Raw genomic sequence first — 72,089 nt, forward strand, 5'->3', positions numbered from 1 at the left:
CATTCTAAAAAAGAAAGAAACAAAAACAAACGTTCAAATTTACAAGACCTCCAACCGCAGTTTAGCAGAAGAAAACACCCACCGGTGCAAACCGCCTACTTTATTTCCTTAATAGAACCAATGGGTAACTTCACACATATGAGATGTTAGCAATCTCCAATGACAAACACAGGACAAAACACACTCTATAACCCTAATGTTAAAGTCAGGCAATTTCCTCACGTGTCTGAGAGGCTCGTTCTAGTCCGCTTACCAGTTGCTGAACTTGACTGTGTATTCCCTGTAATTATATTTCCGGTGTCAGGGTCACCTGTAAAAAATGGCCAACTGTGACACCATGTAACGTAAACAACTGCAGCATGTTGGTTAAACTTCAAGAGGCGGGGGCTCACCTCAATCGCACATCGGTGTAGTCCGTCACCGTTAAAGTTGATCTATCAGTTTGCCAATCGCTGTAAGGGGAAGGAAGGATATCCGTTCAAATCCTTTGCATGCCATCATAAGGACATATGAAATATTTATAAACCGCACACCGGTTACCTTCAACAGTCTCTGTCCCTCTCCACAGCCGCGTACACGTCCTCCAAGTCTGTTGTGTATCGCGCACTCCCGCAATGAATGATGGGATAGTGGGGTGGAAGTGAATTATAGTATTTAAGCTACTTCTGGTATAAGCCAATGTCTACTCAGTATGGTGCGTTATGTGTTGGCATCCCACGTTGTCATGGTCACCCTCGGGAAACGCAAAACTTCATTGCTGCTTCACGGTACTACCGTTGAAGGAAAAACAATAACAGAGGCTAAAAGGATCACGTTGGCGATCCGTTTCGATACTCAAAAAGACTTGTGTGCATATATCAGCGATTTCACTCGGCTTTCCAGTTCCCTTTAGTAGACTCAGATTTGGCAGTATTAAAGTGCTAGTGCAGCGAAGCTTTATCAAGGTAAAATTCAGAATCGTCTTCATTTCCCGGTACTATAATTACTGAGTGGGCCACGTTGGCGGTCCGTTTCAAGGCTGGAAAACACTTATGTAAATATCCCGGGGATTTTCCTCGATTGCCCAGTTCCCCATTATAAGCTTAGACTTGGCAGTAATAAAACACTAGTGCAGCGAACCATCATTGAGTTTGAGTTTGGGCCCGCCTTCCACGCAAACATTAAGCTTTATTAGATGCACGGTCAGTGTTAAGAATGGGGATCACCTCATATACATGACAGACATTAGTATAATCCTTCGCCAATTTTCCTTGGTGCTATGAAAATGATGCACATTCAACTGGGAGCGAGTGCCGTATCTTGATGACCTGGTCCATCAACACCATGTGATTATCCACAGACACGTAATGACATTCTCATGACTTAAAGGTTTCAGAAACCTCATTTAATCCATGAATTGCTGTGTTAAATTTCATGATTAGCAAAGCCTCGCGTTGGCTTAATTTGATCTCAATGTCGCCACCTCGAGAGTCCGTCTCGATTTTCGAGAACACAGTCCATCTCAAATCTTTGGGGCCCATTGGGGAAAGGGAGGGGGGGGGTAGAAAAGCACCGACCCGAGACTCAATATAGGTGTGATAAAGGCCGCTTTATTGGAAGCAGGTGCATCCTACACAATAACAACCTTGGCCTGCGCCGCACAATCTAAACCTCATAAATATGTAATTTCCTGACTCACCCCCACCCCCTCCCCTAACTGATTCCCACAATCCACAAACAGTAACAATTAGCATAACGTCAATTTGCCTCTCCACCTGGCTAAATACTTTATTGTGCTTGACCTACCCCCCGATAACCCAAACAGTTCTCCTACTCTTCCCCCATATATTAGGAAGAACCGCCCCTACATGCAGAATGCACCCCACACCTGCTCCAGCGACATGCGAAACCCCCCACCCAATCATAAAACCCCCAATGCACCAGCCTCCAACGAAACAACGCCCAAAATCCCCCGACAACCCCAAACTCCCTTGAAAACAAAACTCCCCCGAAAAGGAGAATACCCGCCCTTGGGGCCCCCCCTTCAACATGACCCAGGGAGGGAGGGAGGGAAAAAAAATTTCATCCGCCACCCCCCGCCCGCCAGCCGAGACACCACACTTAAAATGGTGTCTCTGCCGTGTCCCCGGCCGGATATCCAAACCCAGACCAAAAGGAGCCCAACCAAACCCCGCCCCCCAGCCCAAAAGCTACTAAACAACCAAACCCGTCCCCGGGCGGCGCCAACTCCACCCCCCCTCCCTCTCCCCGGCCCCAAATTCCCCCGGGCGGGGCAGGCCTCCCTTCGGTCGGCCGCCCCCCCCCAGGACCCCCGTTGGGGCCCATTGGGGAAAGGGAGGGGGGGGGGAGAAAAGCACCGACCCGAGACTCAATATAGGTGTGATAAAGGCCGCTTTATTGGAAGCAGGTGCATCCTACACAATAACAACCTTGGCCTGCGCCGCACAATCTAAACCTCATAAATATGTAATTTCCTGACTCACCCCCACCCCCTCCCCTAACTGATTCCCACAATCCACAAACAGTAACAATTAGCATAACGTCAATTTGCCTCTCCACCTGGCTAAATACTTTATTGTGCTTGACCTACCCCCCGATAACCCAAACAGTTCTCCTACTCTTCCCCCATATATTAGGAAGAACCGCCACTCGAGGGACGTGCTAACGGTCCTCGACCCCCCCCAGGACACCCCATCGCTTAAACCCGGTACGTGCCGCATGACCCAGCCGGCAGGACCACACCCCTAACCATATGGCACGCCACGGACCCCCCTCAAACACAGTGCTGTCAGGTCAATGCCTTCTTACCGCCGGCAGGTCCTCCCCCTAACGATAGGACCATGTCCTCCGTCCCAAAGTGTAGGGCCATGCCCTCCGTCACCCCGTATAGGGCCATGCCCTCCTTCACCACGTACAGGGCCATGCCCTCCGTCACCAATGTATAGGGCCATGCCCTCAGTCACCCATGTATAGGGCCATGCCCTCCGTCACCACGTACAGGGCCATGCCCTCCGTCACCACGTACAGGGCCATGCCCTCCGGCACCCAGGTATAGGGCCATGCCATCCGTCACCCATGTATAGGGCCATGCCCCCCGACACCGGCGTATAGAGCCATGCCCTCTGTCACCAGCGTAGAGGGCCATGCCCTCCGTCCCCAACGTATAGGGCCATGCCCTCTGTCACCACTGTATAGGGCCATGCCCTCCATTACCAATGCACAGGGCCATGCCCTCGTCACCAATGCATAGGCCCATGCCCTTGTCACCAACGCATAGGGCCATGCCCTCCGTCACCAATGCATAGGGCCATGCCCTCCGTCACCACATGTATAGGGCCATGCCCTTCCTCACTAAATGTATAGGGCCATGCCCTCAGTCAACGTCACCGCCGGGGCGTGCTTCCAGGTCGCGGAATCGAGCTCCCTACGAAGTATGACCGCACTGAACCGGGGCCGTGTCCTCTCTCTGGCGCCCAGGCCCCCCCCCTGTCAACACAAGGGCTGGGAAGCCGCCCAGCGCCTGCAGGCAGTCCGCCGAAACCGGCCATCCCACCAGAGAGAAGCCCTTCGGATGGTGCGTCCCACACCGGGGCCCGTCCACCAGGAAAAAACCCTCCGTCACCCCGTATAGGGCCATGCCCTCCGTCACCACGTACAGGGCCATGCCCTCCGTCACCAATGTATAGGGCCATGCCCTCAGTCACCCATGTATAGGGCCATGCCCTCCGTCACCACGTACAGGACCATGCCCTCCGTCACCACATACAGGGCCATGCCCTCCGTCACCCAGGTATAGGGCCATGCCATCCGTCACCCATGTATAGGGCCATGCCCGCCGACACCGGCGTATAGAGCCATGCCCTCCGTCACCAGCGTAGAGGGCCATGCCCTCCGTCCCCAACGTATAGGGCCATGCCCTCTGTCACCACTGTATAGGGCCATGCCCTCCATTACCAATGCACAGGGCCATGCCCTCGTCACCAATGCATAGGGCCATGCCCTTGTCACCAACGCATAGGGCCATGCCCTCGTCACCAATGCCTAGGGCCATGCCCTCCGTCACCAATGCATAGGGCCATGCCCTCCGTCACCACATGTATAGGGCCATGCCCTTCCTCACTAAATGTATAGGGCCATGCCCTCAGTCAACGTCACCCCCGGGGCGTGCTTCCAGGTCGCGGAATCGAGCTCCCTACGAAGTATGACCGCACTGAACCGGGGCCGTGCCCTCTCTCTGGCGCCCAGGCCCCCCCCTGTCAACACAAGGGCTGGGAAGCCGCCCAGCGCCTGCAGGCAGTCCGCCGAAACCGCCCGTCCCACCAGAGAGAAGCCCTTCGGATGGTGCGTCCCACACCGGGGCCCGTCCACCAGGAAAAAAACCCTGCCGCAGTGCCCCCAACACCCCCGTCACCTACCCTACCCCGCTGCCCCCACATGGCTGCGTCACCGTTCGCGTCAGACCCAACCGCGCGTTGCGACCCCCCTGTCCTCCGGCGGGCGTGCTCCCTGACCATGGAGTCGAGCTCACTACGGAGAATGACCACACCGACAGGGGACCGTGCGTCCTCTCTGGCGCCCAGAGGGAAGTCCTCCACACAGTGCTACACCCCCCAGAGCCTGTCCGCCAGGAAAAAGCCCACTACAAAGAACGTACCTCTCACCCGTGCACGACCCCCAAATGCCCTTGATATGCCCGCGGCCTAACCGAGACGCTTTCCCCGTTCCCGTCTATACGCCCGTACCGACCGCCAAACCTGCACCTAGGCCGACACCCCAAAAGTAGTCAGCACCTAAAAGACGCCCCCATGTTCACCCTCACGGCATGAAAAGGATCCAGTACGCTCTGCCCAAACCCCCCGACCCTGCGAGACGGGTAGACTCCCCCCTCTTCAGAAACCCCAGGTCACCGACAAAGCTGCACCGGAGCCCGAATGAGGCCCGAACGACTCCCCTATCAATGCCCCCGTGTCCCTACATCTACCCCTGCACTCGTCTCCCCCGCATAAATACCAAAATGTGCTCATCTTAACAGGTATTTTGCTGCAACTGTTATTGCCTCCACTTATAGTATACCAGTAACATTACACCTACAACAAGCCATGACTAGTGGCTTCGTCAAAGGTTGTTAGGTGGATAAGATAAATATACTACATGCATATATAACACCACGGCTGCGTTGTACATACTATTGAAAATGCTTTGGTTCTTGTGCGAGTGGTTGTGGCATAATGGCGAGAGAGCTACCAACTTTGGCGCTCAGGAAGCAAGTCGGAGTCTCATCATCAGCTCAAGGTACAGTGGTTCTGAGCAAATCAATTAATCGCCAGAGCCTACCAGAATTAAATAAATATGTCTGTGTTGCCGCTCAGGGAAGGCACTTCGAGTTCAACCCCATTGAACTGCAAACAAATAAAAGTTACGTCAAAACAGTGTACTGCTGCAGGGGTAAGATATCTTTCCATTCAGAGAGCGAGGACGAAAATGTTGGGCCCGACAGGGACCCGTCTCGGTACCTGCTGTGGGCTTGCGCGTGATTTAAATGGGCGTGACCGCGGCGAACGCAGAAATCACGGGGACGCGCAGAATACACAAACCGCTGTCAGGCCTAAAAACAGACATGGCGTGGCCAGCCCGCCCTGTTGACAATCCGCATCAAGTTGTTCGTGTTTAGTTATACTGCCCACACTTACACACTTGCGGCCCGGCCACATTCCTCAAAGGCGGTGTCTGTGACGCAGCCTTGAGTACATAAAAGGCACACTCTGAAAGCAGGTGTCTAGAAACGACTAACTTCCTTCGTGGCCCCGCGAGCGGAGCACAGTGTTGGCCCGGGCAGCGAAACAGGGAAGATTCACAGAAACAGCACTGTATTAAGGAAACGTCACTGTGTCCGACCAGGCGTGTGGAATGTGTAGCCGCGGGTGCGGCGGCGAGACCCGCAGTCATTCTGCAGTTCCTGTCGGAAAATGTTATCAATCCTGTCTCCCATTTTGCAGTCACGCCCCCTAATGTCAGAGACCATAACAGCTCTAAAACACTAGCACACTGTGAACGGGTATAGCTTCCATATGGACCACAAGCGACGGATTCGGATTCAATTCTATAGTACCCGCGGCCTCAGAATTTGTATTCCTATTTAATTACGTATTTATGGATTTAATTATGTTGATGTCTACATCTCCGCCTTAATCCTTCTGCGTGTCGCCATGGATTATACACCGACCGGAAGCAGTGGTCAGTGTGAACGCCGTGATGCCGAAAAAAGCCGAGAGTTCACTGCATTCAAAGATAGTCCTGCTCAGTGTTAGCGATCTGAAAAGCCACCTGCTGGAAGGAAGCAATAATCCGGCCCCCTCTGCCATTCCACAACTGTTGGTTGTATCTGCCTTTCAAATGTCTGGGCTGTGTTCAGAAAGGATAACGCTCGTCGTTTAGTCTACAGAAGGTGCACAGATAAATGGAATAAAACTGAGTTTGAAAAATTCTTTAACAAAAAGACTATTTACTTGAAGAAAAGGTCCTCGGAGGCATGTACCAGTACGCCTCAACTACACCTCGCAGGCGATACATATCCGGAGTCGTGGATATTCTCTCAACGCGCCCCCCGACCGGCATCGTCAGGACAGTGGCGCGCGCCACGCCAGGCCGCGACCCGCTCACGAGCGCGAAACGAGCGCCCGTGGCAGCGGAGCGCCGCTCTTCTACCTCCTTGTTTTAAGTGATTACAACTTGATCCTTGGAGCCATTACTTTGTAAATTTCACCCATTGTCACAACGCGCCGACCACGCTGTTTCACCCCAGCACTTGCACTACCACTACTATTCACTGTATATATTTATGTATATATCACCTTCACCAAGTGCCACCGGGTTGTCACACGATTTGATCTGTACAGTGCTGTTTAACTGTATGACTTTGCAACAGACCCGCCATGCTCTTAAAGTGGTGAATAATACCCCCCCTTTTTTCAAAAAATTGCAGTGACTCCTTATTTCTTCCTTTTGTAATGCATATTGCATACACCTGTTGAAACTGTCTTCCAATTGATACCTGTTGGGAATTGTTCTTATTTACAGCATACACCCATCCCAACGTGGTCTATGGGTTTCCTCCTGTTAGTCTTACGCTCTTCTACCTCCGGCACGTGGCAGGCACACCCCGCACCCACAGCGCGGACTGACAGCCCAGCGGCACTGTACGCACCGCAACCTATTTGCCAACCATGCGCTGTAGGAATATGCACATGCGCTGTAATAAACGCACCTGTCCGCAAAACCTCCCCCACTTTCAAGGGTGGCAAACCTCCCCCGTGTATCGCCCATTCCTCCCGTCTCTTCCCGCCCCCCATCCCCCTACACCACCGAAAAGTCCATACCCCCCGCGCACACACCTAAGATTTTTTACCCCCCAAGAAGTATTTATTTAAGTATTCCTTTACGTACGCTTTACTATGCAGCGCGGGCCCCTCCCGAAGGCGCCAAAGCGCCTCACAACCGGGACAGAAATGAAACATAATGAGCAACAGTACAAAAGAACATATCACACAGCACACGTCACGTTACATAAGGCAATAGTGACAATCGTGAGCAAACAGAATACCTGAGGCAGTAAATAGTGCGAGCAACCAAACTCCATGAGGTGAGACATAATGAGAAACATTACAAAAGAACATATTACCCAGCATACGTCACGTTACATAAGGCAATAGTGGCAATCGCGAGCAAACAAAATACATGAGGCAGCAAATATTGCGAGCAACCAAAATCCCTGAGGCGAAACATAATGAGACACATTACAAAAGAACAGATTACTCAGCATACGTCACGCTACATAAGGCAATAGTGACAATCGTGAGCAAACAAAAAACACGAGGCAGTAAATAGTGCGAGCAACCAAAACCCATGAGGTGAAACATAATGAGAAACATTACCAAAGACATATGACACAGCCTACGTCACGCTACACAAGGCAATAGTGACACTCGTGAGCAAACAAAATACATGAGGCAGTAAATATTGCGAGCAACCAAAATCCATGAGGCAGTAAAGATACTAGTGGCAAGTGTGCTGCCCCAAAACGAAACCCCGGCGGCCGTAGGGACCCTTCGGGTAGGGGCAGCTGGGACTTACCTAGTCCCATGTGGGAGCGCGACCGCCCGCACCAGGCAGAGCCGGCCCATCCGCTCGGCCGCGTGGAGCCGCATGCTGCTCACCCGAGCTCCACCGTCGTCCAGCGATGTGTCCAGCATACCTCCTGCGAAATGTCCAGCCTGCCGGGAAATTCTCGTTTCACCGAAGCCTAAAATGTCCCATTGTATCCACACCTACAGTAAGTCCATTCTTCACAAAAAAAATTTCATCCGCCACCCCCCGCCCGCCGGCCGAGACACCACACTTAAAATGGTGTCTCTGCCGTGTCCCCGGCCGGATATCCAAACCCAGCCCAAAAGGAGCCCAACCAAACCCCGCCCCCCAGCCCAAAAGCTACTAAACAACCAAACCCGTCCCCGGGCGGCGCCAACTCCACCCCCCTCCCTCTCCCCGGCCCCAAATTCCCCCGGGTGGGGCAGGCCTCCCTTCGGTCGGCCGCCCCCCCCAGGACCCCCATTCTCCCCATGCTCCTTGGATTTCCAATGATTGACTAGAGGGGCATTCACAACATTTCTCCTTAGTCTCGACTTATGCTGGGTAACTCGTTGGCGTACTTCCTGACTGTTTTTTCCCACATACAATTTTGGACATGGACACAGGATTCCATTCTTTGATTTACAGTTGGTGAACGTTTCATGTCTCCAGTGAATGCATTCATGTGAAAAAACCACTCCTTCTACTGTCTGATCACAACAAGAGCATGTTGCACATTTGTGGTGGCCCATAACCGGTGCCAGCCCAATCATGCTCCGAAGAGTTGCTCCTTCCAACTTGGGGAGAGCCGCCTTCACGATATGCTTCGCAATGCTTTTTTCTTTCTTAAAAGCAAATAGTGGGGGCTGTAGCAGTTCTTTGTCCAGATTTTTTACCAAATGCTAGTTCTGGGTGATGATTTTCTTGAGCTGGTTTGCATTTGGACAGAACGTAGTAACACATACCATTGTCTTCATTTCTGGTTTAGTTTTCTTTTCTAGTAATGTCTCCCGCGGTACGCACGACGAAGGGCGTGCTTCAATAATTTTTTGGGGTAGCCCCGGTCTGCTAGATGGTCCATTAGATTATTAGCATGAAGAAAATACTCATCTTTAAAGGAGCAATTGCGCCGAATCCTAAGGAATTGCACAAAGGGCAGATTTTGCTTCAAACTTTTAGGATGGTTGCTCGTATAATGGAGAGCCTTATTCCTGTCCGTTGGCTTTCTGAACAGCGTTGTCGCTAGTCCTCCTTCTGATGGGTACACTTGAACATCCATAAAAGTGATTTGATTTTTCGAAGAGTTGCAACTGAACTTAATGTAATTTGTTCTTGCATTTAGCCAGTGACAAAAATCATTCAGCTGGTCCTGAGACCCCGACCAAATCAAAAAAACATCGTCAATATAGCGCATCCAATTTGAGATGCACTCAATGAAGGGGTTGTTGTTGCAAACAAATTTGTCTTCATATAAACCCATAAATAGCACTGCCAGCTCAGGGGCAAAAGGACAGCCACGGCTACTCCCTTTATTTGGTAAAAAAATTCAGATCCAAAACAAAAATAGTTCTTCTGTAGGGCAAATTTGGCTAATTCTATAAAGAAATTTGTCGGGACTCTGACTGGTTTGTCTCTTGCCTCCAAGAAAAAAGTCAGTGCCTCCAAAGCCTCTTCCTGAGGAATTTGGGTATATAGGGACACTACGTCCATAGTTACCATCCTATGCTTTGTATCATCATATTCAATTGTAGACAGTCTATTAATGAACACTGTAGTATCCTGTAAATGTGCAGGAATCTCTTGGATGAAAGGCATTAAGAAGAAGTCAATATATTTAGAAATAGGCTCAATTAAGGAATCACAACCCAATACTATTGACCTGCCGGGCGGGTTGGTATCACTCTTATGCACCTTTGTCAGGACATAAAAGACCGGTATCCAAAATGAAGATTTCGGCACTGATAAAAATTTCGCTTCAGGAAGTTCCTCGAAAGGGCCTGCGCAAAGAGTCCATTACATAAAATTCGTCACCAGTGGGCAATAAGAGTAACTCCCGGCTAGAATAACTTCTTGGCAGTATTAGGGTTATTCATTGTCACCAGTAGCATGGAATGTCCATTGAGATGCCATAGAGCCACTTCAAATTGAATGCCTTCAAATCTAAAATGCTCACCTATGGCAAATGGAAAACCTATGACTCTCACTGAGCCTGGCCTGACTTTCCCAGACTATCACCAAAAATGTCAAAAGAGGTCCGAAACTTTGGAATTACCATGGACTCCAAACTCTTCCCCTTGAAAATGCTGTGATGCATCTCCAGACATCTAGGATTCACCCACAAGGTCCAAGAAACAGTCTCTCTTGTCCCATCAAAACTAGCTTACGATATTAATGTATATCACAGTTCATCACTATCCTTTATGAGAAGATTACAGAGAATCAACAACTCTGCTGCCATACTGCTCCTACATGGTAAGGCACAAGCACAAATCTCCTATGCCTTGAAGGCCCTTCACAGGTTACAAGCTATCAGAAGATCCTCTTTCTAGCTGCTGTGTATCACCCGCAACTCAATACATGACCCAGTTACTTAATGGTAATCTTCATTACTCAGAGTCCAGGATTACCTGTTATCATGGGATCAATTTATAGAAAGGCACCGCTTTTAAATGAGTTTGGCACACCACATAACAACTGTTGCCTGTGCAACCCAAATTCACCGAAAACCACTCAATATGGTTTCTGAGAGACCCTTCATCAGATCAACATAACACAGCTGCTGTCTGTTCACCGCTAGCGCTTCCCGTGATGGAAACAACAGATATGGAACAATCCTCAAGCACACCTGCAATATTACAGCAGTAAATCACATATGACCCAAGGATATTATACCTAAAGAAACTAGTTAGATACAGAGACTCATAAACATAAATAAATGCATAGCAGAGGGCCAGCATTCTGCAGAAGGACTTTCAGCCTGATTCATCAACGGGCTGTTTTGCGAGCCCCTAATAGCGATTCATAGCGAATCGCTATTAAGGACTTGCAAAACGGTATTCATGTAGGAATTGCTAAATAAATAGCGATTCCTACACATTCCTTATTTGCGAGTAGCAAATTGCTAATCGCAAATAAGGAATAACTCCCCATTCATTCCTATGGGCTAAAAGGCCCATAGGAATGAATGGGGAGTATTCCTTATTTGCGATTAGCAATTTGCTACTCGCAAATAAGATAGCGATTTAAAGGGTGCCAGGGGTGTCCAAAGGACACCCTGTAGCACCCCTTAAATGCAAATTGAAACTGGTGTTGCGCACACACATGTCCAAAGGACATGTGTGTGTGCAACATGCAACTTAGAAAAACGTTTTTAAAAGCATTTTTCTAAGTTTTTGCTATTTACCGAGAGGTCTGACCTCTCGGTAAATAGCGGCCCGAAATTGCGAATTAGCAATTTAAAAATGGTTGATGAATTGCATTTAAGGAATCTCAAATAGAGATTCCTTAAATGTAATTACTCTCAATTTAGCGAATTAGCAATTACCGATTTTTGCTTTTGGGATGATGAATCCCAAATGCAAAAATTGCGCTCGCAAAGGGCCAGATTCTCAGAATCTGGCCCTTTGCGAGCGCAATTCGGCTTGATGAATCAGGCTGATAATGCCAGAGCAGCTGGTCAGTTGCATTCATCAGATTAAGCCCAAACAATGCCTAGTAGTAAGCATCACCCTACCACACATGACACACCGACCACCTGGACCACCTCAGAATGTGATCTCTAGTTGGAATTTATGTCTCCTTCTATCAAAGTGGGATCAAGCATCTAAACACACAATTTATGACCCACTGTACCAGTATTTCCTGCACAAAGGTGGACGAGCTTCACTTTATTTCACCCCCTGTACAGTATAAAGCATGCCATGTACCTAATACAAATTGAATTCCAGCAAGCAATTGTAAGAGATGTGGCTGTTATTCCTGGCTATTGTTGTTTAATTCAACTTAAACTGTTCTCCTTTTTTATAATTAGAACCTGCTTCAACATTTGGCGAGCTAGCGTAGGAGCTGATCATGGTGTACAACCAAAATGCAGTCTGGAGACAGAAGGATCCAGCTCTAGATCCAGCCTCCGAGCCCACTCTGCTTGCATTTCGGAAGAAAGAGGTGCAACAGGCACGTCTCTTTACTGCAAGCCTACCGGCTCGGGACCAACTGGATCTGTCCACTGACAGCCGTCGGAAAGGGTAAGACGCAGCGATAAGCTTTTCTTTTTAAACAATATGAACAGCATAGCGTGGCAAACAGAAGCGATAAGCATAGAAATAGATTCATCCAGTACTCATAGATAAGAGTGGCCTAGAGGTATTTGTTTTTCTTTTTTTTATATATATTATTTATTATTGTGGACTAGTAGCCCAGAACTCCTGATCAGAGTGGCCTGGAGGTACTCTTAAGTGTATTAATAGTTTCACCCAGCATTCCTGATCAAAGTGGCCTGGAAGTATGTGAGCCTCAACTTCATATTTTTTAGTGAACCGTAAGCTTAGTGCAAGAGGGTTTCTTAACACCCCCTCTAACTGAAAGGAGTGTTGAGAGTGAAAAAAAAACCAGAGTAAGCCGTCTTTCATTCAGACCAGGGACAGTGCACCAAGGAGACCTAGACCTAACTCTAGAAGTGCCTAGGAGAGGCTGCACAACAATTGTGCCCTTGAGTTAAGGTAATTATGTGCATAGAGGCCGTATGAATGAAGTATGAGTGTTGTTTGAGTAAGGAAAGCCTGTGCTGCAGGAATACAATGATATTGTTCACATAGTTGTAGACTTGAGTGAGAGAAGCCCACGCTTCTGAAGCTCATTTTCACTGGTTGTATTATGGTTGTCAAGTAGTCAGGATTGCATTAGCGGTGTGTCTCGCTTTGTTATCTTAATCATTTGTTTACATTGTCATGCGCTCGCCCGACTAGCACACCCCAGCCTTTTTAGACGATTTCTTCTTATGTGCTATCTGCTCTCCAAGCCCTCACATGCACTCTTAAAATGCGCACTCTGCTCACATACAATCTATAAACGGTTACACTGTGCACCCTGCTCTCATAACGCACATTTTCTTGTATGTGAATTAGTCTTTGGGTGTGCTTCTATGCAAATTCTGCTCATACGTGCATTCTTTGTTTTCCTGTGCATATTGACTAATTGTTCATAATTTGATTGTTATTTTACTGTGCACCCTGCTCTCAAAACGTGCATTTTCTGTTGTGCATGTTAGTCTTTGGTGGTGCTTCTATGCGAAGTCTGGTCTTACACATACTCTTTGTTTTCCTATGCTTATTGACTACTTGTTCATGATTTGATTGTTCCACTGTGCAACCGCTCTCAAAACGTGCATCTTCTTTTGTTCGTGTTAGTCTTTGGGGGTGCTTCTATGTGAATTCTGGTCTTACATGTACTCTTTGTTTACCTGCGCATATTGACTACTTCTTCATAATTCGATTGTTCTTGTGTGCACCTTGCTGTCACAAATATGTATTTTCTTGTGTGTGCGATTAGTCTTTGAGGGTGCTTCTATGTGAATTCTAGTCATATGTGCACTCTTTATTTTTTGCGCATATCGACTACTCGTTCATAATTTGATTGTTGTTCTATTGTGCACCTCGCTCTCAAAACACAATTTTTTTTGTGGTTACTCGTTGAGGTTGCTTCTATGCAATTTCTGGTCATACACATACTCTTTGTTTTCCTGCACGCATTGGCTACTTGTGCATAATTTGATTATTGCTACACTGTGCAACCCGCTCTCAAAACATGCATTTTCTTGTGTGCGTGTTAAATCATGGCGCGCCGCATGTGAATTCTGGTCATACATGCACTCTCTGCACTTGTGTACCTATTGACCTCATGTCCATAATTTAATTTTCATCAACCTCGCCCACCTTGGGTCTTTCAAGACGCGCACTCTCTTGTGTGCACATCAGCGTTAGAAGTGGGCGGGATCGGAAGGGCACGGCGTGCCCCTACTATTAAAAATGATGTTAGTCCGTTCCCCTACTTCTTGGTTTTAAATAAGCGTACCGGGACTTCAGGAATAGCCCTATTTTAAAATCCCAACTTTATTTTTCAGCCTGTATGGTGCACCGTGCACATCGAGGAAGGCCTCTGCAGTGCGTCCGACCTCCTCCCCTTCCCCTCATCATTCTATAAAGAAAGCCGAGCAACACTGCTCACAACTGGACGTGTGAGAAAGGGAACCTTTAAGGTACATCAGGACTTCTTCGCAAGGCAGGGAATCCGTGAGAAAGCAGCATGCGAATGCCTACAGCGAGCATCTGTCGCCTGCAAGACTCCGGTTCGAATTCAGACAGGGCCTACCCTGTCTATCATCCTGCTGAGGTCTCTGGATTCAGTACCTTGAAATTGGCAATCATAGTACTTGATGGTGACGGGCATACTACATGGAGACACAGCAGGAGCTAGCACCACATATCGCACGTGTGTTTGCTTTTAATATATTGTGTGTGAACGTGAACCGGGTTTCACTCCACCTAAATTGTGTAAAGTGAACCGGATACATTGGTGCACTGAGCAGAGCGCTTGGAAGCAATGACACTTTGGAAAAACATGACCTCGTGCTCTAAGGGATTTATGCAGCGGTTTAAATGAGCAACAAGATGTAACAAGCAACCCAGGAATACAAACTTTCACAAAGTCCAGCGTGCTTTAAACAGGGGCATTAACTTAATGTTCAAAAATGTAAAATAGCATTTCTAGCTTCGAAAAGTCGCGTGTCCCCTCCTAAAGTGGGTGCATGAGGAGACATCCTGAAGTCTCATCAGCCATGCTCCTGCAAAAGGTTCAGATGCGCGTGTGAAAAGACCCACCGCCACCAACCTTTCTAGCGTTTAGAAGAGACCACTGTAGTCTAAAAATAGCATTATATGGAGCTAGGAGTGTACCTGATCATGGCAGCAGTAAGAGAAGGTGGGGGACATCGGGGGTGGGAGAGTGAGTGAGTTCAGCTGCCGGAGTCTGTCCTTGACCAGTTCCTCCTTTGGTTTGGGGAGTATGCCCTTCGCCCAGTGTTAGAAGTAGGCGGGATCGGAAGGGCACGGCTACCAGGACTGCAGGAATAGCCCTACTTTAAAATGACAACTTTATTTTTCAGCCTGTGTGGTGCACCGTGCACATCGAAGAAGGCCTCTGCAGTGCGCCCGACCTCCCCTCCTTCCCCTCTGTGTCTAGGGGCCTGCAAAGTGACACTGAAAGGGGCATCAGCCTGAAAACTGCTATCTCTGATGGCCCTGCTGCTGCCGTGATTCACATCTCCTTTAGTGAGGACGCTACTTGCCTGCCCCCACTGTGACCAATACAATGGTCACATCAGAATACTTTGGTGTCCCCACCCTTGACCACCCCTGTGTCTAATGGGCTGGGTAACAAGAGAGATCCTTGGGCCACTTAGAGTCTGATGAACATAGATGTTTTGTTATTAGGTGCGTTTTATTCCTCAACGCCCCGCTTAGTCAAAGGAGGCCACATCAAAAAAAACTGGCTTTCAGGGTGGTTTGAAAGAGAGTTAGAGCTTTTCATGTATATTTTGGGCTGGTGCTCTGTGACCTCGGTGTCAAAGCTTTAAGTGATTTGATGGCTGGGCTGAGACGTGTACTTAAAGGTAGGTGGGATGCAAATAGAGATTTAAGTCTACACGCACATCACATTTATATTTCTGCTGCTTTCATAGAACTGCCAGATAAGTTACTTTACACTTTGCAATTACATTCAAACTGAGAAGCTAAACGAGCAGCATCATTTTTGCGTTCAGTGTTTTCCCTCTCGGCTAGATTTTGTTCTTGCATTTTAAATGCTAACAAGATGTGCAGTTCATGCCCCGCATTTCCATTCACAGTGCCACCAATGTGTTAAGTATATGTGAATATCGAGCTCTCTAGGCCCAGTTTTCCAGAGATCCAAAGAAGTAGCCGATATTGAAGTAAATAGGCATTTGTTTACCCCTTCGAAATTGGGGCTTTAACACAATTTGCCCATCTGCAACCAGCAGCACAATACTTTAAAGTGTAGGATCAACAAAGTACTCTGACAGGTTTTCTTTTCCTGAGTGTTATGCCAATGGAACAGTAAAATGTATAAACTATTTAACTGTGTCAGTTTTGCACAATACCCTTTCTCACCATGGCTGGTGATGCTTGAGTAGTGTAGCATAATGCTAGAGCCGAACTAGAGTGGACAAAGCGAGTAATGGTGCCTTTTTTTTAGGAGGATTTTCAGTCTGGGTGTTGCTACTCCCAAGATAATTTAGAAAAAAAACAATACGGGCAAATACTCCATTTTATTTTCAACACCCCATTTTTACACAAATTCTCTCAAAAGCCATTACTGTGCCAAGACAACTTAGCCTGATGCTCCCAGGAGTTGACCACATTTTTTTTTCAAGATGCACAATATGTTTCTCCCATAAGTAAATATTTGGCTCCACTTTGCCAAGGACTGTGTTTTGTCATGCTTGCTCACATGTTATCTCACTCAGGCTCACTACCCCCATTATTCATTCTCATTCACTTTCCCTTTTTTCTCAAAATTGCTCACTTGCACTCACTCTTCAACATTCGGTCTCACATTATCACTCTCACTCAGTCTCACTTTTTCCTACTCTGATTACCTCATTCTAACTTACAGTTTCACCTACTCTACGGGACTCATTCTCACTCACTTTCTCTCACTTTCATCCACATACACTCTTTCACTCATGCTCATGCTCAGTTACATTCAGGCACTCAATCATTCGCACCCACATTTACTTACTCGCACTCATTCTTCTTTGCACATGTGCTATAATATGTTTGAGCAGCTAGCTGGCTGACATGAATATGAAGGAGCCCTTGTGGGTTTCCGTGAGTCAGATCAGATTCTCTAGAAGAGTTCCTTTGTCTTCTGAGCCCTGCTTAACACATGTGTACAAGAGGAGCCCTATATTCATGTCCTCAATGGTTGAGACAAAAAATACTCATTGATTTCTGAACAATGAGAGTAAAAGCAGTAAAAGCATTAGGGTAACATGTCGTTCCTGCTTATTCTTTGCATGCTTTACATAATCCTGCATTCCCTATGAGTGTTTGCTTTTTCCAGAATGTTTTTTTTTTTTAATTTTATTTTTATTCATGCGATGTATGCAGATTACAAATATATAAACTTCTGTTCCTGCGAGCATGGAAAGATAAACGTACCATTTCCTAGCTTCCTATACACAGCCGTTCAGCCCACAACCCGAAGTACATATGGAGTAGTGCAATGCAGCACAAACTGCTGCATTGCTTTACTGTGTGCAAGGGAGGTGTTGCGGTAGGTGTTGCATGGGAGACTGGTTTTGTAACTGGGGTTTGGTTTTGCAGCAATGCTGCAAAATCGGCCCTCAAGTGAAAGATCTGTGAGAGCTGTTTGGAATAACTACAAAGCACTTAGTAAACATTTCATGGAAACTTCCAAAGACTCGAAGAGGAGTGACATTGAGCAGAGGAGATATGCTGGTTTTAACCGTTTATTAACCTCCCTGGTGTTTGTTGAAAATATGGGCATATTATATGATGCTCTCACAGAATTGGGTGACCTATCCAGAAGGCTGCAGCAGCGTGATATGACCATATATGAGGCTCATCGTTCAATACAGATGTAGATTTTAGTGTTTGAATCAATGGCTGATTCACCTGGGCCCTTTGCTACAACTGCATTAAATGCTGCTGTACGGATGCAGTTTGCTGGTGTAGGACTGAAACAGAACAAAGGCTGTGTTAGCATCAATAGGGCACAGTTCTTTAGGAGCTTAGCAAATAACCTGCAAAAAAGGATGACAATGTCTAATGCATCAAATGTTTCTAGATGCACCACCACAAACAATGACGAAATAGAATACAAACTCCTACAACCAGTTTATTGGCCAGATCCAGTAGACATCTTATGCAGCGAGGGAGAATTACAACCCTCTAGCCACACCTCTGACCCCGCCCACTAATCCAATCCTTTGCTTATTCCCGCCTCCTGAGTCTCCGCCCACAGTTCCCCTACTTTTTTTTCCCCACTTCGACCACTGGTGCACATGATTCCTCGAAGGTTGCTTCGAGCATCTTGCGGATACAACACTCTATGTTCTTGTGCGCACCTTCTTTCACTGTATTCCTCGCCTTTTGTCCTGTCACCAGCCTCTGCCTACTGTCCTTACTAACATGAAGCAAAAAAAGTTTTTTACTGTCTTGAAATGTTTATGATTGCATGCATGTAAAAAGTACTTTTAGATTGTCATTGTATAGCCTCAGGTTGAAAAAAGACCTGCTTTTTTCCACATAAGTTTTAGATGCAAGCTTCGACAAGACATGCTCCAGTGGACCTGCCCACTCCAAGCCCTACCCATTCAGACCACCAGGGCACCACTGAACGCCCACACCGTCACCAACCAGGGTCAAATTCACGCCACTCTCATGGCCCCTCAAACCACCAAAGTGTGAACTTCTCTGGAGCACATGCAGGGATGATTCCCCAATGAAAAAGCAAAAATGAGTAAACACTGCCAAGAGTGGTACTTGCAAACCAAAGGGCACACATACCCATTGCCTAAGGAGGGAACATTCAACCACACAATAATTGTGCATACCAAAACAGACATAATAACCAAACACAAAGGACATAAGAGGGTAAGAAGGGAGGCAACCCTTCACCTCTGGACTCTGCTCGAAAAAAGGGCAATAAAGGACCCTGCAACCCAGTCAACTGTTGAGGCTTCACCACCTTCCCCTCCACGCACTTGACATGTGTGTTCTTATCCCTGCAACACCAGCCTCGAAGTCCTGTAATCCCCCATAGTAAAAGCAGGGGAACCACCACAAAAGAGGCTCCTACGCTAATGGAGTTGCAACAGATTATAGGGGGATTCCAATCACCCTCATCCCTAATCACTCCACATTGCCGTGGCCTGCCCCAGTCCAAGGCCACCACACTTAAGAAACCAACTTGCAGTGAACAACAGCAGAGCCATACCTTGGCCCCTCCAGTATTAGATGAGGTTGGGTGGCTATCTGGGCAGTTCTTAGCCATCCTAGATAGCAATCTCGCAAGCTCAGGTGACGAAAGAAGCTCTGGCTTCCCGATGTCAGAAAGTGAAGGTGGAGCTGTAGATGGCATGAAAGTGACAGAAGAAGAGACACCCAGTAATGGAAGCACAGGAAGGTCTAGGACAAAGATAGACAGATCCGAACGCAGGGGTGTAGCAAGTAGACTTCAGGAGAAGAGCAGAACTACCTGCACTCTGGAAGAGGCAGAGAGAAGTGAGGCCAGGTGCAGAGAGTTAAGGGAGCAGGAAATTACTGACAAGAGTGTCGGGTGCCCCACAAGACTCACCTTTGCTTGTGAAGCGATTCCGCAGAGACGACAAGAGCCACCGCCCCTGTACCCACCTGACCCGTGCGGAGAGAGGTACCCAGCAGGGATGAGATGGAACCAGGGAAGGGAGCCAATAACAGGATTGAAGGGGTGTTGGTGGTTGCGGAGCAGGGAAGGATCTTGATACAACTGGGGAAACAAGAAAGACCCAATTAGGAAAGACCACACCTCCCACTTCAGGGGAGACCACTAAACACATGCAGGAAGGAGCACCTTCTCCAGTGACTCACCAGGGCTCATAAGGATTCCGGGCTCGAGGTACTGAAAGCCAAGGCAGGCCCCCATGTGAATAAGCAACCAGTCGAGGTAAAGCGCTCCTGCGCGGTGACAGTGAAAACAAAGTATAACCACCAAGTATATAGCGCTCCTGCGCAGTGACAGTGAAAACAAAATACAACCACCAATTACATAGCGCTCCTGCGCAGTCACAAAGCAACCAAGATACAGCGCTCCTGCGCGGTGACAGTGTAGACCAACAAATACAGCGCTCCTGCGCGGTAGTGCTCCTTGAGGGAAAAACCAAGGGTAAACGCTGTAGCGCGGCCCAGAACAAAGGATGAATAGCGCTCCTGCGCGATAGCAAATGAAAACAAGTGTAGCGCTCCTGCGCGGGTGAAATCAAGAAAGGAAAACTCAAGCGCTTTCAGTGCGGCAAGAAGGTCACGAACAGCGCTTCTGCGCGGTTCCTGTACCGGTACTGAAAACCAAGGTCAGCGCTTGGGTGCAGTGGTGTACGGAGACAGGAGAGCGGTCCGCAGCTTCTCTGGGCTCCAAAATGGTTTCAGGAATGAATCTGAAGCACAGAGCCGGCGGGAAACGCAGCGTTTAAGCGTCTCCCCCGGAAGTGCTTCGGGTCGTGAAGAACTAGACCGGGTCTCAACTTCCGCCCGGAAGTGAGGATCCCGATGCCTGCATGTGTCTGGCGGCCACTCGAGAACGGCAAGACGCCGCAACGTGACAGTACCCCCCCCCAAGACAGAACCTCCCCGGAGTCAGAAAGGGGAAGCAGGGTGAGGGCTAAGCGGGTGACTCAGATGGAAAGCACGGACCAGAACAGGAGCATGGCGCAATTGGGACAAGGGCTCCCAGGAACGTTCATCGGGACCGTACCCCTTCCAGTCCACCAGGTAGAAGAGCTTCCCTCTGGTACGACGAAAACCCAAGATGGCCCTGACCTCGTACTCCGTATGGTCCTCCACCACCACCGGGGAAGGAGGAGATGGAACGTTGCAGCCGGGGTGGACCGCATGCAGGAGGGAGACATGGAAAACCGGGTATATCTTCATGTGTGCAGGGAGTGAAAGTCTCATAGCCACCGGGTTGACCACTTTATCGATGAAAAAAGGACCCACAAAACAAGGCAACAGTTTCTTGGGGCCATGTACGTTGAGGTGCCAAATGGAGAGCCACACTCTGTCGCCCTTGCGATATTCGGGCTCCTTCTGTCTACGGGCATCGGCGTGTGCCTTGTAGGAGTCCTTCGCTTTGGCCAGCTCGAACCGGGCATGTTGCCAGAGGCTACACAGGGTACCATGATAAGCCCGTACCGTGGGTAACGGGCTGTCCAGGGGTTCCTCCGCCGAATGCCTGCTGTTGTTATAGGCGGATTCCGCCATCCATAGCACGTCAGACCACTCCTTCTCAACTGTAAGCAACAAGCAGCGGAGATACTTCTCCATGGTGTGGTTCGTTCTTTCTGCTTGCCCGTCCGTCTGGGGGTGGTATGCAAAGGAGAGGCGTACGTCCATTTCCAGTATCCTGCATCCTTCTTTCCAGAAGCGGGACACGAATTGCGACCCCCGGTCCGTTATCACTACCGAGGGGATGCCGTGGAGATGAACCACTTTGCTCACGAAGACCAAGGCCAGTTCGGCTGCCGTGGGTATCTTCATTAAGGGCACGAAATGAGCCATCTTTGAGAGGTGGTCTACCACGGTGAGTACAGTGGTGTGGCTGGTCTTGGTGAGAGGGAGTTCCACCACGAAGTCCATGGAAATGGTGTGTCACGGATAAGGTGGTACCGGTATGGGACGTAGAAGGCCTGCAGGGGGTTCAGAACTGTTCTTGCCTTGCAGGCAAACGGCACAGCTGGACACGTGGTTTCTCGTGTCCGCTTCCATAGCTGGAACACCAGAACTGTCTCTGTATCAAGTCGAGAGTCTTGTGGTAACCAGGATGGCCCGAGAGGACGTGATCGTGACACATGCGTATAGCTTGTTGCTGACAAGGCGCCCCAGGCAGGTACAGCTGGTCTCCCCTGAACAGGAACCCGTTCACACGAGTCACACCCTTGTGTCCTCCTGCTAGGACAGCTGGATCGGTTAGGGTAGTATCCTTTTGCAACTGAGTCATGAATTCTGAGGACGCTATGACGCCCTGGTAGTGTTGTTCCGATATGATGGGAACAGGCTCGGTGGTATCAGCAGCTTCATCGGTTTCCTCCAGTCGTGAAAGGGCGTCCGCCTTGGCGTTTTCTTTTCCGGGTTGGAACGTGATAGTGAAATTGTACTCGTTAAGGAATAGGGTCCATCGGAGCTGTCGGGCTGTAAGGGCACGTGCTGAGCGTAGGAACTGGAGGTTCACACAAACAGGGGCTGTGGTGAACCGCCTTTTCAATTCCTGGAATGCGTTGTCTGCTTTCTGATCCCAACAAAAGCGTACCCCTTTTCACAGTAAGCGTGTGATAGGAGCCGCCATCTCGGAGAATCCTGTGATGAACCGGCGGTAGTAGTTGGAAAACCCCAGGAACCTCTGGACCCCTTTCACGGACTCCGGAGTGGGCCATAACAGGATGGCCTCTACCTTTTTGCTGTCCATTTGGATGCCAGCGGGAGTGATGATATGCCCCAGGGACTCAACAGCGGTAATGTGAAAAACGCTCTTCTCCAACTTCACGTACAAACAATGCTTTCCCAGCTGATAGAGGACAGAACGCACGTGCTGAACGTGTTCTGTGATGGTCTGCAAATATATCAGAATATCGTCTATGGATACAGAAGACATCGATGTATTCCCTTAGCACCTCATCGATGAAGTACTGGAACGCTGCGGGGGCGTTGCAGAGTCCGAAAGGCATGACCTGGTACTCGAACAGACCGTACTTAGTCCGGAAAGCGGTCTTCCATTCGTCGCCCTTCCGAACTCTGACTAGGTGGTATGCTCCCCGTAGGTCCAGCTTGGTGTAAATGGAGGCGTTCTTTACCTGATCCAAGAGGTTGGAGATTAGTGGTAGAGGGTGCCGGTTCTTCACCGTGATGGCGTTCACCCCTCTGAAGTCAATACAAGTCCTCAGATCACCTTCCTTCTTCGACACGAAGAAAAGGGGAGAGGACACCGGAGACCTGGAATGGCGGATAAACCCGTTGTTCAAAAACTCATCCAGATAGGAGCGTAGGTGGACGTTCTCCTTCTCCGTGAGAGAATAAATCCTACTGCATGGTAACGTGGAGCCGGGTATCAGGTCTATCCTGCAATCAAAAGAACGATGCGGTGGCAGGGTGTTGGCTCCTTTCTTGTCGACACTTCCGCCAGATCCAGATAGGCCTCAGGTACTTCTGCTTGGGAAACCATCCCCACGCCTAGTAAGGGTAACAAGCATGCTTGTATGGTACGGTTACCCAGTAGGTCGTCCTTTGTGTAGCAGGTCCTGCAGCAGTGTTCCGACTCCAAGGTTATAAGTCTGGATACCCAATCGATTTGGGGATTGTGGTTTACCAACGATGGCAGGCCCAATATGACCTTGAACTGTGGCGCGTCAATCACGTCAAAGTTGATGGATTCAGCATGGTGATTCACGAAGGTCATGGACATGTCTTCGGTTTGATGCCTGATAAGGACGGAAGTCAGGTCCGTTCCATCCACTGCCTTGACCATTTCTGGCTGTGCTTTAGGCACCGTGCTCATGCCCAAAGTATGTGAATAGGTTGTGTCAATGAAGTTGCCGGTTGCTCCGGAGTCCAACATAGCGGTCACCAGCCAAGTATTGCCTGTCTGATTCATCAAGGTCACTTCCACTCCTACGTGGTGACTGCCGTCAGAAACTGCGGGGATCGCTGAGTTGCAGGAAGAAAAACCCAGAGGACGGACCCCTTTGTCTACTGGGTTGCCTCGTTTCCCGTCTTGTCCCCCTTGGTAACGGGTAACGCGAAGGGCCTTCTGCCCCATGGGCGTGTGGGTTTCACCGGGCACTCCCTGACGAAGTGTTCGCTTTTGCCACAATACAGGCACTGATTTTGCTTCCTCCTCTTTTCTCTTTCTTGACTGGTCAAGGGTCCTCGGATGCCTCCTATCTGCATTGGTTCCGGGGTATCACCCGGAGGAGCCGCTTCCTCTTTGCCTCTTTCCGCGCCCTTATCCCCGAAAGACAGGAAGCGGTTGTCGTTGCCTTTCCCTTTTTCTGTTCTTCTCTCCTGTAATCGGAAGTTCATTTTGACCACCAGGTCTATGAAAGGACCTATTTCGTCAGGCGGATCGGGTAACTGTGATATGAGATCCTTAAGATCATCACGCAGTCCCCGATAGAACACTGATACCTTCTTGGACTCAGGCCAATGGGCCTCGATGACGAGTCTACTGAACACAGTAATATAGTGAAGCAAGTCGTTGTTACCTTGCTTTAAATTGAGCAGCTCGTTGTCTGCGGCTTGCACGAAGGTGTGACGTGCGAACATCCGCCGCGTCGGCAGGTGGTTAAGCATGGGGTCATCGTTTTCTACCAGCGCAATGGACCACTGAGCGGCGTCCCCGCCCATATAGGACAAAATGAACACTACTTTTGATGCGTCATCGGGAAAGGCCGAAGTCCTGGCAATGAAGTGCAAATGACACTGATGAATGAAGATGCCATATTTGGTACGGTCACCGTAGAAGCGTTCAGGTGGAGCCTGCTGCACCAGGTGGGGTGTGACGACTTGTATAGCTGTGTCCTGATTGGTGGCAGTGGAGGACCCCCCAAACGTGAACGTAGGCTATCTTAACAGCCCCTCCTGTCTGACTCAGGGGCTAGGGGTGGTTCCCCAAGGGCTGGTGATACCGGCCGCCAACTGGCCCTGTATGGCAGTCATGTCATGGCGTAGGCTGAGGTTCTCTGCCTGCATGGCAGTCAGCAAGGCTGCGATGTCTTGCAGGGTAACCTCCGGGTCACCCATGTCGTCTGGGCGGAATGGTTTATGTGGGCTTCAGATTCTGTCGGGTGCACCACAAGACTCACCTTTGCTTGTGAAGCGATTCCGCAGAGACGACAAGAGCCACCACCCCTGTACCCACCTGACCCGTGCGGAGAGAGGTACCCAGCAGGGATGAGATGGAACCAGGGAAGGGAGCCAATAACAGGATTGAAGGGGTCTTGGTGGTTGCGGAGCAGGGAAGGATCTTGATACAACTGGGGAAACAAGAAAGACCCAATTAGGAAAGACCACACCTCCCACTTCAGGGGAGACCACTAAACACATGCAGGAAGGAGCACCTTCTCCAGTGACTCACCAGGGCTCATACGGATTCCGGGATCGAGATACTGAAAGCCAAGGCAGGCCCCCATGTGAATAAGCAACCAGTCGAGGTAAAGCGCTCCTGCGCGGTGACAGTGAAAACAAAGTATAACCACCAAGTATATAGCGCTCCTGCGCAGTGACAGTGAAAACAAAATACAACCACCAATTACATAGCGCTCCTGCGCAGTCACAAAGCAACCAAGATACAGCGCTCCTGCGCGGTGACAGTGTAGACCAACAAATACAGCACTCCTGCGCGGTAGTGCTCCTGGAGGGAAAAACCAAGGGTAAACGCTGTAGCGCGGCCCAGAACAAAGGATGAATAGCGCTCCTGCGCGATAGCAAATGAAAACAAGTGTAGCGCTCCTGCGCGGGTGAAATCAAGAAAGGAAAACTCAAGCGCTTTCAGTGCGGCAAGAAGGTCACGAACAGCGCTCCTGTACCGGTACTGAAAACCAAGGTCAGCGCTTGGGTGCAGCGGTGTACGGAGACAGGAGAGCGGTCCGCAGCTTCTCTGGGCTCCGAAACGGTTTCAGGATTGAATCTGAAGCACAGAGCCGGCGGGAAACGCATCGTTTAAGCGTCTCCCCCGGAAGTGCTTCGGGTCGTGAAGAACTAGACCGGGTCTCAACTTCCGGCCGGAAGTGAGGATCCTGATGCCTGCATGTGTCTAGAGGTACATGGTTAGATGGGTACAAAATAAACTACATGGAACATACTGTTGACTGTGGGTGTGTGAATCATGTTCAGTGTTTTTCTTTGGACAAGCAAAATCTCTTTTTGCGCCTTTTGAAAAAAAGGTTGGCTTTTACTGATTCTGATGGCAAGGGGCCTGAGGAGGTTGTTTCAAAGTTTTGATAATGGCACAGCATTGGACCTCTTCCAATGTCAATGCAGTGGGATGGGGGAGTTTCAGCAGCAAGGGGTTGACAGATTGAATACGTTTACTGAAGTAGTACTAAGTGATCATAGTGATGAAAGTGATGGATTTATAATGTGTGCACAATTTATTGAATTTCATTCTGACATTGAGTGAGAGACAGAAGAAGCTGAACACAGTGGATTAGGAGTTGTATTTATTTGAAAGCCCTGCAGCCAGTTAGGTTTCCATGTCCTGGATGATCCAGCTCTTGTCTAATTGGTACTTCGGAAGGCACACAGCAAGCTTCAGTTTGGTGTTGATGATGGTCCACACAAGGGAAGCATGAAATTCCTGGGTGATGTATGCAAAGGTTTTCCTGAGACGACTGTGTCCCTTTTATCCACGCTTGCCCATCAAAGTACATGGATTTTGGGAATTGGAAAGATGCCTAAATAAAGGTCCTCAGTCCTGAAGTCATTTGGCTTCATGTCACTTTTGTCTGTCCCACACATGCCAACATTTTGAAACAGGAAAGAGAAATGTTTTGAAAGTATAATTGGGGGAATTTTCCTCATTGACTTGCATTGAAGAGAGGGCAGTTTTAGATGAGAGAAAGCTAAATTATAGCCATCTGGGGCAATACACATCTGGAATCTCCAGCCTGGATCAGGTCTGTTGGCATGTTTCTTTCCACTCTGCACAAACTCATAAGCTTTTAGTCAGAGAAGTCTGTAGGCTTGCCCTTTTAACATACTTGTCAACGCACAGGAAGTTGAAGGGTGTCTCCTTCTTTTTACTGAGATGCTTTTCAAACCATGATCACCCTCCAAAAAAGTGTTCATTCTCCATTCACCGTTATGGGATCTGTGAGAACTAGCCCTTTTTGCAGGGTTATCCCCAAGTGTTTTGCCTTCTTCCCACAATTTTTCTTGGTTTAAGACTCTGGGCACTTTAGCACTGCTAATCATTGCTAAAGTGCACGTGTTCTCTCCTGTAAAACATGGTATGATTGGTTTACACATGTTTGGCATATTTAATGTATCTGTAAGTCCCTTGTACAGTGGTATCCCATATACCCAGAGCCTGGAAATTAAACACTACTAGTGGGCCTGAAGCACTGCTTGTGCCACCCATTGGCATAGCCTTCCAAACCAGTCTCAGGCCTGCCACTGCAGGGCCTGCTTACTCAGTTTACTGCCACATTGATTTGGTTTTTAAAACAACTTGCCAAGCCTTAAATTCCCCTTGTACTACATGTGGGTCACCCCTAAGGTAGGCCCTAGGTAGCCCTGTGGGAAGGATGCTGTGTAAGTAAAAGGTAGGGCATGCGCCTTTATTGTGTGGCATGTCCTGGTAGTGACAAACAGCCTATTTTGTTTCTCACTGCTGGGAAGCCTATTCCTCTCAGAGGCTAGCATTGAGAATTCCCTTATGTGTTTAAATGATCATTCCTGATCTGAAAGGAGTAGCGTAGTGTGCCATGTTTGGACTGTCTGGAATAGTGGCGGTAAATCCTTCTTACTGGTGTAGGTAGATTTTAGAAATGACACTTTTAGAAAGTGGGCATTTCACTGTGCTTATGACATTTTGTGCTTTGCAGCCTGATTCCAATCCAACTCTAGGCTTGCGTGACAGCTACACCTTTTGCATACTTTCCAGAAGCAATCATACAGGAAGGATTGGGTGTGACAGGGTTACATCTGCATTCATCTGCATACTGATGTTCCTCCTGGGCTGGGAGAGATAGGGGTGTTCACACTTTACACTGGTGTAGGCTGTGTCCTGCCCTCCTACAAAAGGCTGATTTACCCCCTACTGATGTCTGGAGCCAGGGCTGTAAGGGAGTGTTGTGCACTTATAAGGTTTCTTTTGAAGTGACCCCCTAAACAAAGATAATTTTGAGTATAAGTACAGGGGCTCTGACCCCCATGTTTTTACAGTACTTTTGGATCTGGAACCGAAACTCTGTCGGAAGGACTGTTGTGCGGCTCAAATGACTCATCTGGACTGCTCTTCTGCTGTTGTCCTGCTGCCTGCCACTTGCTGGGCAGCCTAAAGGAATCATTGGATTGCTTTTCCGCTTGTTGCCCTGCTGCCAGCTGCTCCCTGACTCTGGATTACTTAGTTCCCCATGCTGCACATTGCAAGAGGCTGCTGTGCTACCAGGAGGAACAGGTATTGAAGTTACTTACTTTGTGGTGCTGACCTGTCGCCTGCTATCCTGCAAGAAATTACTGCCACTTTGCTAAAGAGATCCTGACGTGCTGGTGTGCCTTCCTACCACACCTCTTATGCCCCCAGGTGTCCAGCCCCAACTGCCCAGAACTAGCCGTGGTACCTGTGAGTCTGGCTATCCAAGTCCTGGGCCACTTAGCGTGTGGTGTGCGCTTGATTTCCCTTTAGCGCGCGTTGAGCACTGTAGCCCTGACAAGGAGGTAGTTGCCTGATTTCCCCACCGCTGTATGCCTGGAAGCCTCTGGGTGGGGGCTGACTAACGATTTCCCTGGAGGCCTGTGGCAGCCATAAAGGGAACTCCGCACCTGCATGAAGAAGGCTCAGTGTGTCCCCTGAGACTGCCGCTGAAGCCCCTATGTGGCTATCTTGATTCCCCATGAGTGGATCAACTGCCGCAGGTGCCACCCACATTCGGCAGTACTGCCTGTACAGGGACGGAAGAAGGTCTTCTCCGCCATTGGCTAAAGAGTGAGTGCCCCCTTCCCTATTCTGACTACCTTGGGGAGCATTTGCTGCAATTGTGTGATGGGGTGAAACCTTGATGGAGCTCCCGATCACATTATAAAACGCTCGCCACATTCAGGGAGATGCTGTGGGGGTCTCTAAAAGGAATTACTGTATAACAGTTAATAGGAGTGCAGGATCAATTGCACTCCATGGTGTATCCCGATATGACCACCACGATTGTTATCTCTTATCCAACAGCACCTCCACTACTTGCTGCAGTCACATTAGTGTTGGTGAAGTGACCACATGATGTATGAGTGCCTCCAGTGTATTGCATTATTTAACGTACGTTCATTGCGACATGATGTCCTGTGAAGATTTAGTCATTCATGATGACAAATGGTGACTTATGTACTCTGATGGTCATTGATAATCCACTAATTTATGTTCCTAATCTAAGCTCTACATGTCATGCCCTGATATTATAATGCATGTTGTTTAGATTCTTGCATTGTCAGAATAACAAGTACTATTACCATGTTGCATATTATGCGCAGAATTTATGATTCATGTAATTTTGCTATGTGATTTATGTATAATATATACTATCTTTTATATAATCCTACATGAAGTCTCTTTTGTGGTGTATTCATTGGTTTTCTGTATGAGTGTGTTAAGTAAATGCATAAAACGAAAGACTGAAACCCGGCACTCTGAGTAGTATATATACAGTTCATAAAACAATGCCTTACGCTGTTTCACCTTACTCTGACACGGAAAACGGGCGTGCGAAGGTGCCTGTATCGCGGACGGACGCCTACTCTGGGTCTTATCACAGTACCCACGTCAGATGTCTCTCCATGCTTCCTGAATTAGGTTTTTTGGAAGATACAATTTTCGTGCATATAAAGAAACTCCATCTTGCCACACAGTGTTCAAAGAAACTTCTACTGTGGAATTAGTGGCTAATTTGCAGACTTACACATATTTGCTATACTTTCTTTGGTAACGTTCATTTGGGATTATTAAGCTCTTGAAAACCTAGTAGCTGTCAATCGGATTATTTTCTTAGATCGACACACCTTAACGTGGAGTACTGACAAGGGACCCCCAGCATTCCAAACATATAGAGCCACAACTGAAGCATCTTGCTGGGCTCATCTGCCATCAAACTAAGCCTTGAGAAAGTCACGGTGGTGACGAAACGCGCGTTGGCTGTTTCTGTGCAACCAAGTCAAGAATTGAAACCTTCATTACATCAAATGAAGTGGTGTTTTCTTCAAATGTTTGGATTGTTTTGAAATACAATTTATATGCCTTTGTTGTAATAAATTATTGTGTAATCATTTGATTGTATTTTGCCTATTTAAACCTGGCTTTGAAAGTTTTCTTCCATCATCATATGTTGTTCTCTTCCGCTAGTGTAAGTTGTTTTATGAACTGTATATATACTACTCAGAGTGTCGGGGTTCAGTCTTTCTTATATTTCGAGCAAGCCATTTTTTGACTTGCTCAAATTGATATTCTGGGTAGTGGGATATCTTACCCTGAGTGGCATCTACCACAAATTGTTTAAATAAGACACAGTGATGGGCAATGTGTACCCCTATCTGTTAATATCTTGTTTGTTTGAAGTGTGACATCATAACCCACCACTACTATGTGTGGTTGCTTAAATGCATAACACATTGCCTTTGATGATAAGCCTGACTGCACTAAGCCAAGCTACCAGAGTATGAGCACAACTTAGCCTTGGTGTGTAACACTTGCCCTGACTAGAGTGGTGGGTTCTGCCTGGCTTAGGTGCATACCCTAGCCACCTAGAAACTCCATTTCTAACATTGGTGATCAGTGGTGAGGATAGGACTTTCGTTTGAGTTAACCCACATTAACTCATTGTTGCACTATAGCTCTGTACTTAGACCATTACTGTTTGTATCTCTTGTTCTCTCATTGGCCAATTTTATTGTTTACTCCTGCTTCTGCTCTTACGTCTGGCAATCTTGTTGGTGCACTTGCGTTTCTGTACCTTGTCAAAATGGATTTAACCTTTAAACTAGTGATGAGGCTGGTTTCCACGTCCTAGACCTACTCTGGAACCCCTTGTTGATGGCTCTTTGCTTCCTGCTTAAAAGTGTGGAGGGGAGAAAAATAATTTGCCAAATCATACGCTATAATTTTAATGAATCTTGACCCCAAAGAATCACTAATTCCCAATTTAAAGTTGAGCTTGATTATTGCAAAGTCAAAAACAGCTGGGCATACAGACACCTCAAAATGAGAATGTAGAAAGATATTGGAACTAATACAAAACCAAACCTACGAGTAAAGTTGAGTCGATGTAGCATACAAAGAATGACCAGTTCTAGAATCAAGACGCAGAATATAACTGCGCCAACGTCAATAGTCTTCTTCATTGGAGGTTTGTGAGTAAAAAGCATTAGTCTGTCCCTACACTACCACTATCGTGACATCCCTACTACGCATTTCCCAGGCAAGTTCAGGAAAAATGTGTCAGCACTTGAAGCTTCCTAAGAAGTGCACTCACGTTGAATGGGTCAAGTAGCATAAAGCTACAGAGCTCGTTCTAAGATGCTGTCTTCTCTCCCAGCATGGAAGATGTCCCCGGACTCTGTCCCTAACCCCAATACAAAAATCATAGGACGCACCCATCACATCACATGATCATCCCATCCAGCCGGACACCTGCTCGTAGATAACTTTCCATGTGGGAGCAGTGCTCCCAGGCTCTTGGTCGATGACTTTGATTACCAGGCCTTCTCCAGTGAGAAAGAAACCCCTCCCACATTATCAGCATTGCTTATTCAAATGTATCTTCTTCTCCCTAAGCCTATCTCCTAAAACAAAAGCGTCATTCTAACTACATTTCTCCACCTGCAACAGAAATGTGAGAAAGAACAGATCCTGCAAACACATGCATTTTCTGAATAAGCCTATCTAGAGAGCACGATAGGGAAAAATACACATGAGGCCTACAGAAATCGGCTAACATAAGGAGCAACCTGAAATTACATTAAGTGCTCATATACCTGAACATTGTTACTGTACAAATTTAAATCAATGCGTTACAGTGCAAACAAAGAATTTCTCGTTAGTTGCATGTAAAACTCGGCACATTAAAAATTTTCATAAAATAGCACACGATTACAATGTGGACATCTCCACTTTATACGAAAATATCTATCACTTCACTTATAAGTTATTACATTGCACAAACTAATAATCAAGATGTTAACATGACAAAGGACCACATGTATGGGTGCGAGCTACTCATGATTATAATGAACCCCTACAAATGAAAGAGCACATTCGCGCTCTATCAGTCACTACCTGTTGTTGTAGAGTGTGGAGGAGTTGAAGGGATTCCGCAGGGGGAGGGGACTACCTGTGAGTAGGGACCTTCACAAAACCCTGTACTAAAAGGTACCGGGTAAAAGTGTCAACAGAGACCCAGGAGGGTTGTGGTTTTGAGGAAGACCCTAAGGAAGACCTCGAGAGTAAAGGGTGCTCTGAGTGGGAGGGTTCTCAACAAGCATCACAAGAGGGGAGTGGCCCTGAAAAGTTTGAAGAGGAGGGAGAAACTGACTGGGCAGGGTTGCCAGCAGAGAGGAGGACACCATAGATAGGGAGTCCCTTACTGGGTCTAATGCCAGGAGTAGTGTAACCTCCAACACCCTGCCCCTTGAAGAGCTCTGAGATAGACAGGCTGAGAGGGACCTGAGGTGACACCTGGCCCAGTTGGCTGTAGAAGAAGGGAGGGCAGAGGCTGAGAGAGCCTTTGCTGAGAAGAGGATGATGGAAACTGAAAGGGCCTTCACCAAGGAAAAACTAGCATGAGAGGAGATTGTCCCATGAGTATAGTTTGAGAGTTCTGGACTCACCAACGTAGCAGGTGGAGTCCAGTGGTGGCAGTAATATTGAGTCTAGTACCAAAAATACCACCCACAGACTTGGTGCCTAGCTTTAAGGAGGGAGATGACATATGTCAGTGGTTGTAGGAGTATGAGAGGGCTCTAGCAGTGCACAGGATCACTGAAGAGGATTGGGAACTGGCTGGGGGGTTATATTCCAAAAGAAGGGTACGGAACCCCAGAAGGAGGGGCAGGGGGAGGAAGGACTTGCCCCTGGCTCCTGTCCAGCCTAAAGGTAGAGACCCTGGGCTGGAGGACTAGTCCCAGAATGGCAACCCTGAGCTGGTGGGAGGAGGAGTGGAGAAAGGATGCAATGCACTGGGGCAACCACCCCTTGCTCTGAGAAACCCCAGAGGACAAAGACTCCTGGATAGGCTGGGGCTTGGCTCTGGATGCTAAAAGCTGTCAGTGGCCTCTGTTGGTTGTTGTATCTATGGACAGAGTTTTACTTGGGTTTGGGACAGAAGTCAGACCCAAGGGGTGTAATGGGCCACATTACGTTGTTGGCCATGGTGATTCTGTCTGCCTGCTCGGATGCATCTGTGAACAACTTAAAGTTAGGCGCTTCACAGATAGAGTCTCCAGGTGAGGAGAAGGATTCCCCATGGGTTAGTCCAGTAGGCCCTGAGAGTATAGACAGAGGGATCAAACTGGGTTTCAAAGAGGCATAGAACTGGAACTTGCACCTGCAGTAGCAGGCCAGGATCTATGTTCTATCGCCCTATGCAGGGAAGTCCATCAAGGTATTGATTAATCTACCTTGGCTTTAGGCTGGTGAGGGGTTGCGTTGGACCTGACCCTTTTTGCAGGGTTATCCCCAAACTTTTTGCCTTCTTCCTCCTATTTTTTCTACCTTCTTTTTGTTGGTTTTAGGACTCTGGGCACTTTACCATTGCTAATCAGTGCTAAAGTGCATGTGCTCTTTGCTCTAAAACATGGTATGATTGGTTTACAACTGTTTGGCATATTTAATTTACTTGTAAGTACCTTGCACAGTGGTATCTCATATACCCAGGGCCTGTAAATTAAACGCTACTAGTGGACCTGCAGCACTGCTTGTGTCACCCACTGATGTAGCCTTTCAAACTGGTCTCAGGCCTGCCACTGCAGGTGTGGTGAGCACATGATTTCCCTTCAGCGCGTGTTGAGCACTGTAGCCCTGACAAGGAGCTGGTTGCCTTATTTCCAACCCATTTGTATGGAAGTCTCAGGGGTGGGGGCTGACTAACTGATTTTGCACCAGGCCCTTGGCAGCCATAAGGAGGACTCTGCACCTGCAGAAAGCAGGCTCAGTGTGTTCCTTAAGGTCGCTGCCATGGTCTTCTTGTGGCTCGCTGGATTCCCCATGAGTGGCTCGACTGCCATAGGTGCTGCCCTTCTTCAGCTTTTGTCTGCAGGGGACCAAAGGAGGTCTTTCCCACCATCGGCTAAAGAGTCAGTGCCCTCCTCTCCGTTGTGACATATATTGGGAGTATTTGCTGCAGTTGTATGATGGGGTGAAACCCAGTCGCTGCCAGTGCAGGTAAGAGCGATGGGGCGCAGTGGGGGCAGGGCAGGCGGGGAAAGTCGACGGTTGACGACAAGGGAAAATAAAAAATTTAAAACAGAAAAACACTTACCTTGCCCTCGCCGCATCGCCGACTCGGCGATGTTTGAGCACAAGGTAAGTGTTTTTCTTTTTGTTTAATTTTATTTTCGGTTGTCGTAATCTGTCGACTTTCCCTCCCCTCACCCTCATCCCCACCAATTTTACCTGCACCAGCCAAACGATGTACAAAAACATGTAATAATTCTGAGAGTAATGTGGATAGGGATGTACCTGTTGTGATGGAGGATCTAGACCTATTATGTGATGCAAACCTTTGGGAAAGAATAGAGACCCTTTTGGACAAACCTCCCAACAGCCAAGTGCGAAATGACCCCATAAGCAATAACACCACTGAACTAATTAGTACAAATCAAACTACAATGCCCCCTCCAAATGTCGAGGGAGATATCCCCTCTATTGCCCAAAACAAACACACTTTGAAGTCCCTCATTCTACCAGTGGTTGAAAGGTTAAAGGACTTAACAGCTAGATTGGATCGCTTTGAGCAGAGAACTTTAGATAACTTTTTCTCTGTAAAGGCCCTAATCAAACTACATTCCAAAAATAGCCCTTATTTAGCAGTAGCCCAGAAGCAAAACCCAAAAGTTGCCCCAGTGGAATCAGGTAATAGTGTCCAGTTGCACCAACAGAGCACTGTAGGTTCCCATAATGGAGCAATTCCTGTGGCAAATGCTGCACTAACGAGTCAAGTCCTGGCAGTAGCCACGAAAACAAATATGGGCAGCAAACCAGTAGCTCGATCATCACCCAAGGGTAATAAGGGGACTAGCGCCAGAGCAGGTGTACAGACTCCGCGTACCAAACAGAATAGCAACAATAAACAGACGTTTAGTAGAGACCTAGACCCGAAACTTGACCTAACTTCTGCCAAGACAACCAACCTATCTTATATTGATCTGCCGCCAGCCTGTATGCCTTATGTGGTAGTCCTGGCAGGAGTTCCATGCTTAAAGCACGGTAAGACCGAATCCTACAGTGAACTAAAGAACAAAACTTCATTTTGGCTAAACAACAACAGGCCCATTCGAGGGATATGGATGGTCAGATCATTCATGTTAGACGAGTTGGTTGGGTGGGAAGGAGAACTAAGGACGTTCAAGGGGACTGTATCCTGGTTAATTTTAGGGATAACAGGGTGGCAAGGTTTATTTGTAATCAGCAGAATATACATGGTAATGAGGGAATCAGTGTTCATGATTTAGGATACTTTTATCCATGCCCATTAAATTGGTATCAGAGGCAGGGCTAAGGTAACCAACTGTGGGGAGGGCAGGCTGGGAACAATGACGTTCGCCCAAATGTTGCTTTCCGCGGTGGTATTAACTTCTGTGGCAGCAGATTTGGGCCCTGACGTGGAGACAGTGCGCCTTTGAATCCCCCGCTGGCTCTAGCTGATAACAGTAGGTTGAATGGGAGTAGGTCTCCAGCCAGTGGGGTTTTTCTACCTCATGTTCCCCCAGCCACTTCCTGTGGTAACTGATTTTAGAGGTGATTTAATCACGTCCAACACTATTCATATAAATCACCCACAGGGCACAGAGGCGGCTGACAGTTCAACAATGAGGATTATTAGTTGGAATGTAGCCGGCATTTCAAGGAAGATAGAACTCCCCGATTGGAATACTCTGGTGGAGTCTTATAACATCTGTATCTTCCAAGAAACTTGGAGTCTGAAACCAAATCATAAGGTTGGTTACCAAACCTTTTTTATACCCGCGATCTTGCCGTTTTCAGGAAGGGACGGCCCTCGGTGGGGCTTCTCATATGGGTGAGCATCTCCCTGGGCTGCAGTATCACACAAAAACATAGCAGCTCGCCAGATATCCTTAGGATCACACTGAGAGGGCCAGGTGGAGGGAGGATTCTTGACATATTTGATGTATATGCCAGGGGTACTAAGGGTAGCTCTGAGTCCCCTACAGTAGCCTTGCTCGAAAAGACCCTAGGAGGATGTTGTGATGGTACCCAAGTACTGATCGCAGGGGATTTTAATTGTACATATGAACCCCTTGCGGTAGATGATATTTTGGGTGTGGTGGAGGACGTCTCTAGGAGGGGCATACCAGCCTTAGCAATTCCACCTATAAAAAAATGGACACAGAGGGCGATCCAGTTGAACGCTATGACTCTTGAGCTTGGCTTAAGAGCATTAAATGGCAGAACAGCCTCGGACCCTTTGGGTGCCCACACAGGGTCACTCACACATCGAGGATTGATTATATTCTCCCTGATCTAACTCTCTGGCAATTTGTCCAGGATATGGCAGTTATACCCACTGTAGATAGTGACCACAACTTGCTGTCTTTACCCTTAAAGCATTTGTGGCCTAGACAAAACAGCGTAGCCTCAATATGTAAGTCAAAGTCCAACAAAAATGACTATCCATCTAATTGTGGTAGACGCCTCAAGTGGAGTAAAATTGCCTTAGATGAAGTGAAAGTCCAGGCTATTGATATGTTATTAACAAATACGCTGGGTGCAATGGAGGCGTCCACGACAGAGGATCCTGATCCCTCTAGAGTTACGATGCTGTTCCAGGAGGCTATAACCTCCATAGGGAATACATTTATGGTATCAGCAGTAGGGGGTAGGGATACTGGACACCAGAGGCCCAAGAGGAAGCAGGGATGGTATACATCAGTATGCAGACAGAAGAAGTCTGCTCTAATAAAATCTTTTAAGGCGAGGTCACAATCCCCAATTAGACAAGCCAGGAAAGAGTATAACTTGGCGGTAGCAAATGCTAAAGAGGAGTGGGAGAACTTGTATTGGCAAACCCTAAGAGAGGCTAGCGCAGGGCGGGACTCAGGTCGCTTCTGGAGTACTATAAGGGTAAAGAACAGGCCTGATAGTGACCTTATTACCTGTAATATCACGGGGCAGGCTTGGTTTGATAGTTTTTCAACTTTGTATTCTTGCCAGCCAGAGGCTTCTATTATTTCCGCTCCTGGTACCACTCTGGTACCATCTGGAGAAAACACCTTATTCCCTTTTACAACTAAGGAGGTGGAATATGTGATCAGCTGCATTGTGCCTCAAAAGGCAGCTGGCCCCTATGGCATTCCTGGGGATTTGCTCCGCTCTAATTTGCCAAAGTGGGGGAAGCTCATTTATACCTTACTTAATGCCATTGACAATGGAGCGGCAATACCAGAATCCTGGTAGGGGGTGGAGGTCGTCCCTATCTATAAAAAGGGCCAGAGGGATGACCCATCCAACTACCGCCCAATTAGTTTATTAGACTCTACCCAGAAGGTTGTGGGAAAGGTGATATTAGAGAGAATACATTTATGGGCGAAAGACAACGAGATTCTCTCTGATTATCAAGCCAGCTTCAGAGTTGGTACCGGTACAATAGAGCAGGCATTTAGACTCCTGGTAATGTATTGGAAAACAGTGGTTATAGGCAAAGGCAGTCTTTATCTCACGTTTATCGACTTAAAGACTGCCTTTGACCTTGTACCTAGAGGCCGCCTATGGGGGGTGCTGTCAGACATGGGGATCCCCCCTAATATTTTGTCTATCCTTGTGAGGCTACATGAGGATAGCTTTGCGCAAGTTAGGTGGGGCACTGAGGGGCAGAAAACTAACAGGATATCGGTGGAGAGAGGGGTCCGCCAGGGGTGCGTCCTTGCCCCAACCCTTTTTTCGCTATATGTGAATGGGGTTGTTGAACACCTGCTTGAAAAACCATCAGACGCACCATCTCTGGCGGGGGAGTGAATCCCTACACTCTTATTTGCCGATAATACGCTCCTACTATCTAAGACCCCGGTGGGCCTTCAAGGCCTTCTGGACAACTTTCAGGCTTTTTGCACCAAGCGTGGTCTGGTAATTAACACAGAGAAGACCAAGTACTTGGGGCTAAATCCCCCGAAAGAACTTGGGCGACCCCCTACTCTAAACCAAGTATCCCTCGAGAGGGTCACAGTATTTGATTATTGGGGTATTCGTATTACGGATACCATGCAGTGGGCCTCTCACCTTACCAAAATGTTGCTAAGCCATAAGAGGGTTACGGGGGCACTCCTTAAAGAGCAGCGCTCCTCCACGACCAGACCAATTGCTCCTGTTATTGATATTTATAAGGCAAAGGGTGTCAGCGCTACCTTGTATGGCGCTAAGCTCTGGGGCTTTTCTAACACCGATCTTTTCACTAGGTCTGAGAACAAGTTTTTAAGGGGCATTATGTCACTTCCGCAGAGTACACCGACGCTACCATTGCTGTTCGATCTGGGCTGCCAGTCCATTAGTGAGCTGGCAAAATATTGGCCGCTGCTCCTGTGGGCTAGACTATGGCGAACCCCCGAACTTACTAAGTATGCAAAGGGATTAGCGGAGGTACTGTCAATGGTAGGATGGCAACAAATAAAATGGCTTAGAGATCTTAAATTCTTATTAGGGGAGTTGGGACTTAGCGAAGCTTGGACTAGCCGGTCTTCTCCCCCGAAAGCCACCTTAAGATCCTTTATTGGAAATGGGTTGCCACTAGAACCATCACTGACCCATCACTTGGCAGGCTAACGGAAGAGTTTCTAAAACACAAGGATACACCATTCCGAGAACTCTATCTAGATATTTTCTGGAAACCCTATGATAGAGCCCTATACTTCAGATTTAGGGTTAGGGCTCTCCCTGTGCGTGCATTAACGACCCATTGGAAGCCCCCGTCCCAAACTACACCTTTTTGCCCTTTTTGTACAACTAGCATTGAGACAGTTCCACATATTCTATTTGTTTGCCCGGCTTATGTACTCCCAAGGCAACGGTGGCTCAAACCCATTTGTCAGGATATGGGTACCAGGCATTCAAGTGAAGCACTCCACATTTTAATATCCGATACCCGTACATTATATGTCCGTGGTCTATCCAAGTTCTTATCGTGGACATGGTCTATTAGAGAAAAAAGGCTTGCGTTAAATATTTAATTCTCTTGTTTTATATTCTACTTTTTAAGAAAAAGTTTTAAAATGTGTGCTCCTAATTATAAAGAAAGTTTGTCTTTGTGTAAATGTTTTTTAAATCATTGTGATGCGTTTATGATATGATTTTACCGAAATAAAGCCTTTGAACTTGAACTTGAACCTGCACCAGCCGCGACTTGTGAAACTCACGATCACATTATAAAACCCTTGCCACATTCAGGGAGGCACTATGGGGTTTCTAAAAAGAGGTACATTATAACAGTTAATAGGAGCACAAGTGTACTTGATGTATGGGTGTAGTAGCAAACCTCAGCCAGGCCTACCAGTGCAAGGTATTCGCCCTTCTATGCACAAAGTCCTTAGACCAATAGAAAGAAGTTGGCACAGAAACTGGAATAGAAAAGACAGAGTTTATTAAACCTCATGAGGTGAAATTACATTCACACAACACCCTTCGGTAGTGTATGAGGTAGCACACTGACTAGAAGGAGCTTGGTCCTTTTATACCCACACAGGGGCTCAAATGAAGGCGGTACAAGGTACAGAATGCTGGTTTCAAATACATATAAGGTCATACAGAGAGTGTGCTAGCAACAAGTGGGAGGGACTGACAGTTAGCTAATTCTGGTGGACACATCTTGACAGTTACAAGTTGGGGACTGCTGTATGTTCAACTGAGCATGTGCGAAGCAGAGGAAACTAAATATATCTTGTCTCTAGGCAGATTTCAAGAGCAGTTGACAGGAAGGTAGGACAGAGCATATAGAGAGCACATGGCAAACAAAATGGCCGATATAAATACAAAATGAAGTCCGTAAACGGACAAGATAGTCTCTAAATACAAGATGTCTTCTGCTAATGCTTAACCTAATCATTGCTAAATTATAACAGACGACCCTTTCAGCATTAGCTGAAGACATTTGTCTATCTGGGGTAATCTAGATCTGCATCCTGTACATTGATGTTCATCATCTCAGTAATTTCATAGTATAACATGTGTTGCTCTTTTGTAATATTTCTTTTGGTAGGTGTACAAGCAGTGATGCACATGGAGCAAAGCATAGGACTGCATTGTATACAAGTACAGCATGTAAATAGTATTACCAGTAGTATACATAGAATAGTCAGTAGCTTCCAGCCCCAAGTAACATAAAGTGTCCATATCCAGTTCGAAAATGTCCATGTACCAGTCTCTGGGTGAATCTCTGCAGCAATCCTATGTAGTTTAGAGATTGCATCATAAACTGAAGGTGAGTGATCAGGTATAAAGACGCAGCAACTGCTACCGATGATGCGACATGTACTACCTCGATCAGCCAAAAACACGTCTAATACCATCCTATTTTGGAGTGCTACAATTCTTGCAATTTGCAGTTCTTCTGTAATGTTCCCAAGTGCCATGGCTGTCTGATTGGTGACAGCTTCTACAACACAAGTCAATCGTCTGGTTTTTCTGCTATTCAATGCAGCACCCACAAAGAAGAACAAACCCAAATTGAAATCGACATATTGTTGCAAAGTGGTATCTGTCTGGTCGACCTCATCTGTACTTATTGTTCGTTTTATCTATTCTTAGAAATATCATTGTACAACTTCAGGTCAAGATGATATGATGCAGGTGCTATAAACACAGGGGGCAATAAAAATGATATGTAACATACCCCGGACCACCCAACAGGTAATTGATAATATCCTTTATTACCACACACGAAGTATGTGTTGTGAGACGATGTAAAACTACTGTTATTAGTACCTTCAATATTTAATGTAGAAATACATTCACTTCGTCCTACAGAAATTCACCCAGCACTGCCAATACATAAATCTGCTTTAGCTCTGGTTACAGAAATCACAATGGGTCCAATGTTTTTCATATTCCTCATATTTGTGAAGACATATCGTGTCGAAATATTGTCCGGTTGATACTCTTCCCATTCCCATTTAGTCCCTTTAGCTTGAGGATAACCATCTTAATCTTGGTAGCATTCTTTATTCAACCGAAAAATGATTCCACCTACTGAGGGCTTTCCGAAAGCAAACAAAAGGGCATACCAAGCTTGACATGAGCCATTATGGGAAAACGGTAGAGGAATAAAAGGCGTTCCTCCTTTCTTTTGGTGTGCAGGTATCATCCCACATACCCAACAATTGGTAGTATTCATAGCATTGTGTGTAGGATAACATCTGGATGAATGTGTTATTCAGATAGGATTGTCGATGTTTCTGCTCATGATAGGGAAGTGTATAATAATGGTCCTCCAGTGGAGCTAGAGAAGTGGCAACAAAAAGCTGTCGAGCAGGAGCCACTTTCTCAACAAACCAAGTGGTTATTGCCATAATCACCAGGGCAACAACAAATAATTCTTTTGTTATTCATTTTCGCAACAGTGATGATCTATTTTTCTAAGAACTTATTGAAAACAATCGCTGGAGCTCTTCTCCCTGGGCAGCCGTTGATTTCTTCACCAAGGGCCAAGACGGGTGTCACTACACTAATGCAAGGTTGATCCCCCCTTGCCACATTGGCTCTTCATTTCACAAATCCATGGCGGTAGCTCAACCAGTCTCGTTCAACACTGCTGATTCTTTCCTCGGTCTCAAGTAGTATTGCGATGCTCCAGGAATCGTGTGGTCCGGGAAGACTTCTGCAGATTCATCCGGTGAGATAGCTTGACCTTTCTCCGTCTTCAGAATCTTTCAATGGTCGGTCAGCGCAGCAGGTTCCACCAAGGCGGGCGACACACACTTACAATGCGTGCCGTGCACCCAGTTCTTTTTGTTCATTACTCGAACTTCTGTCCTTGTAGCCAAAAGCACCTACTCCAGACCTCGCCACCTCGGCTCCAAGCTGTTCGATCTGTCGAACATAGTCGCCGGGATGGAGTTCATGGGCCTCACCTGTAGATCTGTCAGGAAGAGCTTCTCGAACCTGTTGATGAATAGAGGTCAAACTGTCGGTTAACTGTGCCAAATAATCATTCAACAGACCACAAGGTACATCATGTATGGGGCATGGCTTAGGAACTCCCCAAGTGTTCATCGGTCTCCCAAATACATCCTCGTACGGTGTAAGACCTGATCGTGAGTGTGGCATCGATCTTATGGATAACAGTGCCAACGGTAGTGCATCTGGCCACTTTAGGGATGTGGAAGCCAGTATTTTTGCCAGCTTCAATTTTAAAGTAGCGCTATACCTTTCCACCAATCCTGCTGATTGTGGGTGGAAGACTGTATGGAATTTCTGTTTGATCCCTAACCCTTTCAGGACATACTCAACAACTTGCCCAATAAAATGAGGTCCGTTGTCACTCCACAAAAGCTTACAAACACCATACCTAGGAAACAATTCCTTCAGAAGCACCTTTGTTGTGGTAAGAGCAGTATTATCCTTTGTAGGGTACGCCTCTATCCATTTACTGAAGGCACATACCACCACAAGGACATATTTTAGATTATTGCAGCTTTCAAGTTAGATGCAATCCATCTGCAAAACTTCAAAATGTGCGGTTGGTGTAGCAAACCCTCCTGTAGGAGTTTGTGTCCCTTTTCCAGGATTATACTGCCAACAGTTCAACCAGGACTGTACTATTCTTTTATCTGTGCTGGCAATTTCAGGATGCTCCCAGACTTGTGTAAGCAATTTAGTTATTGCTAGTGCTCCAACATGTGCCAGCCCATGCACCATTTGAACCATAGGTTGTAAATAGGCTGCAGGCAATTTCCATTTATTCATTTCTTTGTTACGCCAACAACCCTGATCATCTAACATTCCTTCTTTAGACTATTGCTCAAGTTCTTCCACAGAGGCAGATCTCTGTATATCCAATACTTCCACTCTAGCATCATGCAACGCTCAGCTTGTGATTTTACTACGTACATAGATGTAGTGCTTCGCTGCATTGCAGTTTCACGGGCTATGCGATCTGTGAAGGCATTGCCTCGTCCTATTTTATCAATGATTTTCTTGTGTGCGCTATACTTCATAATGGCGATTTTCTTCAGATATGTAAGTGCAGTCAAGAGATTATGTACTAATTCTCCGTGCATTATCAGCATCCCGTGGGATGTAAGAAAGCCTCTTTCCTTCCAGAGTAGGCCAAAATCATGAACCACTCCAAAAGCATAGCAGCTATCCGTGTAAATGTTCATACATAAGTCAGTACTAAGCTCACACGCTCGTGTCAAAGCTATTAGTTCAGCTGCTTGAGCCGACTTCTGTGGTATGCAAGCTGTTTCCACTATTGTCTTGCGTGTGGTGATTGCATATGCGGCTGAGGTTGTGCCATCTGGTAACTTCAAACAGGACCCATCAACCCACAGCTCCCCATCTACATCTGGAAGGGGCGTATCTTGCAAATCGATGCAACCCTTTGTCTGTTCCTCAGTAAGGAATATACAATCGTGAGGCTCCTTTGATTGAGACTGAGTCGCAGGATATGGCCACAAAGTGGCTGGGTTCAATGTTGCACATCTCTTCAATGTAATATGAGGTGCTAACAGTGTCAATTCGTATCCTGTCAGGCGAGCACTAGTTAAATGCTGTGTCTTAGGCTGATCCAAAAGGGCATCCACTGCATGGGGTACTAGCACCAACAGTGTGTGTGACAAAATTATCCCTTTGCTCTGACGTATAGACACAGCTGTCGATGCAACTGAAAGGAAACATCCAGGCAACTCACAAGCAACAGGATCAAGAACTGCAGAAAAATATGCACAGGGACGCTGCTTGTCACCGTGTGTCTGTACTAAAACTGACAATGCACATCCATCTTTCTCGTGTACATAGAGTGTAAAGGCCTTTGTGTAATCTGTTGTGCCTAACACTGGTGCAGAGCAAAGACCTTGTCTTAACTGGCGAAAAGCATTTTGACATTCATCTGTCCAAGGAAGGGGAATCAGAGTGTTCTCAGTCAAAAGTGCTAGCACAGGTTTAACAATATGTGAAAAACCCAATATCCATTGCCTACAAAACTAAGTCAAACCAATGAATGCACGGACATCTTTCTGAGTGGAAGGTACTGGGGTGTCTAAAATTGTTTGAATGCGATCTGGTGTCAGTGCACGTCCCTCCTTAGACAGAAGATGACCTAAATAGGTTACCTTCGGTCTACAATATTGCAATTTCTTCCGTGATACTTTATGGTGATGTGTAGCAAGAAAAGAAAGTAAGGACAAAGTACATTTTTCACACTGCTGAGGTGTATCAGCTGCCAACAAGATATCATCGACATATTGTATGAGAGCCACTCCTTCAGGAAAAGTAAAGGAATTGAGTTGTCGTTTTAAGGATTGACTATAAATACTCAGACTCTCAGTGGGGGAACATGCTTTACAACGCGGATGTTACCCCGCAGTACTGTTACGATGCGTTTTTTACAACGCAAGTCGTAACCACGACTTGCGCTGGAGGGCGCTCAAGGACAAGGAATAGTAGATTTAATATTCCAACACCTTCCCTACTGTACGTAGGCTGGTGTTGGAATAGTAAATTTACTATTCTAAGACCAGCACCCCTACAGCGCAAGTCGTGGTAAACGCATTGTAACGGTACGCGTGGTAATACCACGCGTTGTACCGTCGTACATCCCTCTCAGTGTACCCTTGAGGAACTCTACAAAATCTGTATGATCTGTTATTCAAATTGAAAACGAACAAATATCGGCTATCAGGATGAATAGGAATCGAGAAGAAAGCGTTCTTCAAATCGACTACTGAAAATGTAGTTGCTGTTGGAGGGACCAAGGTAAGTCAATGTTGTTATGTCAGATACTACAGGGTACTGTGGTACTACAATCTTGTTGACTTCTCTCAAATCGATGATAAATCTATAAATTCTAGTGTCAGCATCTTTTTTCAAAATGGGAAGAATCGGACTATTGCAAACATAATAAGGAACTTCTTCCACAACCCCCACCTTAATCAAATCCTGTACAATATGTGTAAGTGCTTCTTCTCCTTCACGAGAAATTTTATACTGAGGCAATCTCGGCAGTACAGCACCCTCCTTGACACTAATATGTATTGGTGGAATAACTATTTGTCCTACATCGGTGTCTGAAGTACCCAACAAAGTACTAGGGAGTGAAGCTAGTGCAATGTCCTCTTTAATAACACATTTCTCAATCATGAGGTAGTTGTCATTTAAAATGACTCATAATCCTTCCGGAGAACATCGTATCGTAGCCCTGAAATATTTGAGGATGTCAAGACCCACAATATTGTCTGGTGTATTTGGAGAAAGCAAAAACGGACATGGAGCAGTAAACTTATCAACATGGAGTGCAGGTGGCTGTGACAATGGGCTAAGGGAAGATGTTCCATCGAAACCTGTCGATGTAATAGTTAAGCCAGACAGGGGAGCCCTAGGAATCAAGTGTTTAGACAAGGCGCTACGAGTAGCTCCTGCATCAACCAGAAACTGATCAGTACAGCCCAAAACATGTGCTGTAACATAGGGACCCCTCTGATCTATTGGAACTTCAACTGATTCCTTACCCCATCCTAGGCAATCCTTTGCATAAGCAGAATCTTGTAAATCAGACGGCTATTTGATATTGGTTCCGTCTGTCAAAAGTATTGGACCCCTCCTGTCCTGTCCATGTGTATTAGCATCAAACCTAGCACGATCATTTGTGTTTCCTCTAGGCCCTGAATATCCTGAACGATTTCTCATTTGTCCCCGACCACGTGAACCCTGCTGAGCACGCAGTACTGGACAGTCAGAAAGCCAATGTCCAAATTTCTTACAATACGCACACTGATCAACAGAAAAATTCGAACAAGTATAGGGATCAAAGGATGAACCATAAGATCCACGTCCACCTCTTTTATTGCCTCTAGAAGGTGGGCCATAAGCCTGAGCCATCATGTTGGACTTGGCCCTTCTGGCAGGTTCCCGCCTGACCTTGTTGCCTTTTGGTGTTGCCTTCTTGGAGCGATTTCTGGTACTTGCGCGCAAGCCTGATTTCTCAACCTGACCCATGTGGCACAGGTACCATTACTCCAGGAAAGGGACAGGGACCACACACATTGGACACAATTTCGCTGCCACCACTGGATCCCACCCTTCTGGTGAATCCAGAAAACACATGCACTTAGGGGGATGATCTACCCTCCCGAGCTAGGGACACCTAACTCACCGTGCACAAGAACCACCTTTTCCACAGAAACAGATATTTTTAGCAAACTTTAGAACAATAATCCCCTTTCTTTGCGACCATCTAAAATGCAGAGTTTTGTAGTGAGGCCAGTTATCGCTGTGGTACTGCGCAAACACAAGTCCAAATCCCACCACTAGCCACCAATGTTAGAAATGGGATTCCTGGTTGGCCAAGGCTTGCGCCAAGGCCAGGCAGAAACCACCATTCCTAGTTAGGGTAAGGAAGTCACCCGCCAAGACAACCCCTGCTCACCCCCTTGGTAGCTTGGCACGAGCAGTCAGGCCTATCTCGGAGGCGATGTGTAAAGCATTTGCACACGCACCCACCAGCAACAACCTCCAGGGCCCCCCACAAAAGGGAACTCCACACCAGGTATATATGAAAATAGCCTTTGTATTGAAAACACATTAGATAGGAACACGCAATTTACAAGGTGCCAGAGGCACAGGCAGAATTTACAGGGGACTATGTACAGGACAGGGCCACGGGACCACTGCCAGGAATATGCACTTGATGGAAATGGCATTAGAACACATAACGACCAGGAGCTTCATAGAACTATCATTAGAACTCACTCTAACCAGAAGCAACATACATGAGGCATCGGATATTCAGGAGGGAAGGAATGACAAGGCACATAACGGAACAGAAGCACCTTTAGAGGTGCAACACATAATAACTCTCAGGCATCACATTACCAATAGCTCATAACTTTCAACAGGCCAACTGGCCTCTCTGGGGCTAGGACGCCCAATGTCTCAATGTCAGGACAGGCTGCAGGTAGCCGGAGCAATAAACCTACACGTAGCAGCTGCCCACGAAGGGCTGGGTAGCTGAGAATGAGCACAGGGCCTGAACGCTGCAGCTGGCACTAAGTGCTGCGCAGCTGTGGAAGGCCACGGTAGGGCAAAGTACATGTCCCCCTAAAAGAAAAACCTAAACGGCGCAGCTGCCCACTAATTGCTGGGCAGCTGTGAAGCAACTGTGACCTGGGCCCTCACTGGCCCTCTGGAGCGATAACTGCGCCATGGGCCCTCACTGGCCCTTTAACCAACTTGCGCCAAACGGAGCCCTCTAGGCTCTGAAGATAACTGTGGTCCCCTAATAACGCGGGTGTCCCTCGGGCCTGGGCAAGGACTGTTCGCCAAAGGTGGGGAGCCATCTAGGCACTGAGAACGATGGGGGCCTTCGTTGGAGCCACAGGGCTCGGCAGGACAAAATGGCGTAGGAGCCTCGGGGCTCGGGAGGACAAAATGGCGTAGGAGCCACAGGGCTCGGCAGGACAAAATGGCATAGGAGCCTCGGGGCTCGGGAGGACAAAATGGCATAGGAGCCTCGGGGCTCGGGAGGACAAAATGGCGTAGGAGCCTCTCGGGCTCGACATACAACTGCCCCCAACTCAGGGTGGGAGCCCGCAGGCTCTAAATACACAATTGCCCCTTTGAGGCCTCTCGTAGGCTCAGGCGAAATGCGGCTGCTTCGGGGGAGTCCCTCGGGGACTCTGAGGAAATGCCCCAGTGGCGGAGCTTCCCGGGCTCGAACAAAGATTGCCCCCGGAGCCCCCGTGGGCGAAATCAGGAATGCCCCTGGGCAACGTGGGAGTCCCTCTCGGGGGACTCGAGATACCACAATGCCCCCAGGGGAAAGTTTGCGCTACTGGGGAGGGGGAAGGGGCTGACACCGGCAGTGTTGCCCGAGGCCCCTCTGCCTCTCCGAGATCACCATGGGGGCCCTGAGCCTATCGTGGGCTCTTCAACCATAATGCAGGGGCGGCCCGCTGCCAAGTGCGGCCGCCCGGGGGAACCAGCACGGATAACCCGCACTCACCAGCTCCCTCCTCGGGACATCGCTGGAGGTGGGCGGGGCTCCCTGTCTCCTCTCGGGGCTGCGGGGCTCTCCTCTTGGCGGGACCACCTTTAGGCAGCGCGGGGCTCTCTTCAGGTCACGGGAGCCCTGCTTGCCAGACGCCAAACTCCTCTCTCCTCTCTGGTGGCGCCGGCGGAGCTCTGCCCAGCTTCTCCTCACCTTGTGATGCCGCAGGGCTCCCTCCGCTCACGGGAGCCCTGCCGACCGGCCGCCATGTTCCTTCCTTCCTCCTGGCACACCCCCTCGCCTTCCCCCAGGCAGAGGTGGAAACGGAAAACGAATCACGCCAGGCCCCGCCTATGTCCCGGGCGGGAGGCGCCTGACTTCCGCCGCAGCAGTGAACTAGGCTGAAGAGAGGGGAAGGCTCCCTCGCACAATATAAATAGCCGTATGGCAGAGGCAACAAATAAATAAGGTCCACAGAGATCAAATGAGGGGTTGGCTTGCGCGCAAGTACCAGAAATCGCTCCAAGAAGGCAACACCAAAAGGCAACAAGGTCAGGCGGGAACCTGCTAGAAGGGCCAAGTCCAACACATCATAACCTTTGTTTTTAACTCTTTAAATTTTTTATTCTCCTTACTTTTTGCTTCTCATTCTTGTCGTTCATAATACTGAGCCATAGTTAAGAGAGAAACCGGAGAGGAGGTAGTCCATGAACTTTCACTGGCCTTTAGGCGACTAGCTATTCCTGGCAAAAGGTTTGTGACATATTTATCGACAAACAGATGCCTACCCTTGTCATCTATCAATGACTGGCCACTAAAATCGTGGAATGCTTCTTTAAAGCCTGTGAAGAAGTCTGAAACTGATTCATCTATCTTTTGCTTACAAGACGCTAACATCGTCCAATCTATCTTTTTACGGGGAATAATCATCTTTAATTTAACCAATATAGCTACCGGAAGATCCAAAATTAACTGACACGGTTTCTGTGCAGGTTTTCTATCTTCATCTAACTGTTCTAAATCTTTCGACGATGCCCCAAATGCCACATGATCATCAACTTTATGCACAGTTCTCCACATAGCAGGCGGTAATATTAATCCAAAAAACAAATCAATATCAGGCAAAGTCATAGTACAAGAGCTAATGGCACCCTCAATTTCCTCATAAAAGGCTGTTGGATTCTTTCGCGGATCAGGCAATGCATTTTTAAGAGCCATGACATCTGCTCTATTCCAAGGACTGTAAACCCAATTATAAATAAAGTACCCTTTCTCATCGGTAGAAGTCTTATCATCACTTGTACCTGCTCCTTTAGGAGGAACATATAAAGGCGCGGCTTCCCGCATGGGTTTCACATTAATTACAATATTCTTATCTGTTTCGGGCGTCGAAGCTCGTGCCATGTTGATTTGGGATGTTTGTGCAGCTGCGTCTGCTGCCTTTTTCTCCTCCCACAAACGAACTGCTTCATCACGTAGTTTAACCAAGCGTCTGATCGTGTCAGTCACCTGGGAGAAGACAAAAGAACCTTCACGTAATTTCTTACAATCAGCTGCTATATCATCTGGCTCTACTTCTGCCGAATATTTCCTAAATCGTTCAACAACCTCTGCAGCAAATATCTCTGTAAAATATTTTTGTTCCTTTTCCGACCAATTCTTAATAGTATCTAGAAGTTCAGAAGTAGTATTAGTACTACGATCGGCTTTGCGTGCCGCGGATCTAATCTCAGAGGAACATTCGGTAATTAACATCAAGCGAGTGTCTCGGATTTTATCCTGCTTTGTAGGAGAGTCCTCATCTGACTCATCAGGAGCAGAGGGAAGAGTATACAGAGGTGGACAACGATCTAATAAGAGAGAATCATCTTGGGGTTTGTTAAGAATAGGATAAAGAGGCCTACGAATAGCGTAGTGGCCATTTACCTGTAACTTCCCTTTCTTTATTTTCTTTAATTTCTTTATTTTTCATTTCTAATGCTTTCGCATACATGCTCTTACGTTGTTCTTTTTCAATCAAGACCTGCTCACGCTTCATTCGCTCATGCACTTCCTTCTCCCACATTCGTACACAATCAAACATATCTTGCCTAGCCTTTCGCTTAAACATTCGTTGCTCCACATACTGAATCTTTTGTAAATCAAATGACCCATGCAAAGGCCAACGCAACTCAGGATCCTTCCGGGTGTATTTGTTCCATAACGTGCTGTACATTATGGACGAAATACCATACTTAATATACATGTCCCCTCCGGGGGGGCTGGTTGTGCTTCGTCAAGTTTCAAAGTGATACCACTACAAAAGCAACACATCCTATGAAGTGTGCTGGAAACAGGCATGCCAAAAAGAAATAGTGCAAAATATGCAGTATTGGAAAAAGTAGCGATTGAGGTACTCTTCGTACGTTGTGCTGTTGAAACAATTCTAAATAGAGAAAAATCTTCTCATTACCTGCCTATATGTATTGCAACACATATATATATATTTATCAAACTAGATTCAATATTGGCCAATCTTTTTCAAACAAAACCGCAGTAAGTGTTACTAAACTAACTTACCAATGAAAGGCATCAAAACCAACAGTAAGTGCCGCATTCAACACCCAACTAAAGGTCAGTGACTATTAGTTCATTGTTGTAACTCTATATTTTCTAACCTGTTAACACAGCACTAACGCAAGGCTGCTATGAACACCAACAAGCCAGGAAAGAGAAGAAAATCCATCACTGGTGGAACAACAATTGTGGGCACCTTAGACCAATTCCTAATAAGAGCTTCTAGATTGCTGTCCCATGAGATTGAGCTCACAGAGAAAAGACTCTCCACAGGACTACTTTCTCACAAACGGTCATCACTGGGTGAGATTGCTCAAGCTTTGTCACCAGTAACTACACAATTGGTCGAGATAGTAGCTTTAACTCCCACCCCCGAAGGAGAGGTTCTGCACCCACAAATGGCTTCAACCAGTACGCCGAGTGTCTTAGAAATCGCGAACACTGCTGTGACTGGTTTACCTCTTGATGCAACCGCCCATGAAAGCCAGGAAATAGTGAAACCGAGACTTAGATCGCGGTCCACCAACAGAGCCAAACCCAGGTACACAAATACGGCACCTGATCCTGCAGTTAAAAGAAAGCGAGGCGGGGCCTTGAACAAGAATAACTTTAACAAGAAGGCCAAAACTCAAGTGCACGAGGATCAGGAATCAAATCGGCACCAAATCTCTGTACCTACTCTGGAGTCTTCTCAGACGTCTGGGCACCGATCTACGACAAATATAGACACTGGAAAGATGGCCAACTTTGACCAAGGAGAAGACTTTTGGGCCAAACTGGAGCTTGTTTTTACTGAGACCTGTCTACCTATTTATGACAGACTGAACTCTATAGAAGCTAGGTTGACCCATTTAGAGACACTCTTTTCTACCGTGAATGCTGGGGTTAGAATGCGGGCTGATTGTTGGGCAGTAACCACTGAAGGGTCTGTAACGCCCCCTATAACGGTTACTGTGGTGCCTAACCCCGTAACAACAGAAGTCTGCAATGTTGCTCTATCAATACCAATTGCACAACCCTTAAATGATTATCGTTTAAGAAGAAATGATCTGCCAAACACTGGGGAAAGTGAAATTAGTGCTGAGCAGGGCCAGGAAAGAGGCGGGGAGGAGATTAAAAAGTCAACAAACAGGGTAGATCTAAATGCCCTTTCTCGTCTTGACCTTCCCCCAGAGTCCACACCAGGGGCCCGATGTAGGTAAATCTTTTTTACCACTTCTTAAATACCGATTCATACCGAATCGGTATTTAAGAAGTGGTAAAAAAGAGGAGGGCAGATGTAGGTAATTTTATTTTTATAATTACCGAATCGGAAGGAATCAGTATTTACTGATTCGGTAAATACCGAATCGGTAATGCCCATTGATTCCTATGGGCATTGAAGCCCATAGGAATCAATGGGCATTACCGATTCGGTATTTACCAAATCGGTAAATACCGAATTTTGCAAGGGTGCAGGGGGTGTCACTTTGACACCCTCTGGCACCCCAAATTACAGGCATGTGTGCCATGTGGCACACATACATGCCCTAAGGGCATGTCTGTGTGTCACATGGCACAGGTGTGCATGCACAAATGTGCATGCACACCTGGATTCGGTATTTCACCACCTATTTGGATTGGATGGTAAAATACCGACTCCTAAAGGCCTGTGGCACTGTTTGCAGTGCCACCTACATGTGAGATTTACCGAATCGGTAATATTACCGATTCGGTATTTTACAGAATCGGTAAGTTTACCGATTCGGTAAATTTACCAATTCTGTAAAAAAGGTCCCCTACATCTCAATGACCCATTTACCGGTCGGTAACGGCCGAATTCGGACGTTACCGACCGGTAATGGCCACCTACATCGGGCCCCAGATGTGGTGGTATTAGCAGGGGTCTCTGAATTGAAGGAAGGGAAAAGAGAAACATACAGAGACCTTAAAAACAAATGCATTCATTGGCTGAGACAAAACAGGCCGCTTCCAAAACAAGTCTCCGGTGAGATCCTTTTCGCACGGCGTGTGGCTTGGGTAGGCACACGGGCAAAACAGATACAGGGCAACAGCGTGGTGATTAATTTTAGGGACAGAAGGGCTATAGTCCACATTTGTAACTGGCCAATGGGTAGTTCAATGACACAGATTCAATCCCTACCCTTGACCCATTTCTATCCGGCCGTTCCTATTGCTGCTAATCCAGATAGAGCATCTAGAAGGGAATTGTGGGAGACAAGGGCCAACTTTGATCGCTATGTGCAGGCAGAGAGCGACATGTGGTCTGGGCCCCAGAATTGTACGCCAGACTTGGCCATGTATTATCACTATAACCGTTTCAGCACTTTGGATCTTGTAGACTGACGGTTGAGGCGCAGTGTGACAACACCAGTTGTTCCCGTGAGAAGGGATACTGTTGTTGCAAACCCCTTTCCAGGAGGAGCTGATCGCCCTGAAGCACAGCATGGGTTGCACAGTAGTGAGACTAAGGGGGTGACTTTCAGAAGAAGGAGTAGTAACAGTAAAGAGTATTGGGAGGAACAATGAAAATGGGGTGATGTCGACAAATCGGCAAGTTGAAATAGGAACCACTCATCTGAATGTGGGGGAGGGGTGACTAAGCGAAATATCCCAATTAGATGAGGGGACTTCAGTGACAGTAGACTTAGAAGTGGAGGAAGTCCACGAGGATGGATCACGAGTGAAACAAGGGAGTATCCGTATCCTTTCATGGAACCTTGCAGGGATCAAAAACAAACTATTATGCCCTGCCTGGGATACGTTTATAGGCAAACATGATATCTGTCTACTACAGGAAACATGGGCTCTCGAAAGCAATAAACAAACTGGTTATGCTATATTTGACATAATGGCTACAAAAAAGACCAGGGGTAGTCCTTCGGGAGGCCTTAGTATTTAGATAGGTACGCACCTCGGTGCAACAGCAGAGCACTTGCCTACAAACTCAATGGACAGCCAATGTTTCCTCTTAACATTGCCAACCGGAAAAAGACTCGCCTTAATCAATGTCTACTCAAGGCCGACTCAGAATGGGTCAGAATCTATAACTGTAGAAAATCTTAGTAATTACTTGCCAACTCTAGACCCTGAGACCATTTTAATAGTAGGGGGGGACTTTAACTCCCAGTTTGAACTCTTAGATAATCAGAGTAATGAGATTGACGAGGATAGTGAGAACCAACTTTGGAACATTATGGAACCATGCATTCCCCCTGTAAGAGCGTGGACTCCGTTGGTCCTCCAAATAAACTCCTTAATACTGTCCTTTTCACTGAGGGCCTGTAACGGGAGGTTTAAATCAGATAGTCCGGGGCAAATACGTTTAATAGAGAAGGGCATGGTTCAATTATAGACTATATTATGGTCGAGTGTCGCTCCTGGGATAGGATTTTAGATTTTCAGATTGTTAGAAGGAGGGACAGTGACCATAATGCTCTAGTTATGTCATTCAAGCCAGGAAGTTGGGGCCTGGTGAATAATCTTGAACCACTCCCACTAGCACACGAGCCACTCCTGCTACAAAACAACAGGAGGAGGGTAAAATGGCCCTATATTCAGGATTGCCCAGACAAATTGGCAAGTATTTATCAGCGGGTCGTGCCTTATCTTAAGGAAATGGCAGAGGTGGTGCAAATGGGCCCGCAAGCTGGCCAGGCGACCAGGCCGCTAGAAATCCATAGCCAGCTGACTGCTAGTCTCCAGGATATGTTTTACCCAAAAGTTAGCACAAAGGTAAAACCCCTCCTGTCACATCCTTGGTATAACTCGTCTTGCCGAAGTACCAAGAAAGATTTATTGGAAGCGATTAAAGCGAAGGATAAGACAGGTATCAAGGAACACAGACATCTATATAAGCGGGCCATTATAAATGCTAAGAAAGATTGGGATGCTAACAAATGGGAGGAATTGAGAGTTACGCTCCAGAATAGAGATTTGAAATCATTCTGGGCCATAGTGAGTGGTGGTGGGCAAGAGCCCAAAGTGGCAACTGAATCTAATATAGCCCCAATTATATGGGAGGGACACTTTGGATCTTTGTACGCTTGTTCAAGTGTAGATGCATCAGCATTTTTTGTCCCCTCCCCGACCCATGAGTATCTATTGGGCGGGGAACAGGAAATTACTCTTCTAGAGGTTCTATCTGCTATTAACAAACTAGTGCCAAATAAGGCACCCAGATTGGACAGACTTCCCGGGGACCTGTTTAGGTCCCAACCTGAAATATGGGCCCCTTATCTCTGTATGCTCTATAACTCTATCCTGAGGGGAATGGATCCACCTGAAAGTTGGCGGGGGGCAGAAATAGTACCCATCTACAAAAAAGGCTGCCCTCTCCTACCATCAAACTACAGGCCCATCAGTCTAATAGATAACACGCAGAAGCTGATGGGTCGAATTATCCTGGATAGGGTGCAAGCCTGGATGGAGGAAAATGAGATCTTGAGTTGGCTTCAGGGCAGGCACTTCAACCACTGATCAGTTATTCAGACTCCAGGTCCTGTATTGGAGAGAAGTGAGTGTAGAGGGTGGCAGCCTCTACCTCATTTTTGTGGACCTGAGGTCTGCATTTGATCTAGTACCTAGGGGAAAACTATGGAAAGTTCTCGCAGAACTAGGTCTACCCCCTTACCTTTTGGATGTCCTAATCAGGCTACACACAGAAACTTATGCTCAGGTCAGGTGTGGGAGACAAGGAGAGCTTTCCAAACGGTTTCCAGTAGGAAAGGGAGTACGCCAGGGGTGCGTTCTGGCCCCTACCCTTTTCAGTATTTATATAAACGGCCTTGTGGATTATTTGGTGGGCATAAAGGACATCAATGCCCGAGGCTGGCCTCAGGCCATGTACCCGCATTGATGTTCGTGGATGACACCTTGTTGTTATCCAGAACATCAATGGGGTTGCAACGTGTCCTGGACGGCTTTGCGAACTTTTGTGCACGGAGAGGACTGGAAATCAATTTGGTTAAAACCAAGTTTATGATTTTCAACCCCCCCCAGTAAGACCCACCAAAACCCAGTACTAGATAGTACTCCTCTAGAGAGGGTGAAAACCTTTGAGTATCTGGAAATTATGCTCGAAGAACATCTGAATTGGGGTACCCAGCTGTCAAAGGCGGCCCTCCAAATGGGACAAAAAATAGGAGGGCTAACCAAAATGTATAGGCTCTCGGCCTCCAAGCTTGCTGCACCTCCCTTAGAAATTTACAAAGTGCAGGTTAGAGCAGCATCAATGTATGGAGCTGAGCTATGGGGTCACAGCAAGCTTACCAACCTCAAGAAGATTGAAAATACATTTATGAGGAATCTGTTGGGCTTGCCTGCCACTACGCCCCTAATACCCCTTAGACTGGATCTAGGGATCCTCCCCATTGAGGAGGAGGCAGCACTAAGACCACTAATATTCTGGAGAAGACTGTGGATTTCCCCTGAATTATCTGCCTCAAGAATTAGTTTAGCAACGTCTGGGCAGATATCAGAGATAAAAAGATTCCATGGTTAAATCACATCAAGAATTATACCACTAGGATTGGTCTGCAAAAGATGTGGGAAACACCAGAAGTAGCTTGCGCAACAATAACTAAGGCTAACCTTGTGCACCAATTTAGGCAATTTAACCTTACCCTCTTGCACAGGAGTACTAGACTCGGCAAGTTGACTTCCCAGTTCCTAGAGGTAAGAGTAGAGTACAAAATGGAGCAGTTTCTGGATGTGATCTTCCCGGCAATATCGAGGAAATTGTACATGCAGTTCAGGATGGGCAGTTTGCCAGTTAAATCTTTTACTAGCAAATGGGTTATTAACGAAACCACAGAGTGCCCATCATGTAATTACCATCTAGAAAACAAAACTCATGTACTCTTTTTCTGTCCTAAAGATCAGGCAGCACGCAGATGTTAGGTCAAACCAATCTGCAGGAATCTCGGATTTAGAGACTGTTCCACGGCTCTGAGAGTCTTAAAATCTGACACAAACCCCCCAATAGTCTTTGCAGTGTCCCGCTTCTTAAACGCAATGTGGCTGAAGCGACGTAACTCCCTTACTCAATGATTACCTGATGAACTTCTTGTCATTGTTTTTATTGACAATTATTGAATCCTCATGATAACTACTTTACATGGTTTAATAAGTTTTTATCTTGGTATGTTTTTATAAGATGTCTAATTTATTATTATCACTAAAATCATTGTAGTTTGTCAGTTTTTAACATATCTATTCTAAATTGTATTATGTAAATGTCTTTTATTATGTGCTTTTATGGTCCTGGAGGCCGAAATAAAGTTATCAATGATGATGGTATTGCATTATTTACCCTACGTTCATGGGGACAGGTTGGGGACGTGATGTACTCATGATGTCCCGTGAGGATTTAGGCATTTGTAATGAAAAGTGGTGCTTTATGTACCCTGATGGTCATTTATTATCTACATATGCATGTTCCTAATCCATTTGCTACATGTCATGCCCTGATATTATAAGGAATATTGTTTTGATTCTTGCATTGTCAGAATAACAAATTCTATTTTCATATTTGCATAAGATGCTCAGAATTTATGATTCATGTAGTTTTGGTCAATGATTTATGTATAATATATACTAAATGTTTATATAATTCTGTGTTGGGTCTCTTTTGTGGTGTATTCATTGTGTTTCTGTATGAGTGTGTTCCGCAAATGCTTCATACATTGCCTCTGATGATCAACCTGACTGCTCTGTGCCAAACTACCAGAGGGTGAGCACAGGTTATCTTTGGTGTTTAACTAACTACCCCTGACTAGTGGTGGGTTCTGCCTTGCATGGGTGCATTGCTAGGCTGTCCGGAAATCGGATAAACCCGATTGTGCCCAGCAGTACCCTACTGGCGTAAAATCAGGTGACCCGGTTTAAACCGAGTGTCAATGATTTTTTAAATTTATTGCACAGCTTGGCCACTTGAAGGAGCCAAAGCAGTACAAAATAGAACTGTACTGGAAACTGAAGCAAACAGAGGAGAACAATATAACTCGAGTCACCCCCATTAAATTAGGGGAGACACATTGGTTGGCAAGGTTGGTGAGTGGAGTTAGGCCCTATTGAATTTGCTGGGTGGACTATGTCTGGCCCTTCACACCTCCCCACACTGCAGACGACGACGAGACAATGACCACCGGTGATCCAAGACTCAGCAGGTAAGTTGTGCAAGGGAGCCCTTTGTACTACAGTTTTTACCACCCTCACTCCCACCCTCACTCTGCACGTATTCCCTCTACCTCAAATCTGCAGAGCACCCGCATATCGAGGGAGTTATCTGCCCTCGTCTGTCCTGAAAGGCAGTAGAGCATTTATGTACTTTTTGTCTATGCAGTTTTCTTTGTTTTTTCGATATGCAAAGGTGGCTCATGCGGATCTTGAGCCCCACGTGCTATTAGTGCAAGTGCCCTTCTGCAACACTTCCCGCAGTCGCATGAGGAAAAAGTCATATTTATCTGCAAGGCACTACCAGCAACATCTTAGCTGGCTGCAACAGCGAATGTCGAGATGGGGGCAGGGTTAAATTGGGATCACAGTTAGGCTAGGGCACTCTAGAAAACATGTCCCGCATTCCCAGATCGTGCCTTTATGGATCGCCGTGTTTTGACCTACGTTGTAATGCCCTAACTAACATGAAAAAGTGTACTCAAACTGCCATAATAAGCTGTGAGCCGTTACTGCTACTACCTAACTAGAAAAAGGCAGAAAAGCCAAGTTAAAATGCATATGGAGGTTTATAAGGAGTCTTTAATTATCATGTCCAGGCCTTTGCACAATCTAGCTAGATATTTTGTGTTTGTGTAGTTTCATATAATGTGATCTCAGCCCAAAGGCACTGGAGTGATTTACATGTGTGCTGATTACATTATACAAGATAACATTTTGTTTCATTTTAGGCCTTGGGAGATTAAGTGAGTTGCCCAGAATCTCAGGATGCTGAGCTGGCACTTGGAATCTGTCATGTCACAGCGAGTCCTAAGTAAAGGCACACCCCTCCACCGAGGCCTAAGACACTGGGGCTGAGATGACAATACCTAGCATCCAGCGAGGCCCATGCATACTTCTTCCTCCTCCACCCACTCTTGCCTGCATGTGGTGGCTTGAAGGAGAGCACTGCGCCCTCCCCCTCTCGCTTCTGTTTGTCAGTACAGCAGGAGAGTGGCAGGAAGCAGGAAACTTCAACCACTTCAACTGGAATTCTCTAGAAACTTTTCTTCTTCAAAACAGGCACTAGGTATATAAATAGAATCGTCAGACCCACTCTTCCACAACAATGCCTAGCTGTACCTGGAAGGATTGATTTTGTTTCCTGAAGCCTGCCAGGAAACCTAAGAGGCCTGCCCTTCCGCTCTACCCTGTTTAAGTGCTTCAACCCAGGATTACCAGAATAACTCCAATAGCTAGTTGACTGGCCTCCTCAATCCTGATCAGAGCCTCAGGGACAGAAAAGGCCCAACCATCGTGGAACCACACCTAGACCTAGCATGATGAGTCCAAATCCCCGAAGTTGTCCCCTCTAGTCCTGGACCTTTGCTGGAGGAGTTAAAGGTGCCCATATCCAAAATCTGGGGCTTAGATCATTTTTGGCAAAAGACTGCTCTGAGAACCGATAGGAAACCGGAATCAACCTGCTTGTCTATCTGGCCAAGGTGCAATGCTGGTAGGCCTGACTTCTTGGCAGCTCCACTACATTCTTCTCTCCAGTAGCAAATCCTGGTCTGTGGACACCATAGGGGTATCCGGCCTCGTGAAATTCACATCGCCTACAGCCTACAGCTTGGACCCTCTGGAGATTTTTGACTTCCAAAATAGAGACTAAGGGGTCTATTAGCATGAGGGCCTTAAAAAAACGGCCCACAAGCGACCCTGAGGCATCGGCCTATAACCCAATCCGACCCTTAATGGGGGTGGGGAGGATGTGAACCAAATATTGAAGATCGTGCAAAATTTAAGTCTGTTGCACCTAGTAGGGACCTTTCATGTTTATGAAAAAGCTGTTAAATTGAAAACGCATGCATTTCATTGTGGATCTCAGAATCTCCGCAGGACAGAAAGGGCTAACACTGCCCATATGGGCCAGTCCTACAGCCAATCTCATTGTAATCATATTTAGCTCTGAATTGCGCTGAAAGGGCCCAGTTGCTATGGGAAGTGTTGGACAACAGAAACTTCCCAGCTGCCTGGCACTGGCTCTTTTGTGGATCTGCATTGTTTGCTTCCTTGTTACTCCATAACCCATGCAGTCTTTCTAGACTATTTGCTTCAAAACAACCCCACCATGCCAGCCGGCATCTGCATATCCCAGCATCTTGCCAGGTAGGCGGTTTTTGTAGATGTTTGGTGCATTCAATAGTTAAAACAGCTGGAAGGAGGAATATATATATATATATATGCCAAATGCAGTTCCACTTAAATGTACAGTGCCTCCTTCCCATTGGTGGAAACCAAGAGGACTACAAGTTCCAGCATCCTCGTTGGCGGATGCTATAAGCGGCTACCAGGACTGTGAAAAGTTTCTATCGGGTCTGAGGTATTCTTCCTACTCTGCCCAACGCCTTCTGCAGCCTCCGTGACGGGCGTAGTCTGGGAAGCGCCGAGACCATGCTTCGTGCTTCGCCGTGAAGTCACGACCCATGACAGGCCAGATGTCTGCTCTCCCGTGGCATGCAGCGTACCAAGCACACATATATATATATATATATATATATATATATATATATATTGTTGCAAAGTCATCCTGTGCCCTGGGCACCCGCCAACTTTTTGCTGACTGGTACCCGTGGTAACTGACTCTGACTGACCCTGGGCTCTGCCTAACCAGGCCGAGGGTCAGTGCTATGCTGAAAGAGACATATTTAGAATACGGTGAAAACACCTACATACACTAGGGTACACTATGGGTTGGGGTACCCCTGTGATTGGCATGACCTACCCAATAGGACCCTAGTACATAATAGGACAGGGGGATTGAAACTGCCTTTCAGTCACTAGTATATAATAGGGCATGGCAGTTTAGAGGCTTGCAGCTTTTTCTGCTCTTACATGTGCGCACTGCTGAGCCTGAAGTTAGTTCTTAAAGTATCCCTGTGTTGCAGGACTGCTTTTAAAAAGTATATTGTGCCCAAACTCGACTTTGGTGTTTGGGGCACTTAAAAATGGATAACCTACAATGATTGAGCATATTAGGTACCCCCAGGGTCTCTCCTAGGTGGCCCAGAGGCGGGGGTCACATACTTATAAGGAGGGCCCTTATAAAATTAGTTTGATATGCCGTGGGTTAAGCGAAATTGCACATTTCAGTCCTCACATTGTGATAAAGTGCTGCTCAAATCGACTTTGGTGCTAGAAGCACTGTGGAGGGAGGATCTGCAATATTTCTACATATTCCAAACCCCTAAAGCTTCCCCTAGGTGTTCCAGGGTTGGGGGGTCCTAAAGATGTAGGCAGAGTACTTATAAAATATGTTTTATCTGTTGTTCGGAGTGTGTCTTCTCCTGCCTGATGCCCTTGGGCTAAGTTAGCGCTTTAAGAGTCTTATATTCATTTTATAGGCACTGGTGCTGGAAAGATGGCCCAAGTCAATTTTCCCATTGCAAATCCCCTGCCACATAGGTTGACATGGCAGGAAGTTATTAACTACTAACTCTTGATATGAGAAGGCTAAACATACCATTCAAAGACTTCCCAGAATAGTATTAATAAACTCAACAATCTGATATTATTTAATTTTTCCTACAATGTACAGACAAGAAGTTGTCTGTAAGCTCAGATTCAGCCTCCTGGTGGTCTGTCCTAATTGGTCAGAGTTAAGTGGATTAGCCAGACTTCTTTGAAGAGGTGATAAATAGGCCCTGGTGTTGACCAGCTCTGCTGGCGAGGGCAGTGTTCTGTTACACGGGAATGACAGAGCCGGTAATCATCGTAAACAATGGACTTCAAGGGAAAGGGAAAACACCAGTGTCATTTACAACAATACTCTTTTGCACCCAGCCAGATGCTAGGCTTAAGGAAGGAATGAGCAGATGCAAGGGGGAGAGACTATGGAGATTAGCCATCCTAGAGATGTGTTTAGCCAGCTCTTCTCTCCCTTCTGGAAAATCAGCCATTATGAATTTGGAAGAATTGGTACACTCTGGGACAAAATAGTGTCACACTCTGCAGGATGTGGTCATACCTTTGGGGGGTACCCTGCAGCCAATTGGACAGGAGTGACCTCCTGCTTGACCCAGAAAACTAGAAATAAGTATCTGTGGGGGGGCAGAGCCTCTCAGTTCTGCTTCATGAAACTTAAGACAGCAAGACGGTCCATGCTGAGAAGTTTGATGTGCATTTCCTAAGGCCTGCATTCTGAAGATTGCAACTTCTGCACTATCTAGAACGAAAACCCTGTGAACTACCTTGCTGTAAAAGGACTGAAGAGTGGTCTCCTTGCAAGCTACAGGTTAACAGAGCTCACCTGGAACATCGCCACCAAGAATCCTCAACCTGGAGAACTACCAGTGGATTTGTGAGGGTTTTGTCGAAGTGGATTGTGGGAACTGAAGTCCTCCACTTTCAAGGACCATCTTGGAGCTTCCAGACCCTTGGAGTGAGTTTGAGAGACTTTGAGACCCGTTGGGAACTTCAGGAAGAAGTTCCAGAAGTTTGGAGAACTTTGGAGCAACTTTGGAAAAAAGCTTCATAAGGGGACCGACTCAACCTGGCCAGCCAAGCCACCTACCTTCAACCGTGAGCCGGCCTGCCATTCAGGTTTGTCCTGCTGAAAAGCTCTGTAGGTCTACTTCCAGAGTTTGACTGGAAGTAGTCGAAATCCGAGGCCGACGAACTCTCGCCGAATCCAGCTTGGGGAAGAGCATCGAGGGACCCAGCAAGAAAAAGCCCTGTAAAAGTTTCTAAGTCCGAACAAAGTAAAGGTGACCGGGAGCAACCGCGAAGGCCAAGCCGCCTGCCTTTAACTGCATGTCAGCCTGGATCCTTGGTTCATAACGCTGGAATGCTATGGAGGTCGAACTTCCATAAGTTTGACCAGAAGCTTGTTGCAAGGCAATCCAGCGAACCCTCACTGAATCTAGACTGGCTGAGAGCTTGGAGAGACCCCAGGAAGAAAATCCCCAGAAAAGTTTCTAAGTAAGAAGGTAAAATCGTTGACTGAGACCTGGCTGCACAGGGCTCCATCGAGGTCGGCCTGAAACTTTGAATTTAACCCGGTCTATCGCGACCAGATGTCCCGATAAGGCGCTATATGTTTCTATGTGCTAGATAATGCTAAATCTCTACAAATTCACATCTTTGGTTCCCTATATTGGATTATTGTCATTTTGGTGTCATTTAAAAGATAAAATATTTCCTACTTTTATAAAGTGATGTAAATGCTTTACATACCTGTCTTTGAAATTAAGCCTGCCTGCTCAGAGCCAAGCTACCAAGGGTTGATCATGGCAATCATTTTTTAAGACCTAATCTGAGTCCTATACAGTGTTAGTGACCTTATTGCCAGTGGCAGATATACATTTGCCCCTACTATTAATCCACTTTCCAACAAATATATATATTGTAATTGTAGTTCGTCCTATAAAAATGCATTCCATTTTGGAGCTTTCATGTGGCAATGTCCTAAAACAAGTAAACTCATGAAGACGTTGATGTTGTCTTTCTCATTATTTTCTCAATAGTAAACAGCGTGTTTCTAAGTGGATTTTTTGTATTGATCTAGTTAGCACAGAACAGCAGAATAAAGACGGCAGAAGATTATGCGCTGGAAAACAAAGATTTCATGGTTGAAGAAGTGTGTGGGCAAAAGATGTTAATTTGCAGGTTTTGCAGAGGGACTTTTCCAATAGTAACTGGGAAAACTGCAAGCCGAATTGCTGAACATCTTGTTACCAGGACCCATTTGAAATTGAAAACGCCACCTAATAGGGGAGAGCCACAGAAATCTTGCTGACCTTGAGGGAGCCAAGGATTTTGCCGTCACGCTTGCTGTCCCTGACTGGAGATCGCAGGGGAGAGCTGTAACTGGGCATCTGGTCCCCCCCGCCGCCGCCTACAAACCGCGGCCGCCGAGTGGGGGGACTAGAGCCCCCACAATCCATCCAGACCCCGCCCATTGACGTTTCCAGACGCGCCCGGAGGCGCACATAAAGACCGGACCTCCTCCCGCGTCGCGGGAGCGCGCGGGAGCGCCGGGCTAATCCCGGGCAAAGGGCGGGCCCTCTGTGGCCCTCAGAGGCCCGAGGAGACTGGGCTGGGCCATTTTTCTTGGTCCCTTCGTGTCCCCTGGACTCTTACCAAGGTGACTCTCTTTCTTGTTACTAACATTCTTGACTGACTTCTGGTGTTATTGGAGATTTGTATTATACACCTCTATTTGCACCAATGGTCTTAGTCGTGTAAATTGCATTCCCTTGACCAGGATTAACCTATATTATCAGCTGACGTAGTATTACCAGAATGAATAAAAGTAAGACCACCCCAATGTCGACCCGGTCTACCTCTAGGCAGAAGACCCAAGTTACCACTCCCCTCCCAACCCTTACCGCGATTGACAGAATGCTCCAACAAACAATAGGAGTCGTTGTCAACGCGATTGAAAATACGGAGAGGCGTCTTTCACTGCCCCCAAGTATGTGTCTTTCCCGCAGAAAGTGCAGGATATTTCTATAACAGCTAACTCATCAACACACACAGCATACTCTCAAGATTCCATTTTAATGGAATCTTTTGCGGGCTTTCCGGACACAGAGAACAGGCAGTCAGTCCCTTCAAGTAACACTCCCCCACCTGACTTCGTTAGCCGGGTAAGCAGGCTATCTACGACACCTAACATCCAGTCATCCACAGATTCTTCGACACATGCCGATGCCTCTGTAGTAATAGTAACAGAAGCCTCCCAAATTCCCAATAGCATAAATCTCCCAAATCCTTGCACTCAAGGGACAGGGAATACAGGCCCCACGATAATCAGGAGGAGGGCGAGGACGCTACAGAAACCTAGGGCGAAATTGAAATATGATAAACACAAATTTAGGGACAGTCAAAGGGGCTTTAACCCTGCAGAAAAAAAACCTACATTAGTACATCAAAGCCAATCGTTACTTGTAGAGAATAGTATAGTCCCTCAAAAAGTCACTATTGATAATAAGCTCACCAACAGGGCAAGTGACAATGACACCTATTTAGACACTATTGAGGGAAAAATTGAGGCTCTGATGAAGTCCCTCCTGTTCCCCCTGTCAGAAATAAATAAAACGATGGCCGAGAAAGTAGATAAGCTGGAAGAAGTTCTCTTGCAGAACTACGAAACGTTGTTAAAGTTAACTAAAATCCCTCAAATTCAGGCTACTCAATCAAATACAACCAGGCCACCGCGCCCTGCCGCTAATAAGATTTCCCGAGTTGCAACTCCAGGCCAAATCAAATTGCCTAAACCCTCACTGCCATCGAAAACTATAGCTAAGGGACACGAGGATCAACCCACGGTCTCATCAACAGCTAATTGTGCTACCATGTAATACTGGGACAGATACCACAGGGGGGGGGGGCGAGAGTGAATGGGCAGCAGAGGTCCTAAATAACAACAATAGTAATAGCCACCAGGATCACCCCATTAGCCCAGTCCCAGTCAGCAAACTCCCACGCATTGACCTACCACCAGAATCACATCCCTATACCGTGATTATGTTAGGAGCTCCAACCAAAAAAAAAAAACCTTAGGCATAGGGAAATTTGAGGGCCAACTAGAGTTCAAAAATAAAGTTAGTCATTGGCTAACCAGACACAGACCTATTCCTCAAGCCCTAAGTGGTCAAATTCTACAGGTCAGAAGAGTAGACAGGGTGGGACAGGGGAAAAAGGATTATGAGGGTGACTGCATAATTATAAGCTTTAAAGATCGGCGGGTGGTTGATTACATCAGTGGCTGGAGGGATGGCGACCTAGAAAGTAGAATACAAACTGTAGATCTTAGCTACTTTTATTCGCCGCCATCCATGGGCCAAAGGAATCCTAATCGACAACCACCTCAAAGAACTAGGTACTACACCCCATATGTTAATCACCAAATGGCACATGATAGTATGTACCCTAATTACATTACCGGACAAGGGCACCTTGATTATTACAACAGCCAGTACAGGGTACCCATCTCTAACCGGTTTGCTGCCTTCTATCAGCAGGAAGGCCTTGAGGGAGTGGATTGACTGTATGAAATGCCGCTTACACCAGCCAAGGATATCCTCCCATACCCCGGACAAAGTGTAGACATCAGGGGGTTGGCACAGGAAGCCGAGGTATTTATCCCAGTCTCAGGGGATATTAATAACCATCACACGAAGAACATACCCAGGGAAACAAGCGCCACTGAGGGACACCTGTCGCTGATCAATGGCACACCAACACATAACAAGTCAGTTAACATCCTGCTCCCACAACCCCATGATCACATTCAATCCCACACAAGTAAATGGAATTGTCATATGGCTTCAAGACCAGTGGAAGCAAACAGTCCTGAGCCAAGTCTTGCTAATTCCAATAGTAAAACCTCAAGGGGCCAAGTTCCTGCACTAGAGAAAACAACTAGCGAGGCATAACATAATTTCATGGAATACTGCTGGTTTAGCCAGTAAAATCAACGATCCATCTTGGGTGTCCTTTCTAAAATCCTACTCCCTAATTTGCCTACAAGAGACCTGGCTGGTAGGAAACAGCGTACATATAGAAGGATATAAAAGTTTTTCTGTGCCAGCAGAGCCCTCAATGAGTGGCAGAGCCAAAGGGGGTCTTGTTGTGTATATCGATCTAGCACTTAAATGTTCTGTTAAAAGATTCCCCTCTAATGAAAATTACTTTCAAATACTGACGATCAAAAAGGGGAAAGAGTCATTAGCACTGATTAATTTTTATAATACTGTTAACCTTAAAGGGGGCTGCAAGATTGCGGCCTTAGACTGTTTTCTTAGCAATAATTTGGAGAGACTCCCACACCAGGTTATCATTGTAGGAGATTCAAATGCACATCCCTGTGGGAACCCAGCAATCACTCCAATAGGCTCAATGGGTTGTAACAGACTTGAAGGTTTTCACTTCGATCATACCCCTCGTGGCAATTTGTTAAATGCCTTTTTGGATTATTTTGATTTACTTACTGCCATGTCCCAGGTGGATGATCACTCCCTTTACAAAACCCCTACCTATAAAGGATGTGCGGGGGGTTCATATATTGATCACATTTTTTATACTAGCAATCTTAGTTCTTATATGTCTGATTTCAAAATTTTAGAGAACTCATTAAGTGACCATAATCCCGTTTGTATTCATTTAGGAGGTACGTTCCTCAATGTACAAGAAGAAAGGCCAGATAGCGGGGTTCTAAAATGCACGGATGGTAATAGACGTCTAAAGTGGGAAATGGTGAACTCGGCCCAACTTTACGAAAAGATCAACAGGACATGTAATGTTGAGTTATCCACCTGCGTTTCTCCTGTACCATCAGCACAGGTAATCCTATCAGCTTTTAGTGGCATAATCACTAAAGTCGGGGAAATGTTAACAGTACCACCCACAGGACAAAATTGTAATGTGCCAAAGTGGTTTGATCACGCTTGCTCCAAGGCAATCCGTGATTTAAAGCTAGCTCTAAAAGCCAGACCAAGGGACCTTGTAAACATTAGGGCAGCTCAGATTGCCTACAAAAAGGCTTTGGTTAAACGCAAAGCGGAAGTGAAAGCGTCCATCTGGGAAAACCTGCTAGACCCTGCAATACTTGGTAATAGTACTAAGTTCTGGGGTCTTATAAACAAACCCCTGTTTGAATCCCCAGGGGATTCCCCTTTAGGCACTAACATATCCGAAGACGACTGGGTCTCCCATTTTAGTTGTATTTTTAATAGTGATGTACCTCAGCCAATACATGATAAAGGTGATCCTGGGATTACCCCCCTATGTTTCACCATTTGCGAGGTGGAGAAGGGCATCATGGGCCTAACCAGCAAGAAAGCACCCGGGCCCGACGGTTTGCCTCCGGACCTTTTTAAATCAAGGACATCACTGTGGGCACCCGTTGTCTCCGCTGTACTCAATGCAGCGTCTGACCACGGATGCCCAAAGTCGTGGGGGTTGTCCACAATAGTCCCCGTTTTTAAAAAAGGGGACCGTAACAGCACATCCTGCTACAGGCCAATATCCTTAATCGATTCGGTTGTAAAAGTAGTAGGTGGTGTAATCCTGAACAGGTTAACAACCTGGGCTGACGAAAATAAGATCATTTCCCCAATTCAGTACGGCTTTAGACCAGGCCATTCTACCATCTCTCAGTGCCTTAACCTATATATGGTCCTGGGGAAATACACGTTGGCATGTCAGGGCACAGTCCATATGGCTTTTATGGACCTCTCGTCAGCCTTCGACTGTGTCAACAGGGCCAAACTATGGGAGGCTATGAGAAACATGGGGGTGGAACAGACCTTGGTTGATTTCTTGGCGGATCTACACCAGGACACCCGAGCTAATGTGCGATACACCCAGGACCTGAAGGTGACCAGAGGATTCGGAGTACACCGGGGCGTAAGACAGGGTTGTATCCTGGCCCGTTCCTTTTTAATTTATATATCAATAACTTGGAAAACACTCTTTTACAAACATGTGCTGACTATCCCTATGTTGGACGTAAAGGGCTACCTGTCCTTCTTTATGCGGGCGATGCCATCTTGCTGGCAAGGACCGCCATAGGGCTTCAACTGCTGCTTGATACCTTCTTTACCTTTATGAAATCTCTGGATCTCTCCATTAATAACTCAAAATCATTTGTTATGAATGTAGGTACAGCACATAACAAGGAGTTACCATTCTACGTAAATGGGGAGAAGATTCCCATGACAAAAACCTTTTCATACTCGGGGGTCCTGTTCGATAACCAACTGAAATGGGGCCCCGCTGTACAGAAGAAGAAAGGGGAGATAACGCGGGCAAATGCGGCAATCTTTAACTTTGCGAGGAAAATGGGGAAACGGCCAATTGCCGCTCTTTTAAAAGTATATCAGGCTAAGAGTGTGGCAATAGGCTGTTATGGAAGTGAGTTATGGGGGCATACAACTGTTAAAGACTTGGTGGTAGTAGAAAACAATTTCATGAAACAGCTCCTGGGGGTCCCAAGAGGAACTGCAAATTTCAAAGTGCAAGAGGAGCTAGGTTCCCCTTACCTAGGTGACATCATCGCTCTTCGGCCTTTAACATTCTGGCTGAAGTGCTGGCTAAATAAGGACCTTCCGCTAACCCATCAGCTCCTGAGAGAAGCACTGACATGGGATAATATGCCAAAAACCCGTGGCTAAAATATTTGAAAAAATGTTTCTCTGCACTGGGGCGTCCTAAACTTTTCTCAAACCCCGACTCCATCACCGTAACTGATGTCGAGTCCGTGAAAAACACCTTCTCCCTTTTGCAGCTTCATCAGCGGGAGGAGGAGGAACTAAAGAAAAGCAGTAATAGAAACTATGTTGTCCTACAGACTACACTAAGCATGGAACCTTACTTGACTTGGCCAATGTCGAGTTATGATCGTTTCTTGTTAATTAGGTTTCGGATGGACCTCTTTCATTTGCTGCTAGCTGTTCCAAAAGGCAGCCACCAAGGTCAAGTGCTACCCTCCTGCGGCTGCGACTGCGTGTCTCCGCAGGATTTGGTGCACTTTTTATTTTTTTGCCCTTTTTATGATATCCCCCGGAGGGTTTTCCTTAAGCCTCTCCTTAAAAGACTGAATTTTATCCAGGTTAAACCTGCCCTTTGTTACCTACAGCTGCTAAATAATGAATGTACCTTATGTGTAATTAGTTTTTTAAAATTAGCCTTAAAATTTAGAGTCAGCATGGATGGTTAATGCTTGATATTGTTGTATAGATTAATTGAGTTTTATACCTGGGTATAATGTGATTTTTAACCATTCATTTTTACGATGTTATTAATCTGTGCTTTTATGGTTGTTTTCTGCAAATAACCGAATAAAGATTTTCTGAATCTGAATCTGACTGCCTATGCCAGATGTCACTTGTTGAGGCAATGACACTGTTCAAAAGAAGACTAGAGGAAGAAAAGGATGTGGTCCACAAATGTGTACATGCCCTAGTGCAATCTGGAACCAGTCTGCACCAAGCCGAAGGACTGATTGGGAATCTGTTCTGCAAGCGTGAATCTGCGTGCAAAATATTACCAAAAGCAACACAAATGTATGACAAATACCTACCAGAGGTGTTCCCTGCAGATATTGCACATATTTTAGAGTTACTCCTAGGTGATGTAAAGATCTCAGTTACCATTGATGAAACTCCAGAGATGCGTGGCGATCCAGCAGTGACAGTGCTAATCACATTTTGCGATGCAAAAAATGGATGGTTCAGAAGTACCATCATGGCAGATCTAGATGTACTGGAAACATGCAAAGCAGTGTCACTTGGAATGTTGCTGCAAAAAGTTCTTACCAAGTTTAACAAAGATGGGAGTGATATTGTTTGCATTTGCAGTGATTCAGTTACATATATGAAAACGTTGTGTGATAACCTGTCAAAAGCAATACCCGAGCTGAAGTGTTTTCCTGTAAGAGATCCTTGCTACTTGCTAGATGGTATGCTGAAACCATATTTGCAATCTTCAGAGTTAATGAAGAATGTTATTGATTTGTAGTCCATTCTGGTGCACTGTTTCGTTATGCACGGAAACTAAAATGCAAATATTTCCCGCTTTGTGTGGCAGCAAATAAAGAGTCCTTCCTACTGAGTCATTTAGCCGGTGGTTGTCAGTATTAGAGGCTGTGAATGCTATATTATCTATGTGGCAACCGTTTGCAGAATTTTTGCTTAGTGATGATGCCAAAGGCAAGAAATGTGTGGATCTTTAGACGCATATTGATAGTGATGTGAAAAAAATACACTCTACAGCATTCTTAGATTTTTACAGTAGAACATGACTGCTGTAGTGGACATAATCATACAACTAGAGTCTAAAAACACCCTTGTCTACCAGGTGTTTAGCATAATTGGTGTAGATGTGAAACATCTCTTTGAGAGTAGGCTGAGTGACACTTTAAGTGACTTTGGCACTGCAACATGTTCCCTGTTAGAATGCTTGCCACTTGGTAAGCAAAGAAATGTTGAGGAGCAATGCATGAGAAATGGCTAGAGAAAATGCATAGAAATGTCCCTTTACCAACCATGGTGTTTGAAGTCAATGAAGCCTCACTGTGGTACTCTGCGCAAGTGCTAGTTTCCTTCCATAAAGGGGAATTTTCTCCAGACTTTGAAAAGTTGTGCTTCATTTTTGACTGCTTTAATTACTCTGAGGGCAGATGCACCCAGTTCAAAGCATATGTTGCAGAACCTGCCTCAGAGAATCTAAACCTTTAGGTGTACCAGTATTGCAATGGAAAGCTACGTCAGTGGCCAGAGTTGGCAAATTATGTAATGGCTATTTGGGGTTGCCTGTCTCAAGTGCCAATGTCGAGAGAGCCTTTTCACCAAACAAAATATACATGGGAAGGAAAGAGAGAGCGTGCATTACCAAGACTCACTGAAGAAATATTGTATGGTGTACTACAATAAGTTTGATTTGTATAAATGTATTTTGACCTCATATACACTGTACGTACACTGTCTATATACCATGCATCAGTGCAGAAAGCAAGTAAAAATAAAAGCAAAGTGTTCCATAAACACCGGTAAAACACTGTTTCTGCTGTTTTTTTTTTTTTTTTTTTTTTTAAAAAACATTTATTGAAACTTGCAAAGTATTACATGCGCAGGCCCACAACCACAGGGGCCGGCCGCAAGCGTATCAAATGAATCAGGATGTAGAAACAAGAACACGACCGAAAAAAGCAATATCATAGATACGTCATGTGTGAGTGCGCACTGCAAAGCATAAGGATATATGAGGTTTTCGTTTTTTTTAAAGTTATGTAGAGTAGGAACGGCTGCAGGAGCAATGGCGTCACACCACATAATAAAATAAGAAGAGGTAAGGGGGGGACGTACCCCGCAGAGCAAACAGAATCAGTTGATGAACCACACAGTTGTCAAAACAATACAGTCGCCGAGGCGGACCTAGAGCAAAAACAATACGACAGCAAACAATAAAGCAGAGCACCATTCTGAAAGCTCGCCCCCCAGTAACCTAAAGGCATAGTTGAGTGTAGAAGCCTTATAAGAAAGGAAAAAGGGAAAGAAAGACAGCCAACCCTACTAAAGAGGTAAAGAACCCTCCCAGAGACAGACGGAAAAAGAAGAAAGGGACCATAGAACAAAACAAACTAAAATAACAAACCCCCCCCCACACCCGCCACCCTACACCACTGTAATGGCTACGGCCTACCCCACTAACAGCGTGCCTGTCGCCCAGGAACTGCCCCAAAGGAGAGGGAAAGAAAAGAGAAAGCGGAGGAGGAGAAAGCAGACACACTCCCGGACTCCCATGCCCACCGCCAACAGCAACCACCCGGAGACAC

The sequence above is a fragment of the Lissotriton helveticus genome, chromosome 1_1 (genome assembly GCF_964261635.1).
Source record: "Lissotriton helveticus chromosome 1_1, aLisHel1.1, whole genome shotgun sequence".
NCBI lineage: Eukaryota > Metazoa > Chordata > Amphibia > Caudata > Salamandridae > Lissotriton > Lissotriton helveticus.